This window comes from Protopterus annectens, chromosome 8.part0 (assembly GCF_019279795.1).
Source record: "Protopterus annectens isolate FY-2018-M chromosome 8.part0, PAN1.0, whole genome shotgun sequence".
Classification (NCBI taxonomy): domain Eukaryota; kingdom Metazoa; phylum Chordata; order Ceratodontiformes; family Protopteridae; genus Protopterus; species Protopterus annectens.
In genome coordinates, this window is record NC_056741.1 from 367,108,931 (window position 1) to 367,181,019 (window position 72,089).

The following is a 72,089-nucleotide window of genomic DNA, read 5'->3' on the forward strand; positions in this document are numbered from 1 at the left end:
CTTTGGTGACCACTTCAAAGAAGTCTATCAGGTTTAGGAGACATGATCTGCCTTTTACAAACCTGAACTGGGTAGTGTCCAGATTTTGGGATTACCAATGTCATTGTTTATATTTTTGTAAAGGTGTAGCCAGTCTGCTATACAGGGGTGCATTACTATTGTGTAAACAGGTGCACTGTGTTTTAGGCGAAGGTCAATCACATACTCTGACTTGTCACGTATCTCACAGGTGTATAGTACTAGCAACATTAACTGGATGTAGCTGCACTGCATGTTTCTGAGGGCCTGTCCAGAGTGTGTCTGTTGTGGTCTGAGTGTGTGTTGTGCATGGCATCAGTCAGAAGGTGGTCTGTATAATGCCTTTGTGGCACCTCACCTGTGCTTGTTGTATGTGTTGTGTGTGTTTGTGTGTGTGTGTGTGTGTGTGTGTGTGTGTGTGTGTGTGTGTGTGTGTGTGTGTGTGTGTGTGTTGATTAGCAGACATTGTAGTGCAGGAAGTAATGTAGTTATGTTGTCTTACTCCAATAGGTAACCATGGGGGTTGGAGTATGTCCCCCTCACAACTTGATGTCAGTGTCTTATCAGACTCTGATGATGATGGTGGTCATTGTGAGGCACAGGTGGGATTGTTGGGGGCTGACTCTGTCCCATTGATTGACATTCCACTTCCACTTCCAATGTCCCCACATACAGTCAATATGCTCACACATGCCCATTTCCCAGCAGCCACAGATATTGGGCAGTCAGAGGGTGGTGTCATTGAACAGCGAATTGTGGCGACTATGGCATCTGAAACTGTAGACACTAGCCACAGCCAGAGAGCTGGTGAGGCCCACACAGGCAAATTGACAGGGGTGCTCGAATGAGGACTGCTTCCCATCCAGCACCTCTCAGTGGTGTCACAGCACATGTCACCCCTCACATGTTTCAGTCCATCATGGAGGTACAGATGAATTGTGAATGGTACACTGGACAGATGCTTATGGTCATGGATGCAACACTGCCTGGCACGCATGACTCCCTCCAAGGCATTAATCATGCCTTATGTCATTTCGGTGATATAGTGGATAGACGGTGGGTTGAGACATTGTAAGTCCTTAACTGTGCTATGTCTGTACTTGAACATGTGGTTGGAGTAGGGCGTCAGACATGTGGATCTAGGTCAGCAACAACATCAGCTGACCATGCAGGTTTTGTTGATGTCGCATATCAGATTCAGTCCTTTAGTGTTGGTAATGCAGGAAGAGTTAGACTCACATATATGGGCCAACTGTTGAAGGACTAGGCACAAGATTGCCATCTAGGCATTCCATAGCCCACCTATGGACAAACTGTCCAGTACCGAGTGGGCCACTACTGATACAAAGCTGCCTATATGGAAGATTTTGGACACCATGGATTACTTTTGTGGGTATTACTATGGCCTTTCCAGTTGCTGCCAATGTCTGGATAGGTACATACCAAATGGGCCATGGTACTAAAGTATTGTTGCATTGATTGAGGATTATACAAAGGTGATGTCCACATTTACTCTGGCTGCACTTCCTCTACCTATGTTGTGAGCCACTTACAAGCCTTTTCTGACCACTGCTGCTACCTGATGACTGGATGCAACAGTGTTATCAACCCGACTGCCCAGATCTCTCAACGCAGGTTGTGTGTTTATGGGGTTACCATTGATGTGGGAAATAGTTGGGCCATGTCCTTGACGTATGGTATGATGTTACTGTTTTCTGCATTCAGCTTGATGCCAGAACCTTGGCACTATTCTATACCTGATGTATGACCCTGTTGCAGTGAGTTAACATCACTTGTGGATCAATGACAGACACCACACTACTGACAGTCACCACAGCCTTAGGCAGTACCAACACATGTGGGTGATGGCAGTTAGCATTCATGCCTAGATACATGTAGGTCATTGGGGACAGCAGTTACTCACAGGGCCAAAACATGAATACATATTGCACACAAAAGGGCAACACAGAGTAGGGTTGCCACCTTATCAAATGTGCAATGGTGAACACTTCTTGTTGTATCGTGAGAGTTGGCAAGACAAACCATACCCACGGCATGTGCAATGGACAGGACTTATCCTGGATTGCTATTACACCAGCTTTTTTGTCTTACATTTCCATAGCTTATGCTATTTCTCATTACATTAAGGTCCTTCTGATGTGAAATAATGACTGTATGCAACTATTAGACAATTTAAGAAAATGTTTGTTGTCCTACACTCTTCGGACCTCTGCATTGTTTGGGTTATTTTCACAGGTCAGACCTGGCCCAACATGGACTGTAACCTGCAGGGTGGGACAGGAAGTCCCCATACCTCTCACCTGTGCAGATTTCTGAAAAATGTTCTGATGTTTGCCACATATGATTGGTCTGTTTGTCATAACATTGTGGTTTTGTGTCAAATTAGTGGCACATAATTAAAGACTGATGTTAGACAATAATGACAGATTTTTTTAATTTCAGACTTCATACCCTTCCGAAAATGCATGCTAATGCACAGCCTGTTATGCTATCTACTTTCAATGCTTGTAAGAGCAATATTTGAAGACTGACCATGGTTTTTGGCCTTTGTCCACTTTTCTGTATGGATTTATCCAAATGTCTTGCTCTAAGGGTTTGAGAGGTATGGTGGTAGCTCTGACACAGTCACATTGCTACAAGGTGATATATACATGCCCACACACCCACTCATGAACTTAACTTGTTGAGACTAGAACCCCTACCTGCCTAGTTTTACTTAGGATTACGTTACATACATATTGTTAAATAAAATTCAAGAATTCAATACACAGGAATTTCAGATTCAAAAGTTTACTAGTGTACACCAGGAGGCAAAAAACGTACAAGTACAGAATTTTGTCTGACATGAAACAGGAAGCACACAATTTTATATAGGTTTAACATTCAAGCTATGCCCACCTTACTGACGTGGTATGTCACAGGGCATCTACATCACTTTAGCTTACAGTCCTCTATTCATTAATACTGCTGATGCTGTATATTTTTAAAAAGTTTTCCTCTAGCTACAATACGGCCATGCTATCCAGCTGGTCAGACATAATGTCTTTCTGTAAAGTTACTTCTTCAAGGTTTCATATCAGTTTGAATACAATAGCAGATTCAGTCTTTAAATACACATCTTTGTTCTCTGTTACACTTTCTCACACAGCTGCGTGCTATCTCAGTAATACATATACAAGGCCAAATCATCCCAGCAGGAAAGAGCAGAAGATTTCATTATTTCACACATTTAATTTCCTGACCCAGCAGATAATCACTTGTGAAAAGCATAAACATTAAAACTTGCTAAGCTAGCATCTGCCAGGGTCAAAGGTCAGCTTTGCTTCAAGCCACACTGCGGTTTCAAAACTACTTACATTTTCACATGAATTAATCCTTTTGCTATATGATTAATAGAATAAAATGCATTATATACTACCTTGCTTTTAAACTAGCATTTCTCATATATTTAAATACACATTTTTCTAACATTTTCCCCCCATTAATACTTTTTATTCTATTTTGAAGTATGCATAGTGTCATTTCATCTCCTAGCCTTTTCCACTTAGGATTTCCAGCTAGGTGAGTCATTCAATCTATAAATCTATACTTCAGAAAAAATGTAATCTGAGATCAGTTTTTCAATCTCAATATCTTGGTACAAAGTTTCAGTAACAGATACATCAATAAAATCTTTGATTAATCTTTTTATGCAGGGAATTCCACAGCAAACACATGCTCCTATTAGGAGTATACCCACACAAATGGCAATCAGAATATTCATTAGGATGGAACCCCACCCCCCAAAATAGATTCTGGAAGAAGTTTGTCAGTGGGTTTGGGCCTGGTTCAGTCATGGCTGATACTTGCTGAATTACCTCTAGGTGATTATTAATTTCATGCCTGTTATCTGGTATATACGCACAGCATTCTTCTTTGATAAGCCACTAGGGTGAAGTCAAGAGCCATCCGATTTTGTAGCACAACAGTTCTCATTGCATTCAGTTCATCAGTCACCAGTTCTAGGGCAGAAAAAGTTGCGTTACTCATTACTTCGAGAAGTTTCGACAACTTCCTCAGCTCCAAAATCGATTTGACTGCTCCATAGGCTGGGAATATTCCTGCCCAGGATATAACACTGTCACTCAAGTCCATATGTGTCAGTTTGCTTTTGTCTTTCACAACATTATGATCTTTCCAGCCAGCTTCGATCTTTCCAACTGGATTTACAGGTTTTTCAACTGGACCCTTAGGTTTTCGAGCTGTTTCTCTCACGTTTCATATCTTACCCAAAGGTAATTCTGCAGTATGCCTTATTGCCGGAACCAAATAACCCAAAAAACAACTGCCGGACCAATTCTCAAGTAACCATTTATATGCCTTTTTCCCACAAATAAAATAACAGTTTTCTACTTTAGTACTAATACGCATCAGCCCTGCATGAAACATTTTCTGATCTATAACTGACAATTGTTTGAACAAAACTGGATTCTTGCGAATGTCATTCATGGTTGTTTTCAATGAGTTCAAATATGAGTCATAATTAATATTGCAAAAAGTATTGCCATTACTATTCTTAATATAACATCGGTAAGATATGGTTATGTTACAATTGCTCCAGCCCACCTGGAGGGTATCATTTTTATAAAAACATACAATTCCTTTTTGTGTGACAGGTAAAAATAAAGCTATTTTGTCCTGTGATCTCACAGTTCCTTGGTCAAAGAGTAAATTCTCCCAAGTCTCGTTTATCCCCAAAGGGACAGCGGACATTATCAGTCCTCCATATGCTGTTGGTATAGCTGTACAAACCCAGCAATTCGAAATGTTCATAGTCTCTGCATATACATATTTCATGGCTAGGTATCTGTTAAAATTTGGATGCCAGTCTATAGACGTTTCATCAAGCCTTCCCACTTTCACTTGTGTGGTTGTGTGTAGGATAAACTACAACAAGAGGAAAATTGTCACAATTACAGTCAATAAATGTACACGCAACAAAATTATTATGCAACATCTCTGGGGTTGATCTAAATTTCTATTCGCTTTGTTTTTGGCTATCTCGGTCTGGTTGTGTATCAGTCACAAAGTTTTTATCAAGTTGAAAGTTCTTTACCAGTTTGCAATGTGTCAAATGAACCCAGGATGTCCTCTCGGCTACTCTGACTGCAGTAGGCATTGCCAACAGAACCTGGTACGGTCCTTCCCACTTTGGACTCACCCAATTCTTCCTTTTTGTCACTTTCAGCCACACGAACGCCCCCGGGGCCAAGACTGCTTCCACCGGTCTGGTCTGTTCCTTATCTGAAAAAGAGTTAAACTGCAAAACAGATTTATTTGTTAACAGTTTCCTCATATAACTAGCTAATGAACTGTCAGCCTCTTGCTCTGCAGGCATGAGAGCTTTCCACTGAGGCACATAATATGCTCTCCCAAAAACCATTTCAAAGGGAGTCAAACCCTTTACATTTGGAACCGTTCTCATACTCAGCAGTGCCAAAGGCAGACAGTGTATCCAATTCTTTTGGGTCTCCTCAACTAACTTCCTAAGCTTGTTTTTGAGGGTACTATTGTACCTTTCCACCAGTCCTGCTGACTGTGGGTAGTATGCATAATGGTTCTTTAAGGAGATACCAAAAAATCTCCCAAGTTACTGAATTGTCTGGTTCACGAAATGTGTGCCGTTGTCACTATAAATCCTTTCCGGAATGCCAAATCTAGGGATTTCTTCTTTTATCAGGGCTTTCGCCACTGTTGCTGCATCTGGGTTTTTGGTTGGAAAAGCTTCTACCCATTTGGAAAACATGTCTACAATAACTAAACAAAACTTTTTCCCTTCACACTTATTCAATTCTATAAAATCCATACAAATAGTATGGAACGGATATGGTGGTATAGGAAAACTTCCTTGCTTGGTTTTAAATGCCCCTTGTGCATGGTGCTTGTTACAAGTATGACAAGCTGCACAAATTTTTTTTGTGTAGTTTGTGTATCCATATGTTTGGAATATTCGGTTTACTAACTGTACCATCCCCCCTGTTGAGACATGGCACTGCCCATGGCTCAACAAAGCTGCATATCTAAATAAATTAGACGGCAATATCATTTTTTTCTCTTTGGAAATGTACAGTCCATTCTCAAGAATTGCACCTCGTTTTACCCATTTTTGTTTTTCTGCTTTTGTAGTAAGCATCTGCATTGTTTTTAACATGTCTAAATCTAAAATCTCAGAGGGTTGTAATTCTTCATTCAAAAGTAAAGTTTCTGAGTCTGAGGCTGCTTGCTTTGCAACTGCATCAGCTCGTGCATTGCCTTTCGAAATCTTGTCCTGTTGTTTTGTATGAGCTACACATTTACAAAGAGCTACTTTGGTAGATAACTGAATAGATTCTAATAACTCCAAAATAAATTGCGCATGATTAATAGGTTTCCCACTAGATGTTATCATTCCTCTATTTTTCCATTGTTGTGCAAATACATGTACTGTAGAAAAAGCATACTGACTATCAGTATATATGTTTACACACTTGTGTTTTGCTAAAGTACATGCCCTCGTCAAAACTATCAATTCTGCTGCTTGTGCAGATAAGTTATGTGGTAAGGATTGGGCTTCTAGAATTTCAGTGTCTGTAACTATTGCCTACCCCACCAGATTCTTTCCTGTAGGACCCCTTCTGCATGAGCAGTCCACGTAATATGTCACCTCGGCATTATCCAAGGGCATATCTGTGAGATCTTGTCTAGGTAAAGCTAACTGCTCAATTTCCTGCAGGCAGCTATGTGGTGTGCCATCCACAGGAGTTGGAAGTAATGTTGATGGATTTAATGTCGTACATCGTTCAATTGTCATATGAGGTTGACTCAGCAGTATAGTCATACATGAAAGGTGTCTAACAGGAGAAAGGTATGCTACTTTTTCTTGCAGTAAAATTATTGCAACTGCATGAGGCACTCTCAATGTGAGAGGGTGGAATAACACCAATGAGGCTGAAGCCTGTACTGCCATTGCAGCTGCAACTACTGCTTGTACACAGTGAGGCAAAGATCGCGCCACTGGGTCCAACTGCGATGAATAGTAGGCTATGGGGTGTTGCTTGTCCCCATGTTGTTGCATCAGTACTGACGTCATATATCCTTGCTTGCAATCTATGGTCTGAAAGAACCATTTGTGATAATTTGGAAGTCCTAAAACTAATGAAGAAGCTATTAACTGCTTCAATCTGCAGAAAGCCGTTTCTGCTTCGGTTGCCCATTGTAAAATATCTTGTGCTGCCATTGGTGTCTTATATATCAAGTCAGTCAGTGGAGCAGATTCCAAAGCATAATTTGGTATTCAGCTCCGACAGAAATTAGTTGTACCCAAGAACGACATCATTTCCTTCTTGGTTGCTGTTTTGGGTGCTTGCAAGATTGCTGTTTTTCTTTCTCGTCTAATATTCTACCTTCATTGGATATTACATATCCTAGGTATCTAACTTGTTTTCTCCAAAGTTGTAGCTTACTTTTGTTTACTTTGTGTCCTTGTATTGCTAAAAATTTCAATAACGCTACAGTATCTTCCCTACATTGTTGCTGGGTGGGGGCTGCTAGCAAGATGTCATCTACATAAAGTAGAATTTGACTACCTCCTGGTGGGGTAAACCCTGCCAGGTTGCTAGCCATTTCTTGTGCAAATATTGTTGGACTCTCACAATATCCCTGTGGTAGTTGAGTATATGTATACCTTTTACCCTGAAATGTAAATGCAAACCAATATTGACTATCAGGATGTATAGGTATTGAGAAGAAAGCATTGCTGATATCTACCACAGAGAAATACTTCTGTTGTGGTTTTAGATCATTTAACAAAGTATGTGGGTCTGGCACCGTAGGTGCTCTAGGTATTACTGCATTATTTACAGCTTGTAAATCTTGTACCATCCGCCATTCCCCATTTGCTTTTTTAACAGGAAATAGGGGTGTATTACATGGTGAATCAGGAGATTCTACCAGTACTCCCTCTTTAAGTAATGCTGCTGTTATAGGCTTAATTCCTATTTCCGCATCCTTTCTCAAAGGGTATTGTCTTTTCTGTGGTCTAAAAGCTAACTTTGGGGTAATTGTAACTGGTTCTGCTGTTTGAATAAGTCCTACATCTGACTTGCCTGTTGACGAAAGAGTTACTGGAATTTCACATAAGGCCTTTTCTTCTTCTTCCAATAAAAATGCTAATCAGCTGTCCTCGCTAGATTGCAAGTGTACAGCTGGATGTGTCTGTGTCAACCAATTCAGTTTTTGTTTTTGTATCCCTTGTTCTGATAGTTCTAAATCAGTCTGTTTTTCCTATCTTGTTACTTTTTCTCCTAAGTCTGCCCATTTTACACTTTTGTTCTTTGTCAAGCTGACATGTGGTAATCAATTTGATCTATATAATGCAAGGAATTCTTGAGGTAATGAACAGCTAACTACACTGTTCCCCTCAGTATCATAGTACAAAGTACGCAATACTAGTCTAGTTGCATGATTTCTGAACAGTTCTTGCTCATTCTCTCTATCAGGTCCTGGTGTAGTACAGTAGTATAGAGTACAGTGTAACAAATGCTGTCGATCAGTGTCAAGGGAGGGGGCTTTACTGATGGCTACGTTCATCAGTTCCTCGGTTACTGCCCCTGGACCAGTCGTGACTAGGTCCTGGCTGTACCAGTAAAAAGTTTCACCCTCCGATCGCACTACAAAGGTATCCATTTGTCTCTGTGCCTCCATACCTTGTACAGCTGGAACTACTGCTATGCCAAATATCTGCATAAGGTTCCTGCCCAATAGGTTTACTGGACACTTTGCAGAAACAAAAATTTTACTTCTCTGGGTCATACCTGAAACAGGCTCAGTTAGGGCTATATCATGGGAAAGTGGTTCCCTGTATAGCTGTCCATTTGCTGCTTTTATTAGTATATAATCAGGTGATTCGGAATGTTCTGGTAACTTGGAGGGGTGTATCAAAGTCCGTGACGCTCCCGAGTCACACAGGAATTTGACTTCCCTTCCCTCTACCAGAAGTGTAACTTCTGGTTTCATATCTGCTAAGTAGAACTCTAAGCTCAATAATGCTAAGTCCAAAATTTCACTTTCTTCATCTTCCATATCAACTTGCACTTCCTCTACTCCTTCTATCATATTTACATTTGTTTTCTGTTTATTAACTTTTCCTGATGATTTCTGACTTTCACATGATGTATCTTCACTATCATATAGTCAGTCCTCATCTTCCTTATCTTCTGTGATTACCTTTTTGTTTTGCTTACAATCCCTTGCTAGATGTCCCTTCTTCCCGCACTTGAAGCATTCACCTTTCTTTTTCCTCTCTTCAAAATCTTCTGATCGTTTGTCAGACTGTTTGTTTCCCTGGGCATTCTTCTTGCCCTTTTTACCTGACTGTAATACAAATACTTCAGCTCCGTCTTCAGCAGTGAAGACTTGTGCCTTCTTTTTCTTTTTACTATTAAAATGTCTTTCAGCATGTCTAGAGTATTCAAGTAAGGCTTGTAGCCTCCCTGTTCGATGGTCTATCATATGCTTCGTAATGAAGCTACTAATAGGTGCAATGCAACCTTTCAAAAATGCGTTTTTTAATTGTTGTTCATACGGGGAATCATTTGTTTGGTTCTCAGGAGCCGACATACCACTATGATTATTAAAACATTCTAATAATCTAGCATAATATCCATCTATTGTCTCACTTTCCTGTTGTATGCATTGATTAATGCAAGTCCAGTCTGCTCTAGGTTTCCATTTCTCAGAAATTCGGTCTGTCAGACCTTCCATTCTGTTGTCTAACTCTGCGTCACTATGTGGGAGTGGTTAAAGCTCTGCATTACGAGGATTCCAGGTGCCACAAATCATGTGCCAATCTGGACCTATAATTTGTCTTACTACTTTTTCTACTTCTTCCCCATTCAAGTGGTAACTCAATCTCATACCTTGTAAATCTTCTAAAAATTTTGTAAAATTAACTTTCGGATGGGGGATTCCCTCATTAGCCTTCCGGATATCTTCCAGTGTCCATGGCCTGTATACTAAGAGTGTTGGGTCCAGCCCTTCCTGTCCTGCCTGAGGATTTGGAACTTCTATAAGTGGGCATATTTCTTCCTCACTCTCATCCTGTAGGTTTCTCTCTATTTGGTATGATTCTGTGTCCCTATGTGTGTTACGTGTTCGGGACCTAGTTTCAATAGGATCTCTGACAAATGGTTGTGGTCTTGCTGAAACTTCAGGATAACATGGAGGCAGACCAGCCTGTCCACTCGCTTCATACCCTGAAAAGGGTAAGGGAGGGGGCAAGGGAGGAGGAGGGGGAGCTGTCGCTATTACCAAGTTATTATCCTCTTTGTCTAAGAATAATGTTTTTGAATTTTTAAGCTTCTGTTCTCTACGATTTGCTTCCTCAATCCACCTGTGCACCTGAGGAATGCCTAATTGGCATTGCTTTTTTGCCTGACCTCCCGCATCAGATTTAAGCTGTTTAAGGAGTTTAACTAGTTAAGTTTTATCTAGTTTCCCATCAAATTCATATTTGTTAACCCATTTCATATAATACCTAACGTTATCAGAACGTTGCAATTGCATGTATTTTGCGTCTTCGATTAGGGGTGGATCTCGCGATGTTTTAGTGCACTGATTTCCCATGGCAAAGAAAATGTTACGTAACCCTTTTTATCACGTGATATCAAATTTTCAGTTCCTGTTCACAGTTTATCTAGAATAACTGCCTACTTTATTCTGTTACCCTGATCTATGACCAAATATACAGTACTTCCTTTTGTCCCTGATCTGCAAAACAAATCTTGACAACAATATACTGTAACCTAGTCCCTGATCTAAAACAAAAAAAAGGCAAATTCTTCCTACCTGAGCCTCCGGTATTGAGCTGTTCAATGTCCGCTCTTCGGCCACAGATCAGAAAGTGGCCAGCCTCTTTAAACGACAATTCAGTCGGAGGTCTTTTCACCCAAGAAGAACCGTTTTGGTAACTTCTCCTGCGCAGTATTTGACCACCGGTAAACTCTGATCTGCAGCTGTCTGAGGGAATTTTCCGGCTAAGAAGGACCAAACTGTTAAATAAAATTCAAGAATTCAATAAACAGGAGGTTCAGATTCAAAAGTTTGCTATTGTACACCAGGAGGCAAAAAACGTACAAGTACAGAATTTTGTCTGACATGAAACAGGAAGCACACAATTTTATATAGGTTTAACATTCAAGCTATGCCTACCTTACTGATGTGGTATGTCACAGGGCATCTACATCACTTTAGCTTACAGTCCTCTATTCATTAATACTGCTGATGCTGTATATTTTAAAAAAGTTTTCCTCTAGCTATAATACGGCCTTGCTATTCAGCTGGTCAGACATAATGTCTTTCTGTAAAGTTACTTTTTCAAGGTTTCATATCAGTTCGAATACAATAGCAGATTCAGTCTTTTAATACACATCTTTGTTCTCTGTTACACTTTCTCACATAGCTGTTTGCTATCTCAGTAATACATATACAAGACCAAATCATCCCAGCAGGAAAGAGCAGAAGATTTCATTATTTCACACATTTCATTTCCTGACCCAGCAGATAATCACTTGTGAAAAGCATAAACATTAAAACTTGCTAAGCTAGCATCTGCCAGGGTCGAAGGTCAGCTTTGCTTCAAGCCACACTGCAGTTTCAAAACTACTTACATTTACACATGAATTAATCCTTTTGCTATATGATTAATAGAATAAAGTGCATTATATACTACTTTGCTTTTAAACTAGCATTTCTCATATATTTAAATACACATTTTCCGAACATATATCACATGCGCCATGGAGCGTATATGTTTCTCTAGTGTCTGCCACTACTATTTAGGTGGATGACATCTGCAGGTGCTGTAAGAATTGCCAGTGGGGGTTTAAGAGATTTGCACAGGCCCTTACAATGATATAACTGTGACACACACACACACACACACACACACACACACACACACACAGACAGACACACACACACACACACACACACACACACACACACACACACACACACACACACACACACACACACAGCTGCAGGGGGAGAAGCATTCAAACACACATCCACTCATAGAATTGCTACTTTTCAGATTAGAACCCCTACCTATTTAGTTATATACACTATAGCCAAACATATGTATGGCATGCACCACAGTAATATTGGGTTAGAAAATGTCTGTTATATACACTATAGACTGACGTATGTATTGCAGTGCCACAGTACTACTGGGTTAGAAAATATCTAAGTGTGCTTCTAAGGTGGATGACATCTATAGTACAGTAGTGCAATGGGGGTTAACAAGTCGGAACAGACCTCAAGATGGTATCACACACACTTGCCAGTACTGACATTAGAACCCCTACCTATCTACTTGTATGTATTATAGTGCTATGTACTTATCACATGCACCAAGGAACTTATATGGCTGGTGAGTGTCCAACAGTCCTTCTAAGGTGGATGTCATCTACATGCCCTGTAAAGTAGTGCAATGGGGGCTAACAGGGTGGAACAGGCCTTAAATGTGTTGGCATTACACACTCATATACAGGAAACACAGAAGGCCACAAGGGGATATACTTAAACACAGCCACACACTCACTGAGTTGCCATTGTTGGGATTAGAACCACTACCTATCTAACTGTCTACACTATAGTACTACATGCTTATTGCATGCACCACAAGGCTTTTTTATTTGGAGAGTGTCTACCACTGCTACATGTTGGCCATACCTCTCAAACTCTTACAGCTAGACATCTGGACAGGGCTATATGTAACTGTCAGATGCAGGCCCAGACATGGGGACAGGATCTTAATATTACTTATCCAAATGTAGACAGTTGGGAGAATGTTTTTGTATTAGCTTGCATTTTTATGGGTATGAAGTCTGTATCTCAACTGTCTGTCATTGATGTTTTCACATCAGCCTTTATTGTTTTGCAAATAGTTTGCTGGACAAATGCAATATTATGGCAAACAGAACAGATATATGAGGCATACATGTGGGCAGTCATTCGAGGGGTATGGATGGTGCCCACTGACTTGTTGTCAGTACTGACCCAGTTACATGTCAGCCTTTACATCCTGGCAGTAGACTGACTTGTCACAACCTTTTATTCTACTAGGCGCTGTCTAGGTTACTCAGAGTTGTGTACTGTCCATATCTGTGGCCCCCTGTCCCTCCATTGTTCAGCTTTCCTGCAGTAACAAATATTGACTTCTGGACAGTCTGTAGAACTCCTACTGTAGATGTAGCTAACATGCAAATAGTTGGCACAGCCATTCTGGGACCATGGACCCTGTTAACCACAGAAATTTACTTAACCCACTAAACCACAATAATCACCAGCCACTGCTGTTTACTTCCTGACACTATTAACCATGCATGTACATAGCACATTGACCTCTGCATATTGTGGAAATGGAACAAGTTAGCAAATTGAGTGGGCAGCCCTGGGAATGTGTGGTCTGCTGCTATTACCTTACAAACATAAATGTTACAGTAGTTCTATGGGAACACATGTGTTTCAGGGGTAGGGGACCATAACTCTCAACTCTACAGATTTTTGCAGAATGTCCAGATGTTTGCCTCATATCTGGGGTACATTTTTCATAAAATTGTGGTTGTCTGGAAAATTTCTGGCAAATCATTAAAGACTGAAGTTAAAAAGTAATGACAGACATTTGAGTTTCAGACTTCTTACCCTTCAGAGAATTCATGCTACTGGAAAACCCTGTTATTCTATCAACTTTCTAAGTTTGTAAGAACAATATTTAATAACAGTCCCTAGTTTTGGGCCTTTGCCAGACATTTCTTTATGGCTTTGTACAGATGTATTGCTGTAAAAGGTTGAAAGGTATGTATAGGACTCCAACATTGACATCCATGCATCTGTTCTTTGACCCCACTGTTTGTAAGTCCCTTACATAGTGCAGTGAGTTTTGCTGCCTTGAGGTCTACTGCATATTCTTGGGCAGCCAGTATATGGCAGAAAGTTCCTGTTGTCCCACATAGCTGTCAGTTGTCTGCTGCTATCCTGGTAGGCCACTCCATCCCCTTGCATACATGTAGCAATACCATAGATATGCTACCATAGTCTACTACCCCATTCAACTGTTGTTAAGAAGAGTGACTTACCTTGTGTCTGCAGCAGTTGTGAGGATAGTTCTTCAGGGCTGACTCTGTCAGATGCATGCAGTACACAGCCTATACATAGTAAGGTACAGGCAGTGTGATGTGGGTGGCATCCTTTTTTACTGTGAATGTGAGTTGGAGTGAAGTGTCAGTCCCTGGGTCACTAGATTGTCAGTGCATGTGCTATGTGTTGCCTCTTTGCCAAAGCCATGGATTACTGGGCATGCCTATATCTGCCTACAGGGACAGGGTCAGAGGGTCCCTCCCCTGAGCCCCCTTGTGCCTGTGGGGACCTTGGCAATGGTGGGGGGTTGTGTGTCCCTTCCCTCTGATGTTCCTGCCACAGCTGTTTCCATAGGATCATATTGTGTAGCATGGGACATACGATGAATGTGTGTGCACATGTAGCTGGAAAGTACTGCAAGGCTCCACCAGATATCTCAAGGCTGTGGAACCATGACTTGAGTAGCCCAAGCACACACTCTACAATGTTCCTAGTTTGTGAGTGTGCCTCATTATGGCATTCTTCAGTGTGTGTGTGTGTGCATTTCTGATGGGTGTCATCATTCACAGTTCCAGTGCATAGCCAGCATCCCCCACTAGATGGCCATAGGGGATGACCCCCTGGCAAATGCCTGGTACAGCTATGATGCATGCCAGATGTGGGAGTCATGATAACTGCCAGGGCTGCTATCACACACATTGATGATAATACCATGGACATTGCATATGACCTGGAAGTTGATGAAGTGATACCCCTTGTGGTTGATGTAGAGTCTACCCTCCTCACTGGGTGCTGCTTTGATGTGCACATGAGTGCTGTCTATGGCACCTAGTACCTCTGGGTAGTGTGTTGCATGGTGGAAGAGACGCATAATGATGGTCCTCTCCTCACAGGGACTGAGGAAATAAATGTGCTCACTGGCATGTGTTAGCATGGCATCCAGGAACTGGTGCAGTACCCAGGCTGCAGATGCCTTTGAAACCCCCATGATGTCCCCAGTATGTCTTTGGAAAATACATGCATCTAGTATTCTTAAGGCCACACATACCTCTGTTTTCACTGGGATGGGTTCCCCTCTGTTGGCTCTGGGTCTGAGGTGGTCCAAATACGTTTCCAAATCCCAAACAAGAATCAACTCTTAGGGGCATATCTTCAATGTGGTAGCTTCAGTTTCAGTCCATGATTTTGACACCAGTCATTTATTTGGGACAAACCTTCCTGCAGGAAGGGTAAGCCATCAGGGATGTAATGACTGCAAATAGCTTACGGTCTTCTACAAACTTAGTCAGCCAGAGTCCTTTGATACTGGCTTTTACTTCATAAAAGTAGATGCTGAGCAGGAGTGGTACCAGCAGTGAACACTGAGGGACCCCACTGGTAACTGGTCTATTTGTTGAGGTAACCTCCCCTATTTTGATTTCCTGCATCCTGTCTGTGAGACAGTTGGCAATCCAGTAGGTGACACAGGGGTATATTACCACTTTGTTTAGCTTTTCTACTATGCCTCAGTGGGGAATTATTTTAAAAACTCTGGTCAGGTCCAGGTATGTTGTATGTACTGTTTCTCTATTGATTTGGTGACCTCTTTAAAAACATCTAACAGACTGAGTAAGAGTGACTTGCCTTTGGCAAATTCAAAATGACACGTACAGTGTTTGGAGGATCCCTATATCCTGGTTAATTAGTTCCATGAAAAGTAGTTTCATGGCTTTGCATATTAGGCTGGTCAGACTAATGAATGCCATCAAAGATATTGTTAAAAATATTTGGATGATTTCAGAGAACACTGATGGCTTAAAAGACAGTGTGGTCAGAGAGCCTATCTTTGTATATAATCATTTAGCAATTTAAAGGAAATACTACAAAACGAATGTCAACAGCAAAATTAAGATGAATATAAAATGGATGTTTAGTGGTGGATGTTGTCACTAATGTGAGTTTATCAAGGTAGGATCAGAAGAGTGTATTGTAAACGGTAAACAGTTTGATATATCTGGTTATTTCAATTGTCTGACATGTCTGTGTTATTTATATACCCAACTGCATACTGTGCAAATGTGACATGTTTTGGTTGTGAAGAAAGATTAGAAGACTTCAGCAAAGAGTATGTACAATATGTAAACTGTAGAAGTAGGACATTCTAACAATGCCTTATACAACAATTCTAGCATGTGTGAGTAGGTTTAAAACTATTGTCAATTTTGGAGGTAATGAAACTTAGATTATAGGAAAAAATAAAAATGGAGGCAGTTAGGGTATCAAAAAAAATGCCAGCAAATATATAAATAATTCAGTCAACCAAAAATTAACACAGTGCAGAACTTTAAACAGTTAAAAAGTGCCAAAAAATATACTTATCAGCTCTATATTTCCAGATTGTTTGAGAAGTGCACTCATTCAGAACACAAGGAGATTCTAGCAATGGTAGATTCTAGCAAAGTGTTTTTTGAGAGGTTTGAATGGTCCATTGTCAGTGGAGCAGGGTTTATAAGTCTTTTATACTTAACTGACCTTCTCAAGCTATTTCCTTTTATTTTTTTTTTCAATTTCTTCCACTGCTAAGCCCTGCGGCTCTCCACGCAAACCCACAGCTCTAGTGTAAATATTACTCAGCAGTTTGGACCCTCCCCTGCACATGGGCAATCTTAGATTTTCTTTACCCTGCTAAAACACATGCCATGGGGCTAAGCAGAGCTTAGCAGCCTCAGACATACTCCCTTGCTTAACTGTGCTTAGCTGAGTGCAAACAGGCAACTTTAAGCTCCAGTCCACTTACATATGATGTGATCTACCCCCTTTCCATGTCAGCTATCTGTTCTGCCTAGACTAACATGATTCTAGCCCTAACATGGTTAGTGCCTATAGACATGGTGGCTATTTTTGCTATTCAATAAACTTGACTCATTTACATATATCTAATTGTGTATACCCTGGATACTACACTATACCAGGAAGCATCTCCTTAGCTACCACTATAACCTGCCATTGTATGACTCTGTATGCTGGCCACTATAATGCAATTCATTTTATACTTTTATTTTTTTTTTTTTGCAAAATAGCATGTTTGCGTGTGGCTGTTCACCACTTAAACATGGAATGTGCATTAAAAAAGTTTACTTTTTCATATATTGCATTACTTTTTTACCTCAATGGCCATAGTTTTGGTCATTTGCATGCCTACTGAGCAGTATACAACCTTTTATTTGGGCTGTTACAGCCCCTGTTTAAATCTCATCCTCTGGTAAACAGTTTCTAACTGCATACATTTTTTTATGCTTACATGGCACCTACACAGGTGCCTTTATGCTTCCTGAATCACAAAATCACCTCATTTGCATGGTTTTCACCAGCATATGAGGTGATTTGTATTCTGCAGGCACCTCTGTATCCACATGGTGTTGGGAAGCTTGTGCAAGACCCCAACCTTGTTTCCTGGAACTTTTGGTGGCTATATTCCATGTTTGGGCCAGTACACTATTCCTATATGGAGAATCGCTCAGTGTAGGGTTTATTGAATTACCTCCTTTATCTCATACCTAACAAGAACTATAGATGCAAGACAACATTATTATAGTTATATCTCTTATAGGACTGTGCATGTACCTTTGTCATGAAATGTCTTATAGGACTGTGCATGCACCTTTGTCATGACACTTTTAATGTCTTATAGGACTGTACATGTACCTTTGTGATGACACTTTTAATGTCTTATAGAACTGTGCATGCACCTTTGTCATGACACATTTTATGTCTTATAGGACTGCGCATGCACCTTTCTCATGGCACTTTTAATGTCTTATAGGACTGTGCATGTATCTTTGTCATGACACTTTTAATGTCTTACAGGACTGCACATGCACCTTTATCATGGCACTTTTAATGTCATACAGGATTGTGCATGTACCTTTGTTATGACACTTTTAATGTCTTACAGGACTTTGCGTGCACCTTTGTCATGACACTTTTAATGTCTTATAGGACTGTGCATGCACCTTTATCATGACACTTTTAATGTCTTATAGGACTGCGCATGCACCTTTCTCATGGCACTTTTAATGTCTTATAGGACTGTGTATGCACCTTTGTTATGACACTTTTAATGTCTTATAGGACTGCGCATGCACCTTTCTCATGGCACTTTTAATGCCTTTTAGGACTGTGCATGCACCTTTGTCATGACACTTTTAATGTCTTACAGGACTGTGCATGCATCTTTGTCATGACATTTTTAATGTCTTACAGGACTTTGCACGCACCTTTGTCATGACACTTGTAATGTCTTACAGGACTGTGCATGCATCTTTGTCATGACATTTTTAATGTCTTACAGGACTTTGCACGCACCTTTGTCATGACACTTTTAATGTCTTACAGGACTGTGCATGCACCTTTGTCATGACACTTTTAATGTCTTATAGGACTGTACATGTACCTTTGTGATGACACTTTTAATGTCTTATAGGACTGTGCATGCAACTTTGTCATGACACTTTTAATGTCTTATAGGTCTGTGCATGCACCTTTGTCATGACACTTTTAATGTCTTATAGGACTGTGCATGTACCTTTGTGATGACACTTTTAATGCCTTACAGGATTGTGCATGCACGTTTATCATGACACTTTTAATGTCTTATAGGACTGTGCATGCACCTTTCTCATAGCACTTAATGTCTTGTAGGACTGTGCATGCACCGTTGTCATGACACTTTTAATGTCTTATAGGACTGTGCAACAGTTAGGGTGACAAGATTATTTTTATTTGCATTTCAAAATATAAGGATGAACAGAAGAAGTGTGAAACATATTTAAAAAAAAAACAGTTGTATTGGCAGCTATGACTGGATGCCATCACCCCAACTAGGGCTGACTGAGCAGATTAATACTTAAATGATTTGAAATTATGGCTTTTAAAATATACTACATTTCTCCTGTCCATACCTTTATATCAGGTCACTTTATTTCTCTTCATTAAGTTCTTTCTTTTAATTGTCTTTTCCATCTTCATGTTGTTGATGGCCATTGTATTGATTTGTCAGTTTTTAACTTTTTTTTTTAACTTTTTTTTAATTTTACACAGAATTACATCATTTGAATCAGGGTGACCTCAGAACAGCATTTCTCATGTTAAGCCTGCAGATTAGAAAGGCAGATGCTTTAGCTGTCCTATGGGCATACTGGAACATGTTTATATGGACAAATTATGAAATTAAATTCTTTTTACTTGTTTAGTTAAATCAACGATACTTTTTATAATGTATCCTACACATGATGTTAGACAGACACATTTTTTGACTGTCATGGTTTTAAGACAGGAGATGCACTGAATGCTTCTATTACAAAACAACACCTGAATAACAATGAACAGACGGCCAACTACTGTCAGCTATGTTTGTATAAAGCAGCGAGAGATACACGGCTCAGACTAAATGAGAACTTACAAGTTACTTTATTAGTGAACGTCTCAAAATCACAGAATAAACATTAGGTTAAGCGCTTTCATCTGCAGCAATGCAGACTTCTTCAGAACAATTACTTAGTATCAATCCACTTCATCTAAAAACTTTTTGGCGCCAAATATGCGCTCCATATATTTAAAGTGCCAGTGCCCACTTTCATATGTTGTCATTCACAAGAAGCAATAAACCTCCATTAAATTCAACAAACCTCTATCGGTTCAATTGCATACACATAAATAATATATTATAATAAAACAATACAATAAAATTCATATAAAAATTCTAAAATCATTATACTTCTAAGGAACCTGCTATACTAAAAAACTACTAAAATGTCAATCCATATCCAGTGCCTACTAATTAAAAAAAGTTGATACACATATCCATACACTAATACTAATAATGAATAACTTCTATATGTAATGTGATAAAAATATATACACAATTATTGCAATTCCAGAAAAGGTTTAATAGATATATAGTCATTTAACCCCAGTTCCCTGGATGCATCAGTCCGTATTTGCCAGACTGTCTCCCTTTTATCTAATATTGCTTTAAAGTTTCCTCCCCAGGTAGTGAAATGCACTTGATCAATAATTGCAAACTTAAAACTGTGTGAATCATTTTGTTTTTTTTATGTGCCTATAAAGTGCGTTCTTAGTGTCTTTGGTCTTTATTTTATATATGTGTTCATTTATACGCTTACGGAACTGTCTCTCCGTTTTACCTATGTAAAACGTGGAACATGATTCACATTTAGCTAAATAAATGATGTTTTTCATATTACAATTTCCCTTCTTGAATTTTATATATGTCTTGTTTATGTCATCCAACCTGCATCCTTCACTTTCAATAATGGCAGAGCACTGATTACACGACCCACATCTCCTGGTTACTCCATTTCTATTAATATTTATTGTGTCACCAGTGCCTTGCTGCAGGTATTTTTTAATATTCATACCCATCTTATGTACAAAATTGGGTCTCAAGCCCACAATGTCTTTTACCTCATCATCAACTATTAATGAATTCCAATGTCTTGTAATAATATTTTTAATTTCATTAATATATGGTGAATACGTCGACACATACTCTATTAAAATAATTAGTGTCACTATTGTTCGTTTTCACCTTAATATTAATATTTTCCTTACCTAAAATAGGTAAGATTGTTTTGTTTGTGAAGAAATATTAAAAGACTTCAACAAAGAATATGTACAATATATAAACTGTAGAAGTAGGAAATTCTAACAATGCCTTACACTTCTAGCATGTGTGAGTAGGTTTAAAAATATTGTCAGTTTTGGAGGTAATGAACTTAAGATTATAGAGACTGCAAATGCAAATATGGATACCTGTTTTCTTCTTGCCATCAATGAAAATGTAAATATGTTGTTATGAAAATGTGATGTAATGAAAACAAAGTCAGCATTACATCATATTTGATGAGATCTTTAAAGTTCTTATTGTAAAGGAATGCTTTATGGTGTAATTTACTTTTCACTCAATATTTTTTTGTGTGTAAATTTGTCATGTATTAAATAGTTAAATAAAATATTAATTACAGGTTTTTCATAATGTGAAGAATTCTATGCTAGACAAAAGCTTTTTTACTGAGAGATAATTAACACAATTTTTTTTACGTGGAGAGTACAGTGTGGTGTTGGTGGTTTATATTACATAAAACTAAGGCATGCAATCAAACCACACATCAGACTGCAGAGATTGCAATTATAATCACACTGATTCCTCAAGATTCTATTATCTGCAGTGACATCTGCTAAGATAGCTGAAATCAGGGCCGGCCTTAGCTGAAATGGCGCCCTAGGCGAAGTACTGCTCTGGCTCCCCTTAAGCCACACCCGCACCATATTCAAACCACACCCCATTTGAGCCACACCCACATATTGGCCACTCCCACACACCCCACTCCAGTTCTTTCAATGTTTAAATGCATGAAAAAACAGTCAAACTGTGACACCTTAAGACTGCAATTGAAGGCTGAATGCTCCTTAATAAACCTGCTTGATCTGTTACTAGTGTAGAGTTTCTCTACAGTCATGAAAGACTATTAACTTTTTTGCAAGGTGCATTGATGTTTGTGTAGAAGTTCTCATTCGTAGTGTAGCATCAACTCTACATTAACACATTACTATATACCCTGATGTGCTTCATGCTCTTCACAGGTCAACCATCAAGTCCACATATTTTAAAGACAGCTACACATTGTGATGTGGTGGTGCTGCAGCTGTATGCTGACGCAGAGGCCAAAAAGGAGAGCAGTGTTACTACTAGTGACTGCCATCTTGAACTTTGCATACAACGTCTTGAACTTTGCATACAACTTACCAATAGCCAGCAGATTTCAGAATTTATCCATTAAGAGTTACAGATGGATGTGGTACCTTTAAACTCAGCTGAACAGTATACTGCTGTTTTGTAAAACTATGAGGTCCACTGGAGTAATTTGAAGACATATTTAAGACTAGAGACATTGTGATATTGTCAAATAATTTTATTCCATTACTGTGTCAAGTGCATTTCTATATGCAATATTTGACAGTAAAATGATGCACTTGTACAAACTGTCAGGGCTGGTTGACTAATTTGAAAACCGCTTTCAGTTGGCACAATTAATGCTAAAGACATTGAAATATTGTCAGATTTTATTTTATTGCTGGCTACTAAGCATTCATACAGCTTATACAGTTCATACTCTACATTCTAATATTGTCAGATTACTTTATTCCATTGCTGCCCATTACATGTACATTTCTATATGCAATGTTGGACCATGTGTAAACAAAGGTTTAAAAACAAAATCACCTATATATACACCTCTATATAAGCAGTGTAGGAAATGCTGAAAAGTATTAACCATTGAAAAAAGAAAATGGGGATGAAGAGAAAGCAAACTGCAGTACCTATACATCCATCAGTATGATGGACTGCTTTGTATTCTGTGTAACAGCATGTGAAAATACAGTAAATCCATACTCTGGAATCAAAATCATAGAGTACAGAAATGACAGCATGTGAAAATTCAGTAAATCCATACTCTGGAATCAAAATCATAGTGCACAGAAATTACACACTTTTCATTAAGTCTCACTTCATTTAGCAAGTACAAGTACCAATTTCAAGTGTGATACAAGACCGTATGGCTAACTCAGTCAAAAGCTACTGAAAGATCTATCCAACTGCATGCATCTTTTGCAGACCAGCAAAGCATTTCTAACACTGAGAATAAAAGTTACCAACTACTTTGCAGTGACTTGAGGTATCAGTTAAAGGCATAAGTTTTGTATTAAAGCACATAAAACTAAATCAAACATTGCAGTGCCCTTAGTTTGGTCATACATTCAGCATACAATTACCGCTGATTAAAACAGAATAATGGAAATGAAAATAGATACACATCAGTTTAACATTTTCAGTTACTAGTCAAAATAAATAAACTGTTAACAAAATAGTACCTGCTACATGAAAAGGGGAAAGTTTTTAAACAGTCTGCTTTAGAGCAAAATTCACTGTTATAAGTTTAAATACTGCCGCTTGAAATTCTTCTACAGTCCTGACTCAAAAATAGAACTACCGTACCTGATAAATATTTGAACCACACTTTTTGCATACACATTTTACATAACAAATATATAAAATTATATACCAGTGACAGCAGAATCCAAGCTAGTCTCATGTAACCTGTTAACTCATGACTGTACTAGCTAAACTTATTTTCCACAGCATGTAACAGAAATTAATCACTATTACAATATTCCTCCTCTAGAAAGCTGTAAGGAAGAGGAAGGAAATGTATTCATACTTTTAGTGATCTGTTTTTCATAACACTGTTATGCCCTCTGGAAAATATATCACTCTGGCCCACTTATTTCACATGCCTTAGGTTCCCCAGCCCAGCTCAGCAATCCAAAGAATTCACTCTCTCCACTAAACCCCAACTTCCCTGTCGCAGACCAGTCAAAAGTGTGATCTTGGCCACTTAGCCTTTATACTACTTGCTATACAACCATAATGCACATCCAAGTTAAAAATATAAATGCTAACATTTAAAACATTTTTAAAAAACATGTGTGAAATGTTAAACTTCTATCTGCCTCATGCTTAAAACAGTGGTTTAACAATAAATCGAATGTGAATGAATAATTATTAAACGCTACAGAGCAAACTACTGGTGTGATCCATTAACTCTGATGCACTGCATTCCCTAAACATCTGGGCAGGAAACAAGTTGCCAGCCAGGAACGCTACACACAGTTTCTTCACAATTAACTCTTCTCAGCACTGAAGAAAAAGCAGTATCCAAACATTTCCCTTTCATAACAAATATTCTCCTGGTCAGTGGTTTGGTTACAACAAGTAAATAACCTGCACACAGATGTCCCCCTCACCAGGCTGGATAAGGACAAGGTTACAGTTAGCTGCTTATCAGGTGCCAGGATCAGTCAAGTCACCCAAGCACTTACCACAAGTACCAGTATAACTCCGTCATAGTCCATGTGGGTGTGCATGACCTGAGACATACCTCACTGAACTAAACTGGCTTAACTTCTGGTGTCAGTGTAAGGGGATCCAATATCTGTCAGCTTGGGAGGACATGGTTGATGGACCACACTGCTTTGCCACATATGGTCTTGCACCTGTCTCCTCTATGACTCTCTCAAGCTACTCCAAGTCCAATTAACAATAGGCAAAATCCCCTACCACATATTCACTAGCTACAGGTCCCCCACAATGAACCAGGAAAAGGATTTTGCATACCTGGACCTACTGGCATCACTTGTAGCCCAACACCATACTCACTGGCAATTTTAATTATCCTACCATCAACTGGGGAAAATACATGACCACAAATCTGCTTGCTCCATGGTTCTCGGACCTTGTCAGTGCAAATGCCCTGGAACAGCTAGTCGGCACACCAAAGAGGGGCTCAAATATTCTGGACATAATGCTCACAAACATGGGGGAGCATGTATTATTTAGGTATTATAGACAAACTCAATCAATTGGGAATGCACCCTTATGTCACTGATGGGTAGCCAAATGGCTCACCAACAGGACACACTGTTAAAGTGGGTGAATTCACATCTAGAAAAAGTGTCGTACCACAGGGTTTCATGCTGGGCATTTTACTGTTCAGAATATATTTCTCAGAAGTCTAGGCAAACATGGATGGCCTGTAGCTGACCAAGTTCATCGATGACTGCAAATTGGGTGCAATCACGGAGTCCCCCAGTGGTACTACAGAAAGGATTAATGCAGACTAATGATTGGTGCCAAAGCCATGGACTGAAGCTAAATGCAAAAAAATGTGTAATTATTCCCTTTGGGAAACCTAACATCCCTGCTATTTACAATACAGACAGCACCCACCCCAAGAGTAGAGTATGAGACCCGGGTACTCAGGCTGATAATCTGAACTTCGACCGCCATGTTACCTACAGTGGTGAGGCTTTCCTATGTGACACATTTCATAAGCAAAAGCTCGGCATCTAGATGCAAGGACATTATAATTCCATTATACTCATGCCTCATCAGGCCATTACAATACAATGCAGCCTTTTGCATGTACCTCACCATACAGATGCAAAACCACGTCGTAAGTGGAAAGACTGAAAGCCCCATCACTGGAATCTGTCTCCTACAGGCTACTAAATGGTGATCTGTGTCTTGCTTACAGGGTAATCTCTGACCCTACCCTGATGGAAATTTTACACATTCACAAATCACGCCACATGAGGGTCACTTGCTCCAGGAATATTAACCTAGGCACGGATATGAACAAATCATGCTGGAGAGAGATACCTCCCCCCTGAAACTACCCATTCTCTGGAACAAGCTTTCCATTCATGTGAAACAAAGCCCCTCTCTGACCCTCTTCAAGCACAACTTAGATCAATGGATGGGTAATCGCAAGTTCACACCTGGGGTCATGTCCATTTTCTCATGGACATAGGCAGGCATTAGCCTCATATCTCCATGAACTTCACTCACTTATGTATTGCTAATTGGGTTAACTTGTGATAAACATGCCTACGCTTGTAAAGGTTTTTGGGTCATTAGCCTAGTGACCACCTATGAAACTATGACACAAAGATAGCACATTAATGGCTTACCATAAATGAGAAGGCTCTTCCCATATGATAAATTACAGCAGTATGCCAGCATTAATTTAGGACAGAAGAAAAGCAAACATTAGTTCAAGCTGGGTAGCATGACACAATGGGAAAATAAATTGCTTTTGAATATGGTCTCTAAATCCTGAAATATGACTGGTTAAAACTAAAAAGTATCAACCTGATAATACAGCTTGAAGCCTAATTATAAGAGCAGACAAAGCAGATGACCTACTACTAGAAAAATAATTCACAACTGTCAGTAGCCATCAAGTCTCAGGACAACTATGCAATGAAAACATCTCTTTTTTTTAACATTTTATTCAGCATCTTTCCTTATTTGTGTGTCAGTCTTATTTCTGCTGCAGGCAACAGTGCTGCATGTGGGGCAATTGGGTCCAAGATAATACCACCAGAGCCCCCCCTCCCCAGCCCAAGCTAATGAGAAAAAAAAATACGTTCCAAGGCTGAGGACAAAAAAAGATGATGAGTTGACAATACAAGAGCTGCCCCCCCCCCCCCACAGACAGACACACACACACACACACACACACACACACACACACACACACACACACACACACACACACACACACACTTATTTGAACAGCTGCAGTATTACAATGAGGCTGCTTAAATAAATACAACCAGTAATCCCACTTCTGAATTGCAGGGAACAGTCAAGTATCTCTTAAACAGTGACCGATCATAACATCTACCAGTTAGTACCCTGGGCAGCCAGTAACCCCTCTGCTCTACTCTACCCTACCCAGATTCTGGAATTCCTCCTTTCTACTGAAACATTAATTTTCAAGATATTATAATCCCCCTCAGTTTACAGAAATTTCTTACAAATTTTGTGCAATCTGTTAATAGTAGGACGGTGGCACATCACCACATACCTCTCAACCCCTTTCTAAACAAAGCTTAAAATAAAGGGAAGAGCAATGGGTGCTAGGTAACTGGAATGCGTTAGCATGCATTTTTCTGAAGGGTATGAAGTCTGAAAATCGTGTCTATCATAATTTAGTGGCTTTATTCCTCAGTAATTTGCCATAAAACCATAAATATTCTGAGCAACAGACAAAAATATGAGTTAAGAATCTAGATATTCACTTTGGTGCATAGATGTAACGGTTTACTATTAAAATTTCGAACGGCACTCCGTCGACTGTGCTATAGTCGACAACGGAAGTTCGAAAATGTCGAATGTCGAATTCAAAAAATCAATCTAGGAACGGTTTTAACATGGGTTGAGGTAGGTGTCCAGTATTATTCTGAACTACAAACATCTCCCCTACCTCGACCCATGTTAAAACCCATTCCTAGATTGTTTTTTTGAGTTCGCAATTATCATTTTCGAACTTCCGTGTTCGACTATAGTACAGTCGACGGAGTGCCATTCGAAATTTTAATAGTAAACCGATGTAACAATGCGGTGGGCTTTTACAACTGTGGGTCGCTATGAAGCACACAGTATAGCTTCCTGATATATTTGCATCATGTACGTTCATTTTCAGCATGTTTTCAGTAACACTTTAGTTTTTAAATTTGTTGACCAAATGAAAACTGAAATATTACATACTCGGAGAATGTCAATTTTATAGTACAACAGACAATAGTGCAGGCTGCAGCATCAACTTACCTTAAAATAAGCAGCAAGTGAAGAAAATTGTTGTCAAAATAAAATAAAATACAATTAGATCCACAGTTGGGAGCCCGCGTGGTGAAACAAACCAGGCCACCGATGATCCACCATGCTGTCCAGTCCAGAAGAAATTCAGGAAGCAAATAACAGCCAATGGATGCGCCCACCTCTAGCTCGTCACGAAGGAAAGAATGAGAGCCGGGAATGAGCTGCATTATATACTGTCGATTGGTAGTAGCCAGGGACATCATGAAAATGAAAGCATCATGGATTGGATGCTTTTCAATAATGCTGGACAACAGCAGCCACTCATACATACATTCACGCAGGGGGGAGGAAATGAAAGAGCAACGTAGTGAGGGGGCGTTCTATTGCTGTGTGCTCTTGTCGTCAGTCGTGGGGGGAGGGCGCAATTTTACTTTGCAGAAACGGGCATCGGGCGCAATGTTAAAAAGTGAAGAAAGTTTCACTTTTTAACTTTGTTGTTTTTTTTTTTTGTGATTTTGCGCCCCTTATGAGGTCGGCCTGTACGGCGCCCTAGGCGCTTGCCTAGTTCGCCTATGCCTAAGGCCGGCCATGGCTGAAATACTGGACCGCATAATGCCCAACCATAAAAGGAAAAACAACCTGGCAGTATCAGACATTACTAAAATATGCATCACTGACATCTGAGTGATTTATTTTCCATGGTGACCACTTCTAAAGTAGGAAGTAACAGCTGCAGTCTATACCCATGCCTCTTTTTTGGAGAACTGAAAGTAGGACAGTAATTCCTGTTGACAATGGATCACAGTAGCTATCTTTTCTCCTGTGAGAACATTGAGGCCCTGGAAAACAAAAGCATTCTGTATGACTTGATTTTATATCTATATCTAATTAAAGTAAACTAGCTAAACCAGTGGTTAAAATAGATATAGAAATTATTTTCCTTCACTTTATCTTGTAAAATGTTTATAGAAACTTTCAAGTAGTTTAAAAGGCTGCATGTTTAGCCTATCTGTCTCATGTTAGTAATGTAAAATAATTCAAACTTGGAATGAGAATTTCTGTTTCTTTCTGTGTATAAAGGTTAATATGTTCACTATTTATTTAGTACTGTAGTATCAAGATATCTAAATAACAAATTGTACTATAGTTAAACTTATATGGACATCAATATATACTTAATTTTCAGAGGATGAATATGTTAATAATACCTTTTTCTTGCTGTAGAAAAGAAAAGCTGTTCTTATTTGAGTCCAGAGGTTATCCACTCCCCATTCCCACCTTCCTCAGCATCTATCACTTAAATAACTATCCTCACTATATGTATTTACTTATATGGTAATACCTAGCCATTTCATTTTGCTAAAAATAACATTTTCTGCACATATCTAGCCTTTTCTAACAACCTCATCTATACATTTTAATCCTTTCTCTCACTCTAAGACTAATAGTTACATCTCGCATTTGCAACATGCACAATCTTGTGTTTTCATGTCTAACTATAACATTGCAACTGATTTACAACCTCAAAACTCAAGAAAGTCTACTTTACTCCATAGAACTTATAATCCATTCAAAATATCCTCATCTCTACCATATTCAGATAAAACATCTGGAAATGGAATGTCTTCTAAACCAAATCAAATATTTTCTGTCAGATTAATAACTACTCTGCACAGCTAACTTCAGGTAGTATCAGGCTTATTCCCATTGAGCTGGCCTTGTTTTTTCTCACCTTAGGAGATAGTTGAATTTACTCCGCTGTCTGGCCTACAGATAGTCCTGAAAACTATCTCTAATGTTGCTTGCATTACCAACATGTGTAGCCTGTTTGGACATTCCACATACAATATAACCAGTACACTGTATGAGGATATTTCAACCCAGTACTCCTGGCAGGTCTTCTCCCTACCCAGACTGTGGTATTTTCCAGGCATTTACACTCCATCATAACTAAATCATTTAACTGGGAGCCACTACATTGATGACTGATTCCTAACAAATTCTTCTACCACCTCTGCCATACTCGTGAAATTGTATCAGTCAAAGGCAACCATAATACTATCGCTGTGCCTGTCCCTGCTGTTACTAGATCTTCAATCCACACAAAGAAATAACCCCTGCTTTTGAACAAGCTAGCACATAATAACTGGATGTGAATAACTTCTCAACCAGACTACTTTACAACTGTTCCACAGCTCTTAGATATATTCCAGAGGAGAAAAAAAACTGTCATATAATAATTAAGTAGTATCTTCAGCTATAGAAATAAGAATTCTGCTGACATGACCCCACCAAATACAATCTCAGCAAAAAAAAAAAAAAAACAATTATTCCACTTTCTAAGGCCAATCATTTCAATACATTTTGCAGCAACCTATTTTCTACCTAACCACATCACCTCATTTTACCTACCAAATAATCACCATCCTTTCACCATCTCCTACCCAATTACCATCTAAAAGGAGATGGTTAAAAATGTTAACTGAAAGGATCTATTCTATATTTGTGCATGGCTGTAGTAAACTTACAGATATAACATTAAATCACAGCATAAAAACTTCACTGACAGCAGGGATCTTCTCAGACCGGCAGAAATCACTGACAGTCATTCCATTACCTTAACATCCCAAACAAATTTATGGCATAGCAGCTCTATTACATGGAGCACAATGTCTATGAACATCACCAATAGATAACTATTTGAAATGCTGAAACATGGAGAGTGAACAGCCGGAAAATGGACTTACATATATTAAGTGCAAAGAGGCCATTTCTGTGAATATTCACTTTTCTCAATGGTATAGCAATCTTGTAGTTGGTACATTTGAGATTGGGGGTTCAGGGTAGCTTTCATCCCTGCAAATAATAAGTTTAATGTAGAAGAAAGAGATTTGAGATTGTCTCTTTTCCAAGGTTTTAAATCTTTTGTTTTTTTTTTTTTTGGCTCGCTGGCACTCAGCTTTTTGAGTGCTCACATTTCAATAGGGAGCCTCACCAGTAATTTGCAAGTCTCATTTCATATCAGTATACTTATTACACTATTATCCTCTAATAAATATGATTATTAACTATTATTAAGTTTATTATCATCAATTTTTTTATCATTCTTACAACAATCTATTCCTGAGAATCATTTGATGTGACCGATTTCATCTTCATAAGCAAATATTACAATAAATAATAATTTCCTCTTTTTATCTGTAGATAGATTGATGTAATTAAATATATTAAAATCTTCATGAGTTTTCCTATATGTAAAAAAAAAGACACATGACTTGCTAATAGTTTATTTTTTTTAATGTTTTAAATGGAACAATAAGCATTTCAAAATGTCAATGTAATTTGACAGCATTCTCTAGAAGGACTTTTTCAAAATGTATTTCTCTACATAAATAACATGCTGGCTGAGAAGATGAGTGGCTTCCTTTAGGGCCTTTGATGTCTTGGTCCACTTTCATTGCTCTTGACGTCTTCACTGCTGTTCTGCCAAGCTGGATGACTCTCTGGGCTTCCCTATAAGTAAATGGAGATTAAAATTTTAGTGAGAAAGTAGAAGCTGAACTGTTTTCTTCACAGTAGAGAGTGTGTGTGTGCATGTGCGTGTGTGTGTGTGTGTGTGTGTGTGTGTGTGTGTGTGTGTGTGTGTGTGTGTGTGTGTGTGTATTTCATACTAATGAAATCTGCATCGACAACATATCCTTGTGTATATTTAATTAGCAGAAAATCGCAGTGAAATCATTAGTAACTGGAAGGCTGTCACATGAATTTTCAGTCTTGTTTTCAGGACATATAAATTGTTTGTGAAGCTGTGTACACAACATTTTTGTTCTCTCTTTAGGTTTGTGGTGCACTGACACAAATTATCCTTGCTGCTGATCCTATTCCTCCTATAACTTTAACCTCAAAATATAAAATAATATAGCAATAACCCATGCCTGGGTGTGGGTAATGCTAAATTTACCCACGGTTGGCGTGGTTTGGTCCCGAGGGCGAAGCCTGAGGGACCAAACAAAGCCAACCGTGGGTAATTAGCATTACCCACACCCAGGCGTGTTATTGCTATTATACCATGACATTATTTAAGAAAAGAAACTATTACTTTTCTTAAATAATGGCATAGTATAATGCCTGTTTACTGCCCTTCCGCAGATGTCTGGCATCCGGCAGTTCTGATGTACTGCGCGCCTGCGCGGTACATCAGAGTTGAGCAAGAACTGTGAGAAAGCAAGATCTCTGTTGCTTTTTTTTTCATGTCTCGCTATGTTAAATGAGTTTAACATAGCGAGACAGTTTTAAAATAAGCAACGGACATCTCCGTTGCTTATTTTAAAACTGTCTCGCTATGTTAAACTCATTTAACATAGCGAGACTAAAAGCAACGGAGATCTTGCTTTCTCCGTTGCTTTTTTTTAAAATGCTGTCTCGCTATGTTAAATGGGTTTAACATAGCGAGACAGCTTTAAAATAAGCAACGGATCTCCGTTGCTTATTTTAAAGCTGTCTCGCTATGTTAAACCCATTTAACATAGCGAGACAGCGTTTTAAAAAAACGAGTTATACTAATGGAAAAAAGTCCGGGCGACCGGACCTTTTTCCATTAGTATAACTCGATTTACAATGGGCACGCTGGTCAATCAGCGTGCACGTTTTGGGGGGGTCATGGTATAATATAGCAATAACACTGCTGAGTGTGGATAAATCCAGCATTACCCACACCCAGCCATGGGTTATTGCTGTTATACAATGACATTATTTAAGACAAAAGTTATTTTGTTTCCTTAAATAATGTCTTTGTATAAGGGCGGCATGCCGCTCTTTCGTATTTTTCATTGGTATCCTGGGGATTTATTGATGTACTGCGGATGCATATGTGACTTTCGTTCCCATGTCTGCGCAGTATATCACTGGTGTGTAAAGGAAGCAATGGAGAAAGGAAGATCTCCATTGCTTTGTTTTTTTTTTTTGTTTTTAATTAAAAAAAATGAAATTAGGAGACTTTTAATGTACGGGAGAGAGAGACAGAAAATACAAGGAAAATCTGGTATGTTTCTCTAGTTTTACATAACGTACCTGATTATCCTTATATTTTCTGTGACCCATCTTTCCCATATGTTAAAATTCTCTTGATGTCATTTTTTTTAATTAAAAACATTTTAAGCATGTTCTTATAAGCAATTAGGTCCCCCAGACCAGATGAATAGCTCTAAGGGTTGACCAAAGAGCAGGAGGCCAGTTTATTGAGTGCTATAGCATGTGGAAGTGGTTGTGATCTGTACTTAAAATGTGATTTTCAGATATACAACATGATGTGTTAGCATCTATGTCTTTGTTGTTACTATGCTGTAAGGCCACCTTTCTGAAACTGACTGACAAAATGTCCATGCATGTTTGCCTGTTTCTATCACAAGATAAAGCTTATTACTAGCAGCATAAATCTACCCTCTGTGGAAGATAAACGGGTCAAAAAGTGTCTGTGCAAGTACACTGTTAGTCCTACAAATCCTTCAGTTTAGCAAGAGTAACAGGAAGTAGTGAATGAGGACTTCAGGAATCGACATACAATAACCTAAAATTACACATGGGTCACTTTTATTGTAGTAACCTGGTTCACTGCATTTAACCTATGTGATGGTTAAAAACACAATTTGACTTTGGGGTATAAGGGCACAGTTAGCTGGGTCTAAGGATGTGTGAGACCTATTGAGAAACTATTATGTATATGCATACCACTTTGGCTCTGTAAAGGTCTGATGATTTTACCTACAATGTATTAGATGAAAAAGTTATCAGAAATAACTCTCCCTTTATATATAATCAAGGCAAATTGTTTTTTATGTACCCCCCATGTCTCTTGTTGTTTTTGAAGTGTGAGGATTTTGTAAATTTATTATTTTTTTAAATAGAAAATAGAGTTTCTGTAGCATATACTAATAGAAGTCTGGAAGACCTGACCTGTTTCCATTGGCATATGCTTGATTTACAATGGGCATGTTGGTTGGGGTAACCAATCACCATGCACATTTCTGAATGTTAACGGACAGTCATTCTATAATAAAACATATTCCCCAGCCACTTATGTCTAGTAAGTGTTTTGTAAATAAATAAGTAAAGAAATAAAAAAATATAATAATTACATAAGTGAGGCATGTTCTTCAGGGTGCTATTCCTAGTAAGTGGTTTGCAAATAAATAATGAAATAAAAAAAATAATATATTTACATTCAAGCATAACATTTGCTAAGTAGTCTTGAAATGGACAATCCAAAAAAATGTCCTTTATGTAGTGAAGGATGCAAATTCATATACCTACTGCTATGTTAATGGAGTTATATAAGAAAAGAACATAATAGAGTAATAGGTTCATAGGTTCATAGATTAGTAATAAGCTAACTGCCCTTGCGAGCCATTTTCAGCCTAGCCAATTGTCCCTTGTGAGACTCAAACCCTGCACCTTATGTTTGCAAGGCAAACACCTTAACCATTAGGCCATCCTAATGGACTTCACATCCTACTACTGCCTATACCTTGATAGAAACAGCCTGGATAAGCACAAGTTCAAATATCATTTGGTATGTTTTTTCCATTTCTTAACTTCTAAAATGAATCACTTGCATGATTGCAGTCTTGGTCAGCAAAGTCGGGCTGTTGTTAGAGTTAATAACTCCCAGCTTCAGGATCTTTTGGTTTAGGCTTGGACTCAGGGTAATGCATATGTGATGACCGTGAGTTCCTCTGTGTCTTTGTACATTTTCTTACACAAATTTCCTTTGATACTCATTCTACCAATATCCTTTTAAAAACATGCTGCTGAGTGTGAACTGAATTCTTACTCAGAGGTGTGTATTTCTATTCCATCCACTGCTGACTTTGTCTTGATTCTTAGCCTAATTTCAACTTCAGTTTTATATTCATGCCTTTTCCCCTACCTCCTAGTCTCTGAACAGTAAAAATCACAGTACCGATTCAGAAAGTGAACTGTTTGAGTTCTGCACTCCTGAATGTGTTCATCTTCTGTGGAGACATTAAACCAAGGTGCCGTCTGCCTGAGTTGATGGTAGCCCAGGTAGATATAAGAGCTCCAATGGCAGTTATTGCAAAAAGAGTAGGGGAACTCCCCAGTGACCTCTCCTAGCTCCCCACTCAATATGAATATCAGATTGGTACTCCCCCAAAAAGATGACACTGGCCTGGTAGGATTAATCCAATCAACAAAGAGTAAATTAATAAATAAAATACACGTTTTGCAGAATAGAGGGTTTTCACCAGTTAGACCACTATACAGTTAGTTGGAAGGAATCAAAGTGTAGGCTTCATAGTGTTATTTAATGAAACATTTATCTTTAAAAAGATAGGACTTAAAGAAGAAAATCAGTTAATCAAAGAAGAATGAGGCTAAATATTAGAGCAAAAATCAATCATTGGAGGTAAGATATATGAACACTAGCTGCAGACTCAAAGGACAAAACTATGAACAGTGATACCTAAAAATAGCAATACATATATTCTCAATATAAAAATAGGCTCATGGTTAACATGGTTCTCTGGGTAAGTTTATTTGCGCCATTAATATATGGTCACATTGATAACAACTATAACATGGGCCAAATGCATAACACCAGGAAACACTCATGGAAATATTTCTTTGGTCAGATGAACATTCTCCTGTGAGCAAATAATGTAATTAATTCCTCTGTGATGCTAATAGCAAAAACTTTCATAAAGACTTAAAATAAATAATTAAATAAATATGTAATGTAACCAGCAACCCCAATCACTAAGTAACTGCCAGCTACTCTGAGTGTGAATTACTTCATAACTCCATAAATGAGACAGAAAATACAAACAAATAATCTAAGGTCAGCTTCCATTTCTTACTGAGTGGGAAGGAGCAGATAACCTCAATCAACTCTTATATGTGTGATGTTGGTTGGCTTTCTTGTAACTTTCTTTAAAAAACTCCAGATCACATTCTCCATGCTCATAGAGACCAAAGAGGGCAGCGATCACTGGCACTGCTGAAAGGCTGTCAGTGACAGGACCAGTCTCATCCTCAACTAGTTTGATGCATTGAATATAAATCAGAAACATGGAGTTAATTCAGGGCTGAGACTACAAAAACGTCTTAAACTATCTTGCACTCATGCAAACCATTTTTATTTTCTATGTATTTATTTATTTTTATTTATTTATGTCCATTTGTTGACTATGGTAATCTGGCTGGGCCAAGGCCTTTTTTCAGCAGAGTCCAAGTCAGGAACATGCCACCAGCAATAAAATTTGCATTTGAAATTAATACAGTTTACTTGCAGATACAACTATGCTCACTTGGGAGATAGTATATACAAGTTGCATAGTTACTGTTTACATAGTTACAACACATTGTGTATAATTAATATTTGCATAGTCATACCAATGCATTTTTTTTCACATTTGTGATAAAGACCAAAACAAGTCACCAGTAGCATACTGTGATTATTGTTAACAATTTTTACAGTTGTATACAATAACAGATCACGTGCATTTTTGAAGGGGTGATATATTAAGAGAAGTGGGAAGTTAGGTGCAGAAGGTAAAAGGTTACGAGAAAGAAAAGTGTAAGATAGTGAGCAGAATCAGTACAGAAATCCTAATAATTAAATTGGGTGTTACATGAGCACTTATCTGTAGCGTGTACGTAGTCTTTTATCTTTAGTAGAAATTGTTTTAGTTTAGGTTCTGTTCTTACTTCTGTGTGAAAATAAAGCTCTTGGTTTAACTTTATTACCTAACAGATATTAGCCTTGCTTATAAGAACACAACTCGTCTTTTTTTTTAAGATAATGCCATCTAGAGTTTTTACTTTCTTAAAATAAGCACATAAAGTGATACTTACATGGAATGGTGGCTGGGATGGTGGAGCAGGAGGCTGTGATGGTGGGACTGGAGGCTGGGATGGTGGAGCTCCAGGTCCTGTAAGGGAAACCAAACAGTGAAAATCTCTTAAACTAGTATAAACATCACACCAAATGCTTCTATACTGGAATTAGAATAGCACTTAAGTGTTTGTTAATTTTCTGCAAGCATAACCTATACAAAATAAAGCCACATTCTACTAATTTCCTATGGGTCCTCCTCCACTTTCACAATATATAGTAGGTTAGATTTCACTTACTGCTCCTTTTTCTTTATGTAACAAATATGCATCTCCTTTCTAAAACAGACCATTACAGAATGTTCATCTTGCTATAAGTTTTCATATTAAAGTCCATGCAGTTCTATCACATGATTTTTTTTAACTGTAGCTATGGAAAGGACCATTTGCAAGAGGAGATATGCAGGATACATTCTCAGATCCACCAATGGCTTCAGCTGTCTGATAGAAAACAAATTGAACCTCATTATAAGGAACCAGCTGCAAATCTCCAGCAGTTCCTCACAACTGGAAAACAACTTCTATTTCAGAATTGTGGACTTTCTAAATATTTACTTTTAATATTAAAAGGGTTTAGAAGTCAACGTGTATTTTTATATCACTTAAAACTCTTATTTGCATTTATTATCCAGTTAGCATTGTCTGCATGAAATTTTTAAGGTAGGACACCTGGAGATACCCAGCAGCCTTCTCTGAGAAAATATTGTTGCACTTAAAAAATACAGTGGCCATGGCAGTACTGGTCTGAAAAATTCTGTTTTCCCTCTCTTTTAATTTCTCCAAATCTTTTGGGTTTCTAATACCTTGATGGAAATGGACCCCATTCCTAAGTCAAAGTACAATTAAAGTTCATGAAGTTAGTATTGTTTCAATCTTTATATCAGCTAGAAGTGTTCTTTGCAACACCCGCAATGTGCCCAGTAATGACTCCTTCTGCAATTCATATGAGGTTGCATGGATTGGTAACATATCTAAATACAATTGTAGATTCTTTTTTATAAGACCTGTTGCTCTTACTACTACTGGAACTGTCTGGGTATCTTTCTTCCACATTGCTCTTGTTTCTGCCTGCAGATCCTAATATTTTATGACTTTGTGTCTCTCTGTACGCAAGACAGTGTAGTTATTGGGTGGGGTGATTTCAATAATCAATACTACTTTTGTCTTCTTTTCTTGGACCACTATAACCAGTTTTCCAGCTTCTATCTTTTGAACTGCTGGTAATAGGTGATAGCATGTGATATAAACTTCATTATTTTCTATGCTATTTTGTGGCTCATATCTCCAATGTTTATCAGTCAGTTCAATAGCATAATGTTTGCACAATCCCAGTGCAACAGTCTTGTCACATTATTATGTCTTTCAGTAATCAGTCCTTCGGACATTAGTATGTTACATCCAGCAGCAAGGTGTACGACTGTTTCCAATTCGGCTTTACAAAACCTACATTTGCCTGCTTCTCCCACATGTTCAATGGGCTTTGTAAACCAGCACATATACAGCCCACTATCTTGTGCCGCCAATATTAACCTTTCATCTCTTGGTTTGAATTTGCCTCTCCTTATCCATTCCTGAATTTGCTCCTGATCAACATGAGGTTCTTCCAGAAGTTTTCTATACTTGCAACTATATTTATGCTTTTTCCACATTTCTTGCCTTCTCATCCGGTGCTTCACATTATATTCATTCTTTTGTTTTTTTGGCACATTCAGTTGCTGCCTGATTTTTTATCTACTTCTGGTTTGATTTCTATTCTTGCTTGATGCCGATATGCTTCTGCTAGATTAAGCAAAGAAGTCATTTTAGATTTATTCTCCTCATGTTTCAAAACTTTCACTATGTTTGGGTCTTGTGAGGTCAGCAGATATGTGTGGAGTCCCACAATTTCAGATCTGTACATGTAATCAATTTCAAGGAGGCCCATCCCTCCTTCGGAAAGGGGAATATATAATCTTGGTATACCCAGATCATTTGGCGAGGATGAAGCATCCTTCTTGTTTTAATATCTAATCTAGCCAACACGTTTTGGAGCCAATCAATCACTCCAAAAGTGTAAGTTAGGACAGGAAGAGCAAATCGGTTTATGGCTTGGATTTTGTTCCTAGATGTAAAACGCTGTTTTCAGGATTAATTTAAGTCTTATAAAGTATTCTTTACTAAGTTTTATTCACATTGTCCATGTTTTATTACTGATCCTTCATCAATTCCCAAATATTTATACACTACCTCTTGCTCAAGTTCTTTTATATCACATTCTTGTACCAAACTGATGTTTTCCTAGTGCTGCAGTTTTCTTGCTTTAAAGGTTGCTTTTGCACATTTATCAAGACCAAATGACATTCTTATATCATCTGAAAAAGTCTTGACAACCTGCAGTTATGCTTTCAATTCCTCATCTGATGAGCTATTCAGTTTTAAATCATTAACAAAGAGTAAATGAGATGTCTTTACACTTTGTTGTTTTTTTAGGAGCCAAATTATAGCCATGGCCTAAGCTGTTAAGTAGACAGCTTAATGGGTTAAGGGCAAGACAGAATAGTAGCGGTGACAAAGTCACCCTGGAATATCCCCCTTTGGATTTTTATCCCCGGAATAATAATTTGTCCTTTATCATGACTTAACTGGAAAGTGGTCTACCACTGTTTCATGGTCACTGTAATGTAGTCGATCAGTGTAAAATGTATCTTATAGATTTTTAAGCACTCTTTTATCCATGAATGTGGGATACTATCAACTGCTTTTTGTTGTCAATCCATGCCGTACTTGGATTCTTCCCCTTTTTACTGTTCTCCACTATGACTTTATTTAAAAACAAATGATCCTTTGTTCCATATGACTTTCTTTTATTGCCCTTTTGTTCTACTGCCATAATCGAGTTTTCTTCTAAATAACTGTAAACTCTGTCGGCATCAATTATACATCATTGGAAGGCAAGCTATTGGTCTATAATTTTTAGGGTATGTCGGTTCACTCTCAAGTAGAAACATTGTTTTTTCTGTTGTTAGCCAGGTTGCTGTCTGTTTGGGATGCGTATGTAAATAGTTCTTACTCACGGCTAAATGTTCATGCAAAGACGTTAATACTTTTAGCCAAAACTTAGATACTGCATCTGCGTCTGGAGTTTTCCAATTAGAGGCTTTTCTTAAGTTTATTTCAGTCTCTTTGGCTGTTACTTCATCCCATTTCATATCCTGTATCTTTAAACGTCTTATTCTTTATTTAACTTCTTCTATCCATTTAGCATCTTTGTTATGTTCCACAGGATCTTCATAGATATTTCTCCAAAATGTATCTATTTCTTCTTTTTTTGGAGGTCTTTCAATTCCTTTTACCTTGTTTCCTAATTCTCTATAAAACTTTTTGGGGTCATCAATAAAGTGCTTATTTTGTACTTTTCCTTTGTATTTATCTTCATATCTTCTAAGTTTTTTCGCCTGTGCTGAAATTTTTAGTTTGTTATTTGCAAGAGTGCATGATAGATCCTGGTCTGTTCTAATACTGTGCATTGCTTTTATCACATCTATCATTCTTAGCATTTTTGTTGCTTGTTCCCTCTTCTATAGTCTTCTAACAGTGACACTTCTTGTCTTAACTGTTTTATAGTTTTCTCTATTCAATATTTCCATGATGGTATTCGATTTCTCCCCTTCCTCTCCCTCACTACTCTGCTTTCTTGTGGTAGAACTTTATCAGTTATTAATTTAACTGCACAGTAATATATCCCATTTACTTCTGTTCTATTGCATAGATCTCTGTGAACAGTCCTAATTACTGTGTTCATTTGTTTTATCAGACTTCTAACTTATTTGGTTTTATTAACCTTCTGCAGTCTATTTCTTTCATTGATCTTGATATATCTATCTGTGTCTATTAAATCAAGGCACTCTTCTCTTAACTCATTTTCTTCCAAACTAAGGGCACATCCCGTGTTTTCCATTTCCTTTGGGAATTCAATAGAAGTTCTATACATCTTCTTGTGGCACATTCTCTTCAATTTCATCCTGTGGCATCCATTGCTCTGTCATATGGGAACTCACTGGTCTATCACTCCTCAACATTGACTGAATTAGAGTTTCCCCAGTTTCCTGTTCCTTCCCTTGCTGTCTAACTTCAAGTGAACATTTATACTGGTTTCCTGTGGAAGGCTCCAAATTATCTTCATAAGGCACCTGACCAATTACTCCCTGTTCCACTGGTTTCCCCTTAATTTGTAAATCCATTGCTCTATCCTGTTGTGGTGCTTTCTGAATTAGATTGTCTACACTGAATCCTTCGCTTCGCAGGTACTCTAAATCTCAATTTCTATTTTTTAACTTTTCCATTGCTAATCTCCTTTTCTGCTTTTCCTCTTTGTCTTCTTATTCTTTGTATTGAAAGTTTTCCATGTCCAGATTCCTTTGCCTGTATTTCATTTCAAATATCATTGATCCCTGGATGAGAGAATGGCATAATGGTTAAGGTGTTTACCTTACAAACACAAGGTGCAAGGTTTGATTCTCACATGGGGTAATTGGCTAAGCATGAAATGGCCCAGAAGGGCATTTAGCCTAGTACTGATCTATGAACCTATGCTTAGTTTTGCTTTCTCCTTTGCATAAATATTACACCATATTAGAGCTTTTTCTTTCCCGTCTCCATATTTCATCTTCATATGTTTCCTGATCTTCTTGTTTCTCCTTACTTTGGGGACTCACTCCATCATGCTGTGATGTAACCTGTGTTAGACCTTCTGCACCAAATCCTTCACTTCACAGGCACTCCATAGCTTCAACTTCTACATTTTAACTTCTACTTTACTAATCTTCTTTTCTACATCCCATTTTTGTGATACCATTTTTTTATTATGAAATTTTCCATATACGGATGCCTTTTCCTGTATTTTTCCTCAAATATCTTTGGGGCTGCCTTCTTTATATTAATTAATTTGGCTTTGCATAAATATTGCACAATATAAAATCTCTTTCTTTTATATGTCCATATTTCTTTTTTATACTTTTCAAATATCTCTTGGTTTTGTTTATATTTTCGCACTACCTCAGATACTCCTTTTACCAAACAGATAAAAGTTTCTTGATCTATATACTGTTTTTCACAAATCTGTTGTATTAATGAATGCAAATTTCCTTTTGAAGCTTCTGACAGTTTTTCTTGTGGAAGTACTTTATATTCTTTTAATTTCTCTCTTAATTATTTTGTATATCTTGTGTCTTGAAATTTGGGGCTTTTTGCATAATAATTATATATCATTTCTTTATTATCTTCAATAGTCCACTCTATCATCTTTATGGCTCTTCTCTGGCCTATCAGCTTTTGTGATTTTTGTGGACTGCTACTTCCTTCTACAAGGGGGGGGGGGGGCATCCTCCCCCTGGGCCTGGCCTGGCCCCATTCTAGGAATGTTTCCATATTTTAAGGATTCTACATTGTCATTTTTTTCCAGTCCTGGAACCAGTGCACCTGCCAGGATTGGGTACTTTTTTATCCTGGGTCTTGTGCACCCAGCTATCTCTTTTAATTTTTGACCTACTTCTATCCATGATATAGGCTATATAAATACAGTCTATATATCAGCGTTGCCTTGGTGAGATTTTGTAGAAGACAGGGTCCACCTCATGAAGGTACTCACCAAGACTTGAGGACAAATTCAATTTCAGCACTACTGCTCTTCTTTGTTTGCTGACTTTTCATCTCTCCGTGTTTTCCAGTATGGATGCCAGGATGCTCATATCTATTAAAAATAGATGATAATAAAGGGAAAGCAAGGAAGAACTGTATTTTTTGCTTTCTCTTCCAGTAATGTCCTTGTCTTTATACTAAAATTTCATTTTCCAGTATTTCTTAGCTGTGTTAATGAATTCTGTTGTTATAGTATACAATTTTTTCACATATATCCTGAAAATAAAGTTTTGTATTAGTTCTAATGTTTTATTTTCTATTTTCTTTTATGATTTATTATCTTTGGGCAGTCCCCAAACTTGACCATTCAGATCCTGTAATCCCAGCTATTTTATTGAGGCCTGCTCTCAGCCATATAACTCAAATATATCAGTGAGTGAGGGATCCCCTTTTTCCAAGACAAGTTCACCTTTCAGAACCCTTCATGTCTGTAGCCAAATATCAGGCACACCCCAAAATGATGAGTGATGCATTGCATTTTCTAGAAGGTATCATCTACCAGGTTATAAGATAGGTGAAGGCTGCCAGCCTAGCCAGGTAGAATTTTGTAGATAATTCTGTCATTTGTAAATATTAATGTAAGCCACAGGCTTGTTCTCTTAAATGTGAAAAGACTGCATTGGATATTGAACTGCAAAAATGTAACAGTGTACTCTGCTGTAAGAAAGCCAAGTCAAGCATTTTATGACTGTCTTTGATGTCAAAATGTGGAGCCAATATATCTAGAGGAAGGCATCCTGCCTATTGTTTTAAGACCAGAGTTAATGGCTAGAATTTGCATGTATAAATGTCATTTATTGCTCTGGTTTCTGACCAGGTGTAAAGAATGTAAATGTAGTTTTTGTTAGCCTGGGAACACCAAGTGCGAAGAATGCTGTCATGTGAAGCAGCCCTGTGTTATCAATTTAAAGAATGAGAATCCAAGATCTCAGAGCATTTTGTCTTGAGAACATCCAAAATCACCAGCACTGCCTGTTTCTTTATGTAAGTTTATTTTAGAACTGTGTTTTCTCTTAGATATAGCTAGGAAATAGGAAGATTAGACTAGTTTGTTTTTCTGTGATGTCAGAACTTTTGCTACTGTATTATTTTAAGTATTTCTCTGTGATTTCTGAACTCTTAACTAGCACTGCATAGTAAGAAGTATTGTTATGTGTTTTTATTAGGGATGTACCAAATAGGGGGTTAACAGTATTCAGCCGAATATGAATAGTTGTACCAACTATTTGGCTGAATATGAATATGAATACAAATAGTTGTTTTAGTCAAGTCATGAGGTAAACTAAGCACTAAAACTAAGCACTAAACAAAATTGTTAAACAGCAAGTCAGGTTTTGCAAACTGTTCTGTGCTGTGTTCTGCTGTCTGTGCACAACCATGAGGGCTAAAAGTAAGAAATTATTGTACATAATCATACACATACATTTAACTCACCACAAAACCAAAAAAAAACACAATAGAGCCATGACCAAATAGCTGTCAAAGCTTTTTACTGATGTTACCTAGTAGCTGTCAAACTTTTTACTGATGTACATTTAACTCAGGAATACTGCATTAGCTTTCAAAAACACAAATCGTTCCATGTTTTCAGCATTAAGACAGTTTCTTGTTTCACTGAAGGTATCACCAGCCAAACTAAAGAGAAGCTCAGTTGGCACACTTGTAGGTGATGCCGAAAGGTAGCCCTTAGCCATATGACACAATGTTGGAAATCTGGTCACGTTCATTTTCCACCAATTTAGTGGGTCAGTGTCTCTCAGAACACAGGGATCTGTCAGAAAATTGCTCATTTCTGTTTCTATGGAAACAGAATTATCACTGTTCAGTGCCCGAACAGGCTACAACTGATCCCAAGATGACCAAAAGTCTTCGGCTGCTGTCTGCCTTTTTTGTTGGTGGTTGTTCATTCACTTCAGTCACTTCAGAAACAACATCAGATGGCTGATTTGTAGGCTGAAGTGACGTTGGCTGACACAGTAATGTTGCAGTAACGATGTCTGTTTTGGCTTTTACCTGCTGCATAGGTGTCAAGAAATGCAGCTTGAAGCGTGGATCCAAGCCAGTCAAAACTGTGCAAATGCCATTTTCATACAAGTCAGAAAATCTTCTTGTTAAGATTGCTATCAGTTCTCTGACTGTCTTTTTGATTCCATTATCAGCTATGTCTTTCTGCAGATACAACAAGACAGCCTGAACAGCTGGTAGGATCATTGAAAAACAATTGTTGCAGCTTATTTCATGCGTTAGTTGTTCAAACAGCCTATGAATTGCAACAATTTTTGTTGCTAAAGCTCACAGGTTTGTTGTCAGGGACAGCACCTTGCTGGATTTGTCATCACATTCAGCGACGTACACATGCACAGCTCTCTTTTGCTCCAACAACCGATCCAACATCTGATACATTGAATTCCACCTGGTGACAATCTCCTGATGAAGCTGATGTTTTAGTACACCAAGTTCTTCTTGGATGTCATGAATGCGTGAGGTAGCACTTGAAGAGTGTCAAAAATATCCCACAATCTTCCGTGACAATGTTATCAAGTCAGCAATAGATGGCTGTGTCAGAATTGCATCATTCAGAGCCAGATGCAGAGTGTGGTCAAAACTGACATTGGGCAAATCTGCATCCCTGAATGCTTTGACCATGTTGGCATCTCCATCATGTAAGCCAAGTGGACACATTCTTTGTCAATATTCCAGCAATTCATCATGTCAAGTAGAGCATCAGTTAGTCGAGACCCAGTGTCCTGTCCATCAAATTTTTGACAATGGAGGATGGCAGTTCTGTGTGTAAATGTGTCATTAATCCAATGTGCAGTTAAGCTTATGAAAGATTCTGTTGTCTGTGCCGTCCATGTGCATGTGGTTAGATAAATCATGCTTCGCTGATAGCAGCATGTACATGGCCCATGGCCCCGCACTGTGTTGTACATCTCTGGTATGAATTTTTCAGTGAAGTATTTGTGGCTTGGTAGTACATATCTAGGCTCAAGTACACCAATCAATTCTTTAAAGCCTTTATCATCAGCAATTGAGTATGGCTGGATGTCAATTGCAATCATTTTTGCGATGGCACGATGCATTTTGTTCACCCCAGGACTATGAATGATCCATGTTTTTTTCTTGCCAATCATGTTGCTCAGTGTTTGCTGAACCTTGCCAGTCTGCTGAGTGTCAGACGTCCCACTTGCTCTTGCTGCTTTCTTCTTGTTAACAACTTCTTTGTATTCCTCAGGATGCTTATAGGACAAATGATTATTTAGTGGAGATGTTGTAAATGCCTTTGTTGATCGACCTCCGGGAGAGATGACTGCTTTGCACAACTGGCATATTGCTTTCATTTTATCATCACATATCTTGAAATAATTCCAAATTGGACTTATCAATCAGTGAACTACCCAAATGTAAATTTCACTTAAGTTACAGCTATAATACGATCATGCAAAAATAAGCTACAAGGTAACACAGTATCAATAATATTCTGATGACTGTCCTGTATGTCAATAAGCTCACTGGCACAACCATGGCCTAGCATGCACAGGCATAAAAGATCTGACATGATGCCAGCCACCTCCCTTCAATACATTTCACCACGACTTTATTTATTTATTTATTTTTTTTTACACAGCATCCCATTGATTCCATGTTTAGGTAGGTAAAATCTTATCTGTACAATGTTATGGAATACGGATGGCCCACCTGTTGACATGGATCATGCTGCCACTACAGCTACAGACTGGTTGCACCAGTGAGCTTACTCATGTACAGGACTGTATATATGGAGATACACGGATACATGACCACTATTCGTATTCGGTCTGAGCGCCACTATTTGGCCAAATACGAATAGACTATTCGGCTTGCTATTCGGAACTGAAGTGAATACGCAACAAATATTAGGTATACCCCTATTTTTTATTATTTATTATTAACTATTTTTAAACCTTTCAGCTGTGGCTGTTTTATGTAGAGTTAATTTAAGCTCTTGAGTACATTGCATATATATATATATATATATATATATATATATATATATATATATATATATATATATATATATACATATATATATATATATATATATATATATATATATATATATATATATATATATATATATATATATATATATATATATATATATATATATATATATATATATATATATATATGTATAGTGATACAGTACCAAGTCACTCTAATAAGTCTTGTGTTCAGTCACACTTACCATCTGGATAATAATATTGCACAGTAATAACTGGACACCCTTTCAGAAGGTCCTTTGAGTAGCTGATATTAGTGGGTGGTGGCAGCTGGTACTACCATAGTGTCTGGGTAAAAGGGGCACAGCTGGAGAACCCATGCCACCCTTCCTCAGGAGTGCCTGTGTGGTTGTATATAACTTTTATCTCAAAGTGTGTGTGTGTGTCAGCTACTTGGGCAGGGACGCACAGCACTGGTTGGACAAAGAGGGTGCTGGAGTTTTTAGCTTGCCCACTAGGCTGAGATTTGGACCGTATAGCTGTGCCAGTGGGGAGTCTTATTGGGGACTTGGACAGAAATGGAAAAAAAACAGCTCAAGACTGACTGTGATCTCTGTGTGCTTTTAAGGGAAATTGTACTTTACTGTGTCTGTATTTATTATCCTTTATCTATACGGATGCCCCTCACTGTTATTAGTGGTGAGGATTGAGGCTCCTTTATTGCTGGGCCAGGGCATGAGCATCACAAAGCAACAAGAAATGAGCTGATACCAACTACATTGATAATCAAAGTGACATCATCTCAGCCAATTAAATCCATCTAACACCGGCTAGTATTTGCAGTGGTCAAGATTATTTCTTGAACATGACCTGACTGGAACATAAAAAAAAGTTTTATTTCTTTGCACAACAAAAGTGACTTAACTAAATTTTTTTCTGTTCTTTTTACAACTGTATTTTTAACCCAGCTATGTCTAATTGAGTTAAAAAAACTAGGAGCTATGCTTATATATATATGGGTCTACCTGAATTAACCAAAACTGCAAATGTCCAACAGCGAGATAACCGATACTGGAAGATCGACAACAGAGAAGACCGACAGTTGAGAATCCCGATGCTGAGAACACCGACATGTTAAGGTAAGTGTGCGATAGGGACGGACATTAGGGTCAGGGTGTGGGTAAGGTAAGTGTGTGACAGTGACAGACATTAGGGTAAGGTGCGGGTGAGGTAAGTGTGCGATAGTGACGATCTTAGGGTTAGGGTTTGGGTTAATGTTAGTGCATATATTGTTGTGTATGTAAGGTTAGTGTAGGTTTGTAAGGTTTTTGGTGTGCTGGTGTTGAGTGTGTGTTTATCGGGAAAGTTATTTGTTTTGTTGATTGTCAGGATTGTGGTTTGTCGGGCATGTGAAGTTTTGTGTTTTTGAACTTCCGGTTTTGTTGTGTCAGTTATTTCGTTGTCTGTGTTTTGGCATGTCGGTGTTAATAGGTAGACCCATATATATATATATCTATCTATCTATCTATATCTATATCTATATATATATATATATATATATATATATATATATATATATATATATATATATATATATATATATATATATATATATATACATACACACACACACACACACACACACAGATATGTATACACACACACACATATACATATATATATATATCTATATATATAGATATATATATCTATATATATATATATATATATATATCTATATATATATATATATATATATATATATATATATATATATGGTGTACTTTAGAACAGTGAGCGATCAGATGATCGAATGCTGTTAGAGCAAAGACAACATGTCAAACTGACAAAATAGTGAATGGCTGGAACAGCAAATTTTTTCCCTGGGAAAGAAATTGCGGGGCCGGCCGTCCAGGTTGTGCCATTTCTTCCACTGTAGTGAGATCTTGGAGTTGGTATATTTAAGTAGAGGGGTGTGGGGGGCACAGCCCCCCACTATATTTAGTGTTTTGTTTTTTTTTTTTGTTTTTTTTTTTGGCGGGGCAGCGATTTTTTTCCCTGGGAAAAAAAAAATTGCTGTTCTGGTTGCTCACTGTTTTGGATTTTTGACATTTAGGGGTCAATATAACAATGTTTGATCATCTGATCATTCATTGTTATAATATAGACCCTATATACAGATATATATATATATATATATATATATATATATATATATATATATATATATATATATATATATATATATATATATATATATATATATATACACATTCACAAACATATAAATATATACATATAACAAGAAATGCTTTTGCAGGAAATGAGCCACCGTTCACTCCCCTTGTGGAGGACTAAATTCACTAAATAAATTGAATATATCAGTTCTGAGATCAGACAATACTAGATGTAAAGGAAATCAAATCCTCTTTCTCTGTTATTTAGTGATCTTGCAAAATACTCATTTCCTACTTTTTTATTTAAAATATATTACATTTCATGAGCTTCCTCATCATGGGCTGCCACCAAACCGAATGTTATATGAAGAAGTAGAGTGTATATACACACACACACACACACACACACACACACACACATATATTTATATATATATATATATATATATATATATATATATATATGTTTGTGGAGAGTGAGTGAGAGAGAGATGGAGAAAAAGATCAACTCCACTGCCACAGTGCAGTGGAAAAAAAGTAAGGTATAAAACACACCATGATATGCAACATTTGATCAACTACAATGCACTCAAATATGCTTCAGTGGAATGTAGCTAAGAAATCAGGACATCAAAAAAAAATTCTTCCCTTTGAATGCAGGATGCTGTGGAGCTCAGTGAGTGGCCAAAGGGATGGAGAGCACTGTAGGAATTGTAAGCTCGCTCACCCCTACTACATTACTCTTTCCTCTGCAGCAATGGATGGAGGAATAGTGTTTTATGGGCAAGGGAAAATGTCCTGTGGGGCTCTTGACAACCTTGGGAATGCTCAGCTTGTCCCCATTTGAATAGAAGAAAAAAACAAAGCTTAAACAAATTTCAGTTTCATGTCTGTTATAGTGCTTATTTCCTGAACACTTTTTAGAAGTATTGAACATTGACAAAAAATAAAGCAAAATAAATAACTGCAAAGATGAATAATCTAACAAACTATACATATTGTTAAGAATAAGAATACCAAGCAGTAAATTAATATTTACAGGGTTTCATACTGCAAAGAATAAAAGTAGTCCGATACTTAAATTCAACTTGAAAGTTGCAGCACACTGTAGTGACAAGTAGCTTTGATGACTTCCAATTAGTAGCAATAGTGCACTACCCATGCAGAGCTCTAGTGACAGAAATCAGAAATCCAGTAAAATGCTTCAAAAACACCATGATATAAAGCAGTTTTGTGTTGTGTTGATCAGAGTAGATCATGGTTCAAATTTGAACATTTTTAGTCTCAGCTCAGCAATGGTGCAAAGACTAATAAAAATCAAAATACAGAGTTATAATGGTATTAATAAAACATTATGATCTTCCAGGGTCCTGGGATGAATTATACAACTAAAAATTTGCAGGAGTAGTCAACCACTAACATCAAACGATCACTAATAACAGACTCTGGTCCCAGCCAAAAAATAAACTCTGCCTGCAAACACATAGCAGAATGCTAACAATAGAGTGATAGAGCTGCTAGTGGCCCAAACAGTTGCTTGTGACATCCCAACAAATGATGAAAACTTAAATTACACTCTGTCTGGAGGAAAGTAACAGAATGTTGACAATGAGGAAGCAGAGTGGATTCCATGCCAGACTGATAATTATAATTCAAACATGCCAAATAATAATAATAATAATAATAATAATAATAATAATAAAAATAATCAGGAGCGAATATGGCAAAAGTAAAAGTTCCAGTAATTAAACAATCCAATTTAGAGTGCGGACAGAAACAAATAAAATCATAAAAATGGTCAATATTTCATTCATAGAGAGTCATATCTCTGCCATCTTTAGACATGTATGGAAACTACTTCCGTATTTATACATTTGTTTATTGTTTATTATTCATTAGCAGTACATGAAATGTGGTTATGCTTTGAAATTTGGAAAATGCAAGCTTGTTACACAACTCCCTGAGAAAAGAGAGTTACATAAGAAGTTTTATCTACTTTTCAGAGCTGTTACACTCTAGTCTCATGCTGCAGTAAACCACTCCCACGCAGACATACACATCAAGAAATATAAAAAGACAAATTGAAGTCATACCTCTCAGCTGTACAGATTTTTCAGAATGTTCAGATGTTTGCCTAATATTTTTGGTCCATTTTTTATAAAATTGTGGTTTCTGGCAAATCACAGGCAATTCATTAAAGGTTGAAGTCAGAAAATAATGACAGTCATTTGAGTTTCAGACTTCATGTTGTTAAGAAAATTCATGCTAACAAAAAATTTGCTATTCTTTCAATGTTCTAAGTTTGTAGGAACAATATTTTAAAAAAAATTCCCTATTTTTGGGCATTTGTCCTCCCATTATTTATGTCTTTGTTCAGATTTCTTACTCGAACAGGTTGAGCGGTATGATTGAAGTGTGTGTAAAACTACTACTCTAACAGAATTTTGTCCACTGTCTGTGTGTCAGAACTGTAAAAAGTTTTTGCACTTCTAGGCAGTTTTATTGCACTTAATCTTGTAATGCATCCAAGAAGGTAAAACTTTCTGTTCTACAAAAGATTATAATTGGGTTGCTAAATTTCTTGAATCCATATTTTGAACTCATTGTAATTCCCTATTTTTTTTTAACTGGGGATAACAGACTGATAAGAAAAAAAATGATTTCAAACATTGCCTAAGTAGAGCACATATAATAAAAATTCAGTAAGTTTGCAATAAAACTATTTTAAATTACAAACTATAATATACAATATAAACAGTAACTGGACTCAATACATTTTAGAGATGTGAAAATATATACATGTTAGTTATAGAAACAGCATGCTAAGCAAGTTATGCCTTGTAAATGGTGTAATGCTAAAGTTATAGAAATGCCAGAGAGGCTGACATTTGAATATCAACATAGGTATTTTAGAGGGGAGGGATGTGGCTATATGAAGCAAAATCCCAAGAATAAAGCAATAGTTTTAGGTGATTCTAAGCCTTTGAAAGTACTTGTGTTGTACTTTGTCTTTGCTACATATTCTGATTGGGCCCAAAAGCAGATGAAGTGACCAGTATTTTTCATTTCAGCTAGGAACAATTTCCAAAGATCAGGAAAGAAGATAAAAAAACTGCGGTCAGAGATGGAGTTTATTTATTTATTTATTTTACATTTCTAAACTGGGAAATTCCAACTGGACCAGGTCCATTTACAGTGGATGCCTGGGGAAAAAAGGTCTGAAACATTGTTACAAGAAATAAAATAAGAGAAGCAAATGTATACAGTGTTATACCAAGGTCATTTAAATAATACAACATGGAGTTAGACATTTTGCCAGACAATATATAAAATAAATTGGAAAAAGACATTTTCTAGGAGAAACAGTCAGGAATTCAATTTAATGTGCAGGTGTATAATGACTGTGACAAAAAGAGGAGCAGTCGCCCATTTTGAGAAGTAGCAACTAATAGTCAGAGTTATTTGCTGGGTTTAATACTGTAGATGGTTAAAGTGAGTAGCTTGGAAGTTGAAAAAAAAAGGGGGGGATGGGAGAGTAAAGTTTAAGTGAAACAAGGACATAACCAGGTGTTTAGTAGATGTGATTTGAGGGACTTTTTGAATTGTAGGGTGGTAGAGGCAGTGGTCAGAGAATGGGGGAGAGAATTTGTTCTGGAATCTTCTTTGTGAGGGCCAATGGCAAGTTAATGAACAAAGATTACTGGGGGAGGTTCTAACTTGCAGTCAACTAACTAAGGAAAGAAACAAGACTATTTAAAAAAATACGTAGAGTAAAGAATCAAGCAGCAGATCAGCTCTCTGTTGTACTCAATACCAGTAGGTTTCACATGGTAGTGAAGTTATTTCTGATTAGGTTGACAACCAAAGATTTAGCTAGAGATTATTTACGTAACTGATATCTAATTTGTTAGCTACAACTACAAGAGGAAAAAACATTCAATCTAGGCAAAAGGTCAGTTAATTATGGCTCAACAGTTCAGCATACTGGTGTTTGCTTTAAGTCAGTCAATATTGGCCGTCCTGAGGAGAGGGTCAGAAAGACAGAGAAACACAGAGAAAGAGAGATTGTCATTGATGTTCCAGTTGAGGGAAAATGTGAACAAGTTTTGTCGGGTCTATATTAGAACACCAAACATTCAAAATGTCGAGTGTTCTAATATCGAACCCTAGCAATCGTAAAAAAAAAAACATCGAACATTTGGAACAACAAATTTTGTTCCTAGGGAAAACATTTGCTGTTCCAAAACACATAAACACAACACAAGCACACCAAACAAACAGCAATCCACACACATACACCTAAACTCTAATGCTTAACCCTACACTAAACTATACAAACACCACTAACTATCCACTTACCTTAACCCCAACCCTAACTCTAAGGTTCATCACTATCGCACAGTCACCTCACCTGCGCTCTAACTCTCCTAACCCACCCTAACCCACACTTCCACACAATCGCACTTACCTGACCCATGCCCTAACCCTAACTCACCTAATCCACCCTAACCCACACGTCCACACAATCGCACACTTACCTGAACCCGACCCGTAACTTTCCACCAGAATGCTGAAAATACCGAAGCAACAGAAACGGACAACCAAAGTATTTCCCTAGGAAAGAATTTGGTTTCCTGTTACTCCGATATTTTCAGCGTTCACTGAAAACGGGTCAATATTAGAACACCCGACATTTCAAATGTTCGGTGTTCTAATATAGACCCGTTTTGCCTTAGTGCTAATAATATCATTAGTTTTTGAGGGATTACAAAGTATATTTTTGCACCAGTTGCATAGATCCATTTGACTACTCAGTAGAGTCTTGATATTGAGAAACACCTGTTTAATAAGCTGGGAGTATTTTTTTCTAACAGGCTATCTTTGAGTTTTAAATTATTCAGGGTTCAGTATTTGATTTGTTTGTTCATTGTGCCTGCTTTCTTTGAAACAATAAATTATTACTTACCTTTGTAAAATTATATCAACTTTCTAAAACTGTACCATATCAAAAATACTTCTAGAAAATATGAATAGTTTCAATATGTTGTTCTCTTATCTTCTTTTTCCAGAACACTTTGCTCTCCATGTGAAAAAAGCAAAACAAAACACAGTTGTTTGCCTAAAATTTAATATGGAAGGTGGTAAAATTAGCGACTTTGAAATCACATGCAAATTTACGAGAACATAAACTCTGATGATGAACTCTGAAGGCTTAAAATGGCTCATTAGGTCAGTTAGCTTAGTACTAATCTATGAATCTATGAATCTATGAATGATATTTCTGATTAAGAACAGGAAGGCCAAGTACACTGGAAGAGAATATTCTAAATCTTATTTGCTTTGAAATTCCACTCCCTTTTTACACATTATTTCTGTTCCTTCATTTAACACTCATGGTTAATAAGTAAGTAGCTCCATACTTACCTGGTGGCCTTCTATCATGCTGGCCCCCTCGGTGACAGTCTGCTGTTAGAAGAGTTGCTGTTATAACAACAGCCACAAACAAAACAGTCTGAGCTTTCATGGTTGTCAGAGATGTACTTCACTGAAGGGGAACTCTTTCAAAAGTTGCTCCTAAAGGCAAGATAACACACTGTCAGAGACTACTGCCTTTTATAACAAAAATCATGGCTGCCTCACCCACATTGTCTGCCTCACATGATATCAGGAGATGTGGATTACATTAAATCTCAGGTGTCGTCATTGCATGTTACATGGCAAAACTATAGCAGTTTCCATCACAAGACTAAAAGGCCTGCCAATGTGATACTAACATCTGTGACAGAATGTAAATATTACAGCATCTTGGTGCTTTTGTATTCCTTTATAATGTTTCAGAACCTGTTCCACAGTTTCTGATGAACAATATGATTTAAGAGTCACTAAGCATTTTATATTCTCCAAGCATACTACTTAACAACAAATTGAAATAAGTCAAGATGATTTAAAGTTACAGCTAGAATTCAGTTTTTATTAATGTTTTATATCCTTTTTGCTACTACTTGTCACAGATAGCCTTTTTAAATCTTTGCATGCAAAAATAGAGATGATGTCACTATTTATTCTTGTGACTGTTATTACATTGTTACTATGCACCTGGGCCTTATCACAACAAATACTTGAAGCTGTAAAACATTTCAGCATTTCTTTTGATTTATATGGTCAGTTAGATTTCCTTTTTCATTAAATGTTCTAGTAATTGCTTTTTGACAGCTAGAATCAACTATTTGTAAATAACCTATACCAGAGTCGCTGAGTTAGCTGCGAGACAGACAAGTAAGACAAGTAAGAAAGAAGTTACGCTTTCATTATATAAATATTTAGACAAGTGACTTGAAACATTAGGATGAAAATCTAAATTTCTGTCCAAAATACTGTAGAACAAATAACCATCTTTAAAGCTCCTGATAGATACTGGTAGACATACACACATGTCCATATTCACTAAGACACATACTTACACACACAGATAGACACAAACACACACACACACACACACACACACACACACACACACACACACACACACACACACACACACACACACACAGACACACACACACACTATATAGTTTATAATGCTTAGCACTAGCACTCCATTTCTGTTCATTACTCACTGTACTGCATTTAAGTCACAGTGAATACCGTGATTAGAAAAGGTGAATTTGTACGTGTACTACAAAACTTCACTTGCAATATATTCTTAATGTTTATATAATGAGCAACTGACTTCTTTCTTTCTCATCTGCCTTGCTAGTTAAATGAGTGACACTGGCACATTGTATTTATAGACAGTGGCTTCATGCTAACAACAAACAACTATTAGCTTCTAATGAAACAACAAATCTAACAAGGTATTTATAATAAAAGAAAATAAAATGTTTTCCAAATACAGCTGTTTGCTGTGATAAGGCATAAGTGCAGATTTACTATACAAGAACAGAGAACTTTAATACCTTTTCTCTATGTTGTTTTGAGAAGGTACTTGAAAATGACAATACCTAGTGTGTTGGAACATGTATAATTAATAACAAATAAGACTAGGAATTATGCAATTTTAAATCAATGGGATTTACTGCAGTTTGTTGTTAATCTTTACATTAGAAAAGAATAAAATATTTGTGGCAATGATTAATTTAACTTCTTCATCAAATAGCAGAGTCATTCTTTAGGTGTGATTTCTCCTTTAAACTATACAACAGGTTGTGGGTATTAATAAAGAATTACAATAGTACCAAGATGCTGTGGTCTGTACACTATGTTATATCAGAGTCATTCCTTAGAAGATGAGATTTCTCCTTAAAACTGTACAGCAGGTTATGTTGCTACAAAAGGTTATGTGCTTCTTAATGAAATACAAAAGTACAAAGATGCTGTGATATGTATTCTGTGTTACACCACCTACTGTCATATTGGTAGGGGTTTTAGCCCCGTGATGGAAACTGTCGTAATGTTGCAATTTAACATGTGGTGACAATATCAGTGATTTAATCCTAATATCATGTGAGGCAGAAGATGTAAGTGAGGTATCCATAATATTTGCTATAAAAGATACTTGTCCATGACAGTCTGTTATCCTACATTTAACAGTAAGAATTACCTGTCTTTGACAAACCACGATAGATAGACTCAGACTGTTTTGTTTTGTGTTGTTGTAGCAGTAACTCTTCCAACAGCAGACTATCACCAAGGTGGACTACAAGAGGTGAATCTGGAGTTTTATAGCTAAAGCATTTAATTTCCTGCTCTGGAAGGCTTTGTGCATGTTTGGACACAAAGTAGAACCCTTTGCCAATGACTCGACACATTTTCTCCTTAATAATTAACTATGTCCATTTGCTTGGCTGTTGGGTACTTATGTCAACAAGGGTCCCTGCTAGTTGGGTAAGCAATAGTGTTGTAATGGGGCCTATATCATAGGAGCGAATCGCACAAATTGCAAACGCTCATAATATTGAATGTACTGGACATCAAAGTGCTTTTTCTGAGATTGCAGTACAGTAAGAATGGGATATTTGCCCTTTCCTCACTGTAGTGCAATCTCGGATAGGAAGTTCGAGGTCTGGTACGTTCGTTATTATGAGCGTTCGCAATTTGTGCAATTCGCTTATATGATATCGATGACTTGTAGTACTGCTTAGATTTCCTGACACAGCAGTCAGAATCAGTCATCTTATTAATAGCATGCAGAAGGACTAGCTTTGCATTATTATTGCAAACAGAGTCAAACTCAGTTGTTTTAGTAATGTATGCCAAGATTTTGCCATACTTAAGGCAGTTAAAAACACTGATTGCCCTATTTTACTTGCTTCTTGTTACAGACTCTTTCAAAGTATCAGTATAAAATTGTCAAAGTCGTCAGTCTCCTTATATTGAGGAAACCATTTTGCTCTGAACATGGCTTCTAGGGCTGAGATTTCTCCCCTCTTGCTTACATGCAGTCAACAAAAGATCATAAGTTCCCTGTCACTTTGATGCTGGTTTTCTTTTAGCTACACCCTCCTTCTCCCATTCAGTGGCTTCATGCTGGTACTTTCTTTTCTCCTCTGCTGCTTCATGATGTATTTTACTTTGGTCTTTTGTTTCTTCATGTCTTTGCCTCATTTCTTACTCTGTAATTTCATGTTGTTTCCTGTCTTCTGCTGTGGCTTCAGGCTGTTTCGGTTTTCACCCCCTTTCCCTCTGATCTTGCTCTATTTGAACCTCAAGTTGTTTCATTTTCTCAGCTGCTTCAAGGTAGTTTATTTCCATCTCTGATTCTAGTCTCTTTAATTTAAGCTGCATTTTAATTTCATCTGGGCACTCACTGAGTGGCTTTTTAGCTGCATGTGGAACACATGCAATTCTTGCCAACATATCTCCACATCCAGTGGACTGAACTTTGACTGTACATTAGCAACTATTAAGTCAACCATGTTTAAATGAGTATTTATGAATCCTTTTGAAATGCCCTCTGAGATAATAGAATATTCTTCAAAGAACATCTTGCATGGGACCTGACTACTCTGACTAATGGTCTAAACTGACTGCTGTATATTTTAGCTCATGGCTGTAAGGTTGGACACAGTTTTTGCTGATAAAACTATTTTGTCAGCTCTGTAATCTAATTTACAATATGTTTGCTGTGAGATGTTCAGGGTTTACAAAACCTAAATCAGTATAACTGCAACCAGACAATGTCATGGTGTAGAGGACTATGGATCCTAAATGTACACCATGATATCCAGGTGTCTGAGACAGAGGTTATAGGCCTGGAGTTTCAGAGGGCTGCCACAAAATTATGTATGTAAGGAGGTGACTAGCTGCAAAGCCTTATGGAAAATGCAAATTGCTACTTTGTGGTATGACCAACATTTGCCAGATCTAGATATGATTCTTACTGACTTTCCAGAATTTGACCCACCTCATTTTGAAACTTAACAAAAATATTTGTAAACGCATACTCACACACGCACACGAGCACATGTGCACGCATGCACACACACACACACACACACACACACACACACACACACACACACACACACACACACACACACACACACACTGTTTTGAGGAGCCACTGATACTTTCCCACTAAAAGTACTCCTTTTTTTTGTACATGGTGCATGTTGCAACCAAGTAGACCAATGTAGAATTAAGGTCTTAACAAATGGTTTTCCACTATGCTAACTAAAATGCTGTTGTACTAGCATATAGCCAAATCCGTACAGCCTCTCTAAATATGGGTAGATGTCAACACACATATCAATGATGTAATGTTATCCTTATAACAAGACATCAAACAGAAGCTTTTATAAATCTATGAAATAAACCATTTTACTTGTAAGGAAAATCAAGTGAAACATAAAAGGGCTCAGAATGCCACTCAAACTGTACAAGCCAGTAGATCAACTGCACAAGGAAGAAATAAAAAATTGAACATATAAGTTACAAAAGAATAAATCTAACTTCACCAAAATAGATTATCTGTAAGGATGATTTACTATTGAGTGATGCTGTCTACAAGCTGGTATTCGGAGCGGTCCTAAGTCACCTGACTTCTCAGGTCAGCAGTGTGATCCTCTCATCAGTTCTGTCAGTGGCTCAATGGGAAAAACAAGGGAATCCCACAACGAAGCCAACTGTCTGTGACCATTCAGGTGAGTACGCCTTTGAGAGTTTCAGCAGGTTGTTTAGGGGGCTTTTTTCTTTTTGCCGTGGCCTCTGTGGGAGCCAATCTGTGCCTGCTAGTTTATGTGGGAGGTTTTTAAGCAGTCGGGATTATCTTTTATATGCAAAAAAAAAAAAAAAAGAAAAAGAAAATATAGCAAACTATTGCTTTTTATACTGGTAGTGAGCACATACCTGTTAATTGTCCCTGTCTGTCAGGGATTTCTTTGGCATACCTAACAGCTCTTCAGTTAGAATATTTGATTACAGCCTCTGTTGGCTACTTTCTTGTAAACTTGTGGTACTTATGAGTTACTGAGGATTGGGCCACTAGGACATGACACGCGCTTGAGTTTTGGACTTCATACCCTTCAGTTGGTGCTTTACAACACACTTCCTATCAGTCCATCAAATTTCTAAGTTATAAAAGCAATATTTGGAATGTGACTTTCATTCTGTGCTATATCACCCATTATTTTAGGCTTTTTCTGGTATTCCTGCAGGCTGCAATAAAAGGATGAAAGGTATGTCCCTGTCTTTGATGCAGTTTTGTCTTTGTCCCTCTTGAATGTAGAATGAATGAATTGCACTTATTGGAAAATGGTAATATTTGGTTTTATGGACTTCTTTGCTTTGGCGGGGGTATATCTGTTCTTGGGTTGTTTGTTGTTCTGTCATATTTTGGAACAAGACTTTCAGTCTGTCACAGTTTGGACTTCCCCTCACCCCTTGTTTCGCATTGTGCTGTGGTATGTGTGGTGCTGCTGGTTCTATCAGTGGGCTTTCAAGGCTTCTTTGGGTGACAACATTGGTGCTTTTTGGTTGGATATATGGGCTGCTTTTGTCAGTGATTTCTCTCTCTCTGCTGTTCCTTAGTTTTCAGGGGTGCCCTTTTCATGAGGCAAAGCTTGGCTCTTCTTCCTGCATCCTCTTAGTTTTTAAGTAGGGGTGGTAGATGGTACTTAAAGGAAAATGACAATGATCAAGGTGATGATCTTATTTGCATCAGGATACATATATTGATCCCTATTCCAATAGTCCATTGATGTCTTAGTCTGATGAACTGATCCTTTGAAAGCACCCAGCTGTGTTTCAATATGGATAACTGAGAGGACAGAGTAAGCTGTATTGTGTGTAAGGTTTCGTGTGTGCATTCTAGAACCACAGAGCAGCACATCATCTACTCTTTTTATTAAGGGCAGATATGAATGCTAATCAAGGTGTTCTGTATATTAAGTGTTGACATTCTAGAACTCCACAGTAGCAGAGCATTCAGTCTAACTGGGGATTTTGGCATCTCTTTGAAAGTCAGGCAATTGAGTAGTGTGTAAACATTTTATGAAGGATTTTACTCTGCAGGTTTATTTTCATGATGGACTTTTCTTTTTGTCACGCATGGTCCTAACTCTTTCTATCTTGCAGGTCCCACTCTGGCCCAGATTTTTAAGAACAGATGGTATGCCTATTTCAAGAAGCCCAATGTTTACTTTCTGACTTCAAGGTGGCAGAGAGGATAGAACAAAGGCAGAGCTGTAGGAAGAGACCAGCGATGAGTACTTATGAAGAGTTAGTGGATGGGCTTACTCCTGGCAAGAGGTCAAGAAAGAAATCAAAAACAGTTGCCCTAGGCCCAAAGGTTAATCCTGCAACACTGGCAGAAGCTCCATCGGAAGTGGAAGGTAATGTGTCAAGGGGGGCACCAGAGGGAGGACTGAATGACAGAGGCCAGTCTTCTGAGGAATACTTGGAAGATTTTAGCAAATCATTGCCAGAAGGGGCGAGGGTTATATTGTTTGACCAAGCTTTGAAAAGGAACTTTTGTGCAAACTAATTTTTTTCTCCTGCAGAGGTAGTATGGACCGAGTTTGGACAGGTTTCATTCCCACCTTTACCCAATCTACAGAGTGGGTCCGAGACTGTCATTTCTTCTAAGGGTGTTATCTTGCCTGATCCAGATATTTGTGTTATTCTGTTCTTGTCACCCATGTCTACATTGAATCCTTCAGTTTCCACCTCCCCTGGGTCCCACATCATGGCCCATGGCACTGCCAGAGTTAAAGAAAAGATGCTCAAAAGGGAATTTGTGAAGATATTTAATACAGCAGATAGAGAGGGGATTATGACACATTTTCGACACTGACAGTTCTTCTAAAAAGGACTTGATAACTAGCAACCATTGAGATAAAGGCCTCAGTTCAGGTTTCAGTGAAAAACTGGGATATGTGGTTGCTAGGCTTCATAGTGTTCATGGGAATGATTACAGGAAAAGATCAAAACCAGGTGCTAAGTGCACCACATCAAAGGGGGCTCAAGCTGAGCAAATTATGATGACAGATTCCGGAAATTAAAAGCCATAGTCAAATCCCTGAAGTGGGAACTGAGACACCATGACATTTTTCTGAGTACTCTGCTGGACATGCTGGCCACCCCTGAGATGGACAGTGTTGGTAGAAACAATGGGAAGTCAAGGTTTTACTGGGGTTTAACCACAGGAATTGTCTTTGGAAGCTTGTAAGTTAGTTCACTTGTGTTGTGGTTGTGGGAAAAGTCAGCCTTTATTGAGGTGCTGGGGGATCGTAAGATGGGGTAGGCCCGATATTGCCTCACCTTACCTCACCTTGAGGGAGTACATGGGATTACAAAGGATAACTCTCTCAGAGGAAAGTAGTTTTTTCATGGCCACAGAGCCACTGCTGGAAGGTGTTTTGACAATCTTCATCGCTTCCACTCACCAATTTGACTTGCCAATATGATCTAGTTGTCTGACTCTCCTGACCAAGAAGCTGCTGCAGTCATTCTTAAAGGTTTCAGTACAGGTTCCAAGACTGGTTCTTTGGAGCCATTAGATTCCAAATCAGTTAGAAAACTTTCATCTATTAAGGGACATGCAGAAATTGTAGCTTATTTAAAAAGAAAAGAATGGGCAGCTGGTCTTCTTTAAAAATTTCTTCCATTGGTCTAGTTCCTAAAAAACAAGAAGGTGAGTTTAGGCTGATTCATCACCTTTCATACCCTGAGGGTGCCTCAGTCAATGATTTCTTTGAAAAAGACAAGTTTAACATATATTACTCTTCTCTGGATCTGGTGGTGGTGGTCATCTTGGGCTATTCCAACCTTTGGCTTTTTACGTTGGAAATCCAATCAGCATTCTGGCTTCTTCCTGCTAGGCATGAGGACCATATTTGGGTTTTCAGCTTGAAAAACAATTCTTTTTTGACAGCATCATGCCCACAGGATGCTTGGTGGCTTGTGTTACCTTTGAAATTTTTTGCAAAGCTTTACATTGGATTTGGCAACACAAGGCACCTCATCAGTCAGTGATCTGCTACCTGGATACATTTTTGGTAGTAGGTGAAGGACTGGAAAGGGCAGTTCAGGGAATTTCAGCCTTCAAAGTGCTTTGTGGCATCTTAGGAGTACTGCTGGCCAATGGCAAGTCAGAAGGGCTGGGTCAGGTCTTGACCTGTTTGGGTTTAGCAGTTCATATCATCAATAGGTCTTTTAAACTTTTGTCAACTAAATCACAGCAGGTTAGGTGCTTACTTTGGAAATTTCTGGGGATCAATAAAGCTTGATGGGAGGGGGTCATACAGCTTCATGGGCTCTTGAATTCTGTATGTGGGGCAGTTTCACCAGGATGGACTTTCATCTGGTCCATTTTTGATTTTCTGAAAGGAAACAAGCCCAAACATTGCAATATACCTCTGACCAGAAGGGCTACAGATGACCTCCTGCTCTGGTTCATGTTCCTGAATTTGTTCAATGGTGTGCAATTTTGGCAGTCCCCTTTGGTTTCCTCCAGTGACCATAATCTTTTTACATATGCAGCAGGAGGTTTGGAATGGAAGGTGACTTACAAGGCAGTATTTTCACTGTAAAATGGCTGGAGCCTTGGTCAGAAGACAGGAAGCGGGATATTATTTCCCAGGAGATCTTCCACATCTGGGTTACCACTTTACTGTGAAAGGACAAATTACACAACAGTATAGTGTTATATCATTCAGACAATGCTGCAGTTGTCCAAGCCCTCAACAAATGGTCTTCCAAGTCCAAATGGGTACACTCTGTAATTAGGTTTTTAGTTTTATTGAGTTTGGAAATTAGCCTGTCTTTCTCTAAAGTGCATGAATCTGGCTGACACAATCCTATAGCTCATAGTCTTTCCTGTTTTCAGTTCACCAGGTTTTGCCAGCTGGCCAAGCATGCAGAACTTAAGGGCATTGAGATTACTGTTGAAGTTTGATTACTCTGAGGAGAACAATAAAGAACAATAACTGCATTGTTGCTGGCCAGGTCTTGGGCAAAAAACACCAGGATAGTATATTCATCATCACACCAGACTTTCAAGAGTTTCTATAGCTCCTTGCCCTCTTGTCACAGAATTTAGGGATTGTTTTTGCTCCTTCACTTCCTGGTTGTCAGTTGCTCATTAGGAGATTTTCCCAATGCACTATGAGTTCATTTACCTGCTTTAAGCTACTTGGCATCCTTTTTGGGCCTTCAGAATATATTCAGCCACTGGCTGTCTGGCAGGCTGATCAAGGACTGGGATAATATTTGAGGGGCTTCACATGATTCCTGGAGCCAATAAAGAAACACCTCCTCCTTATCATTGTTCTGGGCTTGTTTAATGCAGTAACTGATTTTTGCACCTTTTCTAGCCTGGCTACTTTGTTCACTTACATGTGATTGCCTTTCATGCCAGTACATTATCGAACTCCCTTTGGATCGTGTGATTCACAAGGATTTTATTTTGTTGTCAGTTAAGAAATCCAAGATGGATGAAACATGTTAAAGGTATCAAGTCCATTTAGATAAGCCAAGGTGGTTGTCCATTTGCTCTGTTCACTGCTTCAGGTTAAGTTGGGCCCAATTTTCATGTGACATGGTGGTAGACCAGTTAGATTGGCAGAGGTCAGACTCTTCTTATGGAAGGCCAGTGCGGGGCAAGGCATGCATCCACATGGTTATTCATCCCACTCATTTAGAAAAGGACATACTTTCGATTTGGCCATGGAGGGGCATTCCTCTAAAGTCATGCAAAAATGGGATGGTGGGTGTCTGACACCTTCTTGGGAAATAGGTCATCTGGATGTTTGGACATTCCTTCATCAAAAGAACTGCAATCAAGGTTTTGTTCTACCCAGCTGGGCACACGGGTTCATTAGATCATAACAAATGGTTGGTTAATTGATTTTGCTACTCAAGTCTGCTATGGTTTCACTTTTGGGAGATTTGATGTCAATATATAGCAAAGGAAAGATTACCCAAGATTTTGGTAATCCAGCTCAGGGGAAATGATATGATGTGGGCCCCTAAAAAAGTGTTCCTATCCAGAATCCTATCTAATATGCACAGGCTACACATGCTGTATCCTCATATTGTTTTGTTTTGGTCACCTATTTTGCTGAAAATACATTGGGAAGGACCTAGGAGTTTCAGACTAAGCAGGATGTCTAGACACTTCATTCATCTACAAGGGTGGCTTGCCAGATAGGATTTCAATCTTCCACCACAAAGATCTTGAGTTATTAGACTCTGATTTTTAAGCCAGTGACAAAGTATATTTGAACAATTGAAGTTTTGATTTGTTTAATTTAGACATTCCTATGGCCATACATGAACTTTTTTCAAAAGTATCCTCTCCCCTTTTTAATGACCTTGGGTAACATAGGACTCAGACCAACAAGGGGGAAATGGAATGGTGGCATGCATGGTTTGTGGCTGCTTTGCAGCTTTACCCCCATTGTTTGTCCCTTGTTGGTCCTAAGTGGCCTTGACTCATTGTGCAGTTTGACTTCAGTTTAACCGGTGGCCATATCAAGAGGTGTCCTGTAAAGTTTAGAAGGATCAGGCTTGGTCACATCAACTGGCTCAATATTTAATGGTTGCTGATTATTTGATGATATGTTTAAACTGCTTTTTCATACTGAAAGTTGTATTTTCTGTTTATGAGTGTTCTATCTGTGCTTTTCTGTGCATTTTTTGTGAGGTTTCTGTGTTGTAGTCAGGTATCATATAACTGATTTGTTTGCAGTTAAAAGCATTCTCTAGTGTCTCTTTGCTCCTTTATCTGTTTAAAACTTTCATTTAGTGGCTACAGCTAGTAGCTGTAATAGTTTCCCACCTGCTCTCCCTATTGGTGTCTTGTTCTTATAATTGGTGGTTTTGCCATTGCCCGCCCATACTGTAAATTTGATCTGGGACACTCATCCCAGTCTACTGTCATTAGCTTATTCTACCTAATACGGAGAGAACATTTGAGAAGGCCAACCCACTTAGGTTATTAACCTTGAATTATTTCCAATTCCTGCTTTCTCCACTTTACAAAAATAAAAAATTTTACTAGAATCTCCTTGTGGTCTGACTGAGTGTGCTTCTCAGCTGATAAGTATGTCTTTTGGCACTTTCTAACTGTTCAAAGTTGAATAAAATAGTAATTGAATTCATTTTATTGGATTGTTTGCTGTTCTACAAGTGTTTTGATACTGAAGGTAATCACTGGCTTTCTTCTTTGGATTGTGGTTCTATATGTTTTTTTCATCGAGTTTGTGGTGATATAGATGTTATGGCCAGTGAATCCTTCAAGTCTCTGCTAAGAATTTTTAGAGAAACTCCTGAAGCATCTCAAAAGACCATTGATGTGTTTTTAGTTTCCACTATGGAGGGAACACCTGTGGGTCAGAGACAAACTCAAGAGACTAATGTTACTCCTGTGCCAGGACAAAATGAAGGATTGTTGCCATCTCTCAGTATGTGGGGTGAGAAGAGAAACAAATGTTTTAATAATCCCTTTGCTGCTGTGGTGAAAAGCAAAAAAGTAACAGCTTCACCGGAATTATTGCAGCTATTCATCCAGGCAGAGAAGCTGTTATGTAAGAAGACGTTGGTCTTCTTTAATTCTCTGAGTTTGCAACGTTACATTGAATTACAGATTTCCCACAGAGGTCTTCGTGCCACTAAGACACCTTTCAATTTGGAAGATGAAGAGGATAGAGACTTTCATGCTCGTTGGGTAGCGGCTGCTCAGAAATGCAGTATGGGATGGGTTAATATCTTAAAGGATAGGGATGACGTGAAGAGGTGAAGGTTGATCATGGAAACTAAAGAGGTATGTCAGACAATAGCAGACTAGTCAAGCGATGCACAATTGGAGAATTTTTTAACATCAGTTAATGACAAGCTAACCGATTATGAGAAAGAGATTGTCGAGAGAAAGAAAAATAAATTATTTAGAGATATCATGAGATTACGAATGTAATCAGACATTTCTGATCTCAACCAATCAGCAGAAACCACGTAGGTGCATAAGATTCCTGCAAGAAGAAGGAAGGAGAAATACTAATGGTTATGTTTCTACGGCGGGCAGTGATTCTTCGTTTGTTGCAGGGGATAGTGAGGAGTAGAATCACTATCCTGCGATGCCAGAAGCCAGGATTCCACAATACTTAAAAGTGACTTTTCGTGAGTCATTGAAGAATAACAACAGAAAGAGGTCGAGAAATAACTATGGACATGATTTCTATGGGGAGTCTCAGTATAACTCTCGGACAGTCAAAAGAGGCAAGTGGCATTAATGCAAATGTTGATTATCAAAGGGATTATGTAGTAAATTTGCATAATTGTAATTTGACTGCTACAGATATTATTGTGTTAAATAAGGGTTTGAAATATATACCTACCATTTTTCCTAGAGCATATGAGTTGAAATGTGACATATTTAAATTTGTTAGAAAGTTGAATTTGAAAGTGTTTTTTGCTCAAAATAACAACTGTAAAAATGATATTAATGTTGAATGTGATTTTTTAACTGATGACATTTTTTACTCATTTGCCTCAGATGTTGAAATGGATGCTTATTGTAAATTGTGTACAGAGAATGTAACATATAAAAGTGATTTTATGCCTGTTTGTAAGGATGAATGTATTCAACAGTTTTCATATGCATTACAGTTTGCAACAGAAAAAGAATGTGAAAAATGAATAAGTTGAAGGGGAATCATAAATATAATTTAACTAAAGCAGAATAGTCCAGTCCTCAAAAATTAAGTCAGGATAGAAAACTTGTTTTTAAACCATCTTATAAGGGGGTAAATTAGTAGTATTAAATTATGCACAGTATTTAAAGATGTGCTATCAACACATAGAAAATAGGGAAGTGTATACATCAGTGGGAACAGATAATTATTTAGAAGAAATAGCAATGTATAAAGAATTATTAACGAAGGGATTAAGGTTGAAATATTTCTCCCATGAAGATGTGTATAAAAGGTTTGCAGTAAAAGAAAATTCAGTGGCTTATTTTTTCTGTGGCTCCAAAATCCACAAAGATATGGTGGATCCACCAGGGTGGCGTATAGTTTCAGCCTGTGGATATTTCACACATAATTTAGCTTTATTTTTGAACACCTATTTTAGGGCTGAGGTACCGAAAATTCCTTCTTACATAAAATATTCGTTTCACTTTTTGGAAAGAATTAAAGGATTTGAGTGGAGGGAGAACATGTTCTTCCTTGTTATAGATATAGTTAGCCTGTATACGAATATAGCACATACACATGGTTTAGAGGCCTTGTTCTACTTCTTCAAGGATACCCCTAAGACACAATTTGTGTCAGAATTGGTAAATTTCTGTTTAACCCATACTATTTTTGAATTCAGTAGAGGTTTGTATAGACAACTTAAAGGAACAGCCATAGGGGCAGGTTTTGCCCCTATATATGCTAAACTCTTTATGGGTATGTTTGAAAATAAATCTATATATAGGTTCATAGGTAGGTACTAGGCTATTGGCCCTAGGGTCTATATAAGCCTAGCCAAATGGTACCCTGACTTTTGCCAACCAAGAAAATTATTTTCCTGTGCCCCTGTCAAGCAGAGCCACAGAAGTGATCCCCGGGGTGAATTTCCTATCTCCCATCCAATCATCAAGATTTTTCTTGAACAGTGCTAATGAGGAGCTTTGTTTGATATAGATAGGTAGTTTGTTCCAGAGTATGGGAAGTCTCTGGGACAGGAATCTATGTCTCCAGCATGTTCTGTTTATTGTGGTGACAAGGTTTAAGTCCCTAGAGCATATAGCTCAAAGGAATTGGGATTTCTTTACTTGGAGCATGTCCAACAGCTCTGGGCTTGACATAGCTTTGTATGTTAGGCAGAGATCGCCTCTGAGTAGGCGATATGCGACAGAGTAAAGCTGGAGTTTTTTGAGATGGTCTGCATAGGGCATCTGTTTGAGGCCGGTAAATTGTGCAGTACACTGATGATTCCACTCTGATCTGTCATGCCTCTAACCTAAAAGATCTCCAATTTCTAACTCAAACTGCTTTCTCCACCACTGAAAATTGGATGCTCCAAAATCATCTCTCACTAAATGCCAACAAAACAAAGATCCTTCTATTCTCTCCCTCAAAATCCTTCCCTGTTGACAAAAACTTACTCCATATCACCAGTCTTAACAACTCCATTATCAAGGTCGTACCCTCAGCCAAACTTCTTGGTGTAACCATTGATGAACACCTAAAATTTAATAATCACATCCAGCTAAATATCAAGAAAACCCACATAAAACTAGGCCTACTTTACAGAAACAATCACTTCTTCTGTCCTTCCACCAGACTAACTGTCGCCACTACCTACCTACTCCCCTCTCTACTGTATGGCGCTCCTCTGCTCACTAATTTATCTTCCTCAGTCACCTCCAAACTGGAAGTATGTTACAATAAAATAGCCAAATTCACGGTCTGAAGAAGTTTACATATTTTTAGTAAACGAAAGTGCTAACATATAGTTTTTGTTTCCTAGTGTGGTGCTTTTTCCATGTTTTATTTTTTATTTTTTAACCCAGCCAAATTCGCCACAAATGCAAAATCTGCCTTTCACCACTGCACCTCCCTTCACTCTCTAAACTGGCTTGTAACTCCCCAATCTACTTAACCTCCACCAAATCACCACTGCACACAAATTACTGTTCCACCCTACTAAGTGTCCTGCACTATCCAATATTCTGCAACCTTATAACCCCCCCCCAGACCCCTTAGATCTACCAACCAAAACTTGATCATCATCCTTAAACCCAAGCTCCCTGCTGGGCAGCTTCTGCTATCTTATTCCCTAGCTATAAAATGGAATGGAATGCTCTGCCCTCCACACTGAGGACCTGTGACAACCTCAATAACTTCAAAACTCAACTTCATTCTTACCGCTATCTAAATAGGAAATGCAACTGTACTCTTCCACCCATTCCTCTCAAGCTCTCCCCTCCCTTTACCCCAGGCTAACCTTCTTACTTCCCTAACCTCATGTTAAATGAATGATTATTTGTGTAAACAACAGCAAATTTAGCCACGATTCTATATGCCTGTTTTCTCTCTCCAGAAGCTAAACTGCTTATTTCTTTTCTCACTCCTTTGAATGCTACTTGTTTCTTGCAATCCCTAACTTCCTTTGTTATTAATCATGTAATAAAACTTTGTATTGTGGAGCTTTCTCCCCGAGCCTCCACTGTAAGTATTCTGCAATTAAACTTTAATGTCTAGCTTTTCTCCCCAAGCCTCCACTAAAGTAACCTACCTAAGCCCTGTGAACTAAATTGTAAATATTTTATTTCTCTTTTCTTTAGAATGCTACCTGTTGTTTGTAATCCTAACTTTCTTTGCAACTAATAATGATTTTTTCTTTGTAATTAATCATGTAATTTTCTTTGTAATTAATCTTGTAATTTTCTTGTAATTTAATCATGTACTTAAACTTTGTATTGCGGAGCTTTTCTCCCCGGGCCTCCACTGAAAACGGGCTCCCCAGGCCCAGTGGACTTCCCCGGTCATCAAACTGGAATAAGTAAATAAATAAATAAATAATCCTCTTTGTGAGGTATTTCTGTGGCCTTTCCAGTTGTCGTAGATGTCTTGTGAGGTACATACCAAAAGGGGCTTTGCACTCTATAATGGGTCTAATGAGTGATGAGTAGAGGGGAACAATGACCTCTTTTTTCTTGGATGAGAAACTTTTTGTGATGAGGTGTGCCACATAGAAGGATTTCCTGACTACTGTGGCGATGTGATTATCAAAGGAGAGACTACTGTCCACCTGTGTCCCAAGGTCTCTTATCACACTTTCAGTGTTGAGTAGACTACCGCCTATGTGGTAGTTCATGGGTACAGAGTTTTTACCAAAAGGGATGACAATGCACTTTTTGGCACTGAGCTTGAGGCCATGGCTTTGACACCAAGCATCTGTCTCAGTGAGGCCCTTTTGTAGGATCCACATTGTTAGGAGTTTTGATTATAGCTCCTAGTTTGCAGTCATCTGTGAACTTTGTTAGCCAAAGACCTTTTGTGTTAGCCTGTACTTCAGAGAAGTAGATACCAAACAGGAGAGAACCTAGGACTCAACCCTGTGGTAGTCCACTTGTCACTGGTCTGAAGTTGGATTTAGAGTCTGCTACTTTCATAGTGTGGGTTTTGTCAGTGAGCCAGTTGGCAGCCCATCTTGTGACATAGGGATTTATACCTAGTTTAGTGAGTTTGTCTATAATTCCAGAGTGGGGGATGGTGTCAAAAGCCTTGGAGAGATCTAGATAGGCTGTGTGAACCACCGTATCCTCATCTACGGTTTTGGTGACCTCTTCGAAGAAGTCTATCAGGTTTAGGAGACATGATCTGCGTTTTACAAACCTGAACTGGCTAGGGTCCAGAGTTCGGAGATTACCAATGTCATTGTTTATAAGTTCCATGATGATACGCTCCATAGTCTTGCAGACCAGGCTTGTCAGGCTAATAGGGCGGTACTTCCTGCAGTCGGTGGTGGCTCCCCCTTTGTGGAGTGGGATAACCGTTGCTGTGCACCATTTATTAGACACAAAGCCTGAGGTGAGGCTATGACTGAACATGGTTCTTAGGTTGGGTGCCAGTTCGTTCTGTAGTTCATGTAGAATGCAGCCTGGGATGCTGTCAGGTCCCATGGATGCTGCGTTCTTGGCTTTGGAGAGTGTGTTTTTTACCTGTGCAGCCGTGATTACAGGTACTTTGCATTCTTTCAGTATAGAGATGGGCCCTTTAGGAGATGAGAGAGGGGTAAAGTTAACACTGAACCTATCTGCCAGGATGTTGGCAATATCAGTTGGTTCTGTATATTTAATGCCATTGTGCTGTAACTCAGAGCAGATCTGAGTGTTGCCATTGAGATTCTTGACATAGCTATAGAATAAGCCTTATACAATAAGACTTTTTATAACAGCCATGTTCGTCAATATTAAAGATTTATAGATGACTTAATTCTTATTTGTGAAGGTGGGTGGGATGAGGTAGAAATTTTTTCTCCAAGAAATACAAAGTAATTGTTATAATATTAGGTTTGATGAAATGCAGAAAGGAACAAAAGTGCATTTTCTGGGTTTAGAATTAAAAGGATGTAATAACAGAATTCAAAGAGAAATACATCGAAAATTTGATGAGAATAACTATATGTTATATGGAGATAGTTGCCATCCCCCCACATAATTAAATCTATCCCCTATGGGGAATTTTTGAGGATAAAGAGACTGTGCAGTGATAAGCAGGAAAGTGCTTAGGAAATAAATAAAGCAGCTAAAATGTTTGTGGAAAGGGGATATGATGTGAAGTTAGTAGAACAAGGCAGAGAGAAAGTAATAAAAGGAAAAAAGTATGTGGGAATATAGGTTCGAATAAAAAGGAACATGACAGGAACAATTTGTTTTTTGTCACTAAATAAACAGCATTTTCAGAACAATTTAGGCAATTAGTGAAGTATCATTGTAATATTCTAGAAAAAAGTAGATATTTAATGTAAGAGAAAGTGGATTTCCCATGTTTTTGTACACTAGAGGGAGAAGTTTAAAAGATTTCCTAGTCCATGGGAGATTCCAGCTCCCTGTTGTGGATGTAACTTTAGGATTTCCACACAGGGCACCTTCCCTTGTGGAGGGTGTTGCTGTTGCAAGCATATTGTAATAAGAAATTTTGATAAAATTAATGGGAAGAAATTTGCCATTAAAGGTACTTATTCTTGTGACAGCAGAGGAATAGTTTATGGATTAAGGTGTCCCTGCAATAAAGTGTACATAGGAGAAAGCAAAAGATCATTTGGGGACAGCTAAAAGAACATCTGAGGGATATTAGAAAAAACAAGGAAGAAAATCCAGTAGCCCTACATTATAAAGATGTACATAATAGTGATACAAGTAGTTTAGAATCAACAGTTTTAGGACAGGTTAAAATAGATTATGGTTTAAACATAAAAAGTAAGTTATGGAAAATGGAATCAGTTATAATTTTAATGTTTAATACTTTAGTACTCACATGGTTAAATAAAGAATGCCACTGGAATTGTTTTCTTTAATTAACACTTGAATTAAGTGGATTTAATTAAGCTAGTGTTAACTGAATGTAGGATAAAAGGCATGATGTTAGAACAAAAAAGTATACTCTGAAAAGGCTTTTGGCCGAGGGGCTAGAGGAAATATTTATGTTTGTTTTTTATGGACTGTATTCTACTACAAGAGAAATAATTTTTGTCTGTTTTTTATGGACTGTATTCTACTACAAGACAGAGCAGTTGCTGAACTTTTTATTGGATTGTTTGCTGTTCTGCAAGTGTTTTAATAAATACTGAAGGTAATCACTGGCTTTCTTCTTGAGAATGTGGTTCTATACCATAATAATTGAATTCAGTTCAGAATGCAGTTTGAATAAATTGCATTTATTTAAACTGTATTTACTCTAATATTGCTAAACACTCAAGCTAGCT

At 38.0% G+C, this 72,089-nt stretch overlaps 1 protein-coding gene across 1 annotated transcript; it reads right to left on the reverse strand.

The window, feature by feature from the left end:
• Positions 1–30,703: 30,703 nt before the first annotated feature.
• On the reverse strand, positions 30,704–53,768 carry LOC122808022 (submaxillary gland androgen-regulated protein 3A-like). The gene is made up of 3 exons (XM_044079012.1): positions 53,595–53,768; positions 36,296–36,372; positions 30,704–30,937 (listed from the first exon to the last, which is right to left on the reverse strand). The coding sequence occupies exons 1-3, from the start codon at positions 53,692–53,694 to the stop codon at positions 30,851–30,853; spliced, it is 264 nt and encodes an 87-aa protein (XP_043934947.1). The 5' UTR covers positions 53,695–53,768; the 3' UTR covers positions 30,704–30,850.
• Between the last annotated feature and the right edge of the window lie 18,321 nt (positions 53,769–72,089).

Coding starts and splice junctions, on each gene's coding strand:
- LOC122808022 (XM_044079012.1), bottom strand. CDS start 53,694: ATGAAAGCTCAGACTGTTTTGTTTGTGGCTGTTGTTATAACAGCAACT. Junction 36,373..53,594: donor GCATGATAGAAGGCCACCAG/GTAAGTATGGAG, acceptor TTTCCCTTACAG/GACCTGGAGCTCCACCATCC. Junction 30,938..36,295: donor CATCCCAGCCACCATTCCAT/GTAAGTATCACT, acceptor ATTTACTTATAG/GGAAGCCCAGAGAGTCATCC.